The sequence below is a fragment of the Apium graveolens genome, chromosome 11 (assembly GCF_009905375.1).
Source record: "Apium graveolens cultivar Ventura chromosome 11, ASM990537v1, whole genome shotgun sequence".
NCBI lineage: Eukaryota > Viridiplantae > Streptophyta > Magnoliopsida > Apiales > Apiaceae > Apium > Apium graveolens.
In genome coordinates, this window is record NC_133657.1 from 126,991,294 (window position 1) to 127,063,382 (window position 72,089).

The window sequence follows — 72,089 nt, forward strand, 5'->3', positions numbered from 1 at the left end:
ATTTAATTGCATAAATATTTGGAATGTCTTTAAAATTATTTTTATGGTTTTATAATTACAATAATTATTTATGGGATTTTATAAAATTTAGCAATCAATATTTCTTTAATTATTTAGCCCTGAGTGATTTTCTGATTGTAATTATTCGTAAAATCTGTATTTAATTCCTGAATTCTTTAAAAATTATGAAACTCATATTTATTTAAGTTTGGAATATTCCCAGAATTTTAAAATTATTTTGGGGATTTTTGAGATTAATTTCACCCGCGCATTGATTCGTTTATTTGTTAAAAGCGGGTATAAATTACATTTCAAAAATTGTTTTAAAATTTTGAAATTCATATTTTTAGAAACTTCAGGATATTTGTAATATTTTGAAACTATTTTTGTAATTTTATGAAATTGTTTTAAGTGCAGCTCCGTTCGTTAATTGTGAATGGCGGGTACGAATTGCGTTTCAAAAATACTTTAAAACTTATGAAAATTTTATTTTATTAGTTTCGAGATTTTTAGAAAATTTTAAGACTATTTTGATAATTTTCCGAATTTATTTTAGGTGCAACTTGAGTTCGTTAAATTCAAAAAATCGGGATAAAATGAGACTGTCAGAATAAGAGAAAGGGCACGTGACAGATGGTTACGGAGCAAATAGAAACATGGCGTGTTTGTATAAACTGAGATATAAATATTATTTCTGTACTAGAAACATTAATCTCTCCTCCCTCCTGGATCAATCTCTCTCGGTTTACTTCTCTCAATTCTTCAATCTCTCCTTCCTCGGCTACTTTCTTTTTCTTCTTATGGAATTTGCTCGCCTGATTTCGGTGTGTTCTTCGGTCAGCCGCCGGTTTTGCCCCTGTATCTTTTGTTCAACCGCCTTGTGCTTCTGTTTTCCGGCGAATCCGCCGCCTGTTCTTTCAGCACCGTCACTGTCTTGCTTCAACTTCCCCTTGTACTACATCCTTGTCCAGCCTTTGGTATATATATGTATATATATACATACGCCGTGTGTATTATTGTGTGTGTTGTGTGTGAATTCGTGTGTGTGTGTGTTACAATTGTGTTTGTGTGCGTGTGTGGTTATTGGCGCGTGGGTGCGCGTGAGAGTTTCTATGATTGATTTGCTTGTTGTGCTACTATGGTTCAAAACAATTCTAATTCGAATTTTATTATTTCCGCAGGAAAATATTTGATTAATATCCATGAAATAAATTTTTCGTACGGGGAAAATTTAGTTGTTAATCGGTGAAGTTCGTGTGGAAACCCAAAATTTATCGGCAACCGACGAGTTTTGCCGTCGTCGGTGATGAGCCTCGGCGAGCCGACGGTGGACTGTGATGTTTATTCTGAGTCCTAATATTTTATAAGAAATAAATGTAAAAACGCAAATAGTAATTAATTGGTTTAAATCAGTGGTTGGGATTTGTGGAATTGGAATGTGATTGGATAATTGTTGTGATTGTTGTGTTTGGGATCTGACGTCGATTGATGTTTCGACGGGTAGTCCGATAAACAAAGGAGACGCTGCCCGATTTCCGGGAAATCAACTATGGAAATGTGGGAGCGTATCCGGTAATTATCGGGACGTCTAGTAAATATATATATACTTATACTTTATACAAACTTGATTGTATGTTATGGTAAATGTTCTGTCCAAAACTCGGTAACCCTAATTTCGTAAAATGACGAGTATACGTATTTTCTGAAAATGAACACTGAACCGATTTCGAGAATGTGAACCCTAATTGTTGTTTGTGTTATTATAATATCAATAATTACCAGTCGGAATATGCTATCGTATGGGTAGGTTGTTAGCGAGGATATGTCAAGCATAACTGGATGCCTAACATATAGTATTTTGACCCTGTAGGTTTTAGTCGGAAAACCAAAAGTGGACATTGGACTAAAGATAACCTAGTGGCCAGTCGACGAGCTCAGTAGAGTTTCAACAGAAAAACCTGAGTGTCGAAGTCGAATCCAATGTGATCTAGTGGTTAGACGTTAAAGCCTGAGCGGCAGAGTCGGCTCAGAGTTGATCAATAATAGGTATAAAGCCCTGTAAGGCATGTACCTCTAAACTTTTTTCGAAATATAATGCAAATATTTTTAAATTCTCTTGTGGCATACTGTTAAGTATTCAAAATAACTCTGTTTTATACTATAACTACTTGGAATCATTCAGCCTTGAATCTGAGCCACATCATTTGATCTTTGAGCCGTAAGCCTTATTCTTTGTAAACCATCCCTTGTTGATTTCCAGGTACTAAACCACACAAATATGATCCTACTCTCCAAATATATAACCACCAAACACCAAATACTGGAACACAATTGTTTGAACATCCAGAAACTTTTATACTCAACCATACCCTGTGACATCAAAGAGCTAAACTTTGTAAAACCATTGTTCATGTAATACCTGATTCTCCTACCAGCTGAAGACCATTTCTTATACATACTTCGATACCCCCTTGTGATACTCACGAAATGCATCATGCCTTTATACAAATGTTTCATCACTATTGATTATGATCTTGTTTTATTGAATTATATTGTTTATCATATTGAATTGCTTTAGAATTGGATAGTTTTCTTTATGTGGACCAGATTCATGGTCAGACCAGATTCGTGGTCGAATTAGGCCAATGTGTGCCATGGATCCAGTGTATAGAGCAGAACTGTGTGCCTTTCTCGGGGTTAGTGTGTGACTGATCAGCAGCCTAACCTTAGTTTTTAAAATAAAAAGTAAACATACAATTCTAATCATTGCTTATTCAGAAACTTGATTCTTCTGAATCATTTCAATTGGTGATTGTTTAACCTTAATTGCTGTTATTATTACTTGCTGAGCTAGTAAGCTCACTCTTGCAATATCCAATTCCAATAATTGTTTAATAAGAAACTTGATTTCTATGAATCATCTCTTTTGATTATTGATTGACCTCAGTTATTGTGACATTCTGAGCTAGTTAGCTCACTCTTGTGAATTTATATTTTATGTATTCTACAGTTAAGAAGGATACGGTTGATAGCGAGGTTTCCCAGTTCAATGTACGAGCTAGGATACCAGATTGAGTTGGATCGAGCTAGCAGGAGCTTATTGTGGTTGTGAGATAGTAAGATTGTAAGAATAATTTCATTATCAGTTGTAAGTTAAATTATTTGGGATTTGGTACGTTGTAATAAGAGTTAAGGTTGTGGCTTGCTTTCATACTTTAACCTGTTGCGATCCATGGTTATGTAAAGTAGGGTCATTGCAAAGAATATTTCATATACATGTTTATATATTGCGTATGTGTTGTGGACCCCAAACTTCTGACCCGGGTTTAGAGGGCGCCACAATATATCTTCTGGTTTTCAATATGATGGAATGGAGGCTATACTTCGACTCTATTGGACTAAAAGTCCAGATCAATGGTCAAGTTTTTCACCCGACTGCAGTTCCAGAATCGGTTTGTGATCATCTCTCCTGGGATGATCAGATAGAACTTCAATTCTTTACGATGGAAACCATCCTTGAAGAAGAACGAAGAGCAAAAAAGGCGGAACGACACCGCCGTGCAGTTCTAGAGCTGCAAGAGAATATTATTTCTCTTGTAGTCTCTATGTCTCGCATCTACCATAGGCGAGAGATGAGGAACAAGGAGGCAAACAAGAAGGCAAAAAAGGATTAGTTCTAGCTTCTAGGAGTTATGATTAGTTTTTTCTTTAAAATTTCTTGTACTTAAAATTTGATTATCAATGAAAATCTTTTGCTATTTATTCTGATGTTCAAATTACTATGATTGTTCATCTTAACTTTGTTGTTTGCATATGTGTTGATTATTTAAATTCATATATGTTTTCTAAATATTACATGCTTCTCGTGTGCACAACTAAATATCATTAAGTTATTTCAATGTTAAAGAACAATTAAAGAATACAGGCTTTAAGAAGAAATTAGATAACTTCAATCAAACAGTGATTTATGACAAGATAAATGCTACATTTTTTAAATCCTGACACTATGGAACAAGGCACATCCAACCCTATTCATAACCAAAGTGTTTCTTTTTAATCACTTAAATCTAAACACAATGTCACCTCTGATTCCTCCAAAAGGATTTAGGTGTCAAAACAAAACCAATATCTAGGACTAATGTGTCTCAGATACAATCAGGTTCAAAGATTAGTTCATATTCACCTAAATAATTGAAGAAACAAGGTGGAGAAAGGAAGAAATAATGTTTCATAATTAACAAGCATAAAGGAGAATGTAGGTAGAAAGAGAAGGACAACTACAGCCTATGTTAAGCTGGTAGATGAATCATCAGACATTGAGAGTGACAGTGGTTGACCAATTATGTTCAAGATGCCTGCTAGACCAGTGGAGGTTACTGGTTCTATTGCAGAAGAAGGCCAAATTTTATTTGCAGCTGCTAAGCCTATGAAAAGGAGACTATTCATGGCAGCAGAAAGAGTATAAAAGCAAATAAATGGTCTTAATGTATTGGCTGACATTGCTCTAGATCAGGAATCTCAAAATCCTGACAAGACATCATTAAATCCTGACAGGTCTCAAGCAATTCCTGACAAGATAGTGTCAAGTCTTGATCAGACAATTACTGATTTTCAAATAGCCAAAATTGTTGAAATTCCTATGGAAATTGGTCTGCAGAAGTATGTAAAGAGAAAGGCAAAGACTTTAACAGTTTATATTAGCAAAAAAATGAAACTTTAATCACCATAGAAGGGGTATAGTACATAAGAATCATCTTCTTAATGTGAAGATACACCTATTAATGCCCCAGCTTAACAAGAACCACCTGCTCAAAGTGTAGGTGCAAGTCACAACTGACTATTCCTGACTTTGCTCAAGGAAGTCATATTTCTGTGTCTGATGATATTCATAAGACAGTACATGAAATGGAAGCTCATCAGAAGTACATTGCTACATTGGATGTTGTAATCAATGGTCCCATCTTTGAGGAAAGCACACAAGAACCTTCAGTTCAAAGGATTCAAGAAGCTTCTACACATCAAGTCCCACAAGAACCAATAGTTCAAAGTACTTTAGTAGACTTAGTATCTAATCCTGACATAAGATCAATTCCTGATGAAGCTGTTCCCGAGTTTGTCAATCCTAATATACTGATCATATCTAAAGATGCTATTGAAGCCATTTTGGTGCAACCACTCAAGGCCATACCAATGGTTTCTCCTACTCAAGGTACAAATTCCTTACACTGTACTTTATCTTATAGAATGATTATAAATAGACCTATTACTAGGGATACCTCTATTTATATGACTACAGACCACTCCTCTTTGCCACTGTGTATTTCTCCTTTTTCTAGAGAGTTGAGCCTTTCTAGTGAGTTGGTGAGAAAATATTTAGAGAAAAACAGAATTATTGAATGGTAGTCTCCTGAACTGGCAAAAGGAGAGGTAGAAAAGAGTGAAAACAGTGAGCTGAATATTACTATTGAAAGTAATATATATGTGAGAAGTGATGAGACCACTTTAAAAGAAAAGAGAGATATAGGTACTTTTGGTTCTTTTCTTTCAGCATCTTCACATGAATCTAATCCTTTTAAGTCAAATCTTATTTCAAAACTCAAAGGAAAAATTTCTAATACTATTCCTGATGATCCTAAATCATTTTCTGGTTCTGACAATGAGTTTGGAGATTCTGATGATAATCCTGATGATGTTACTCTAAAAGCTGGAATATAAGCATCAAAATTGTCCAATTTTGGTTCATCATTTGGTCATGCTTTTACTCTTAATGCTCATAGAACTCATGATTGGAATCATTCTTGGAGCTTACCCACTGAGAAAATTTCTCTGGAATCAGCTCAAACTTTAGTTGCTCATTCTGTTCATTTGGTTTCCAATCCTGATGTGAAAGCCTCTATCAAGACCACAACAGTTTTAGTCAAAGGATTGCATTCTTCTGTTTCTGTACTCAAACAAGAAAATGTTGTTCTTAGAGAAGAGATTGCTGATCTTTCTGTGACTATTAAAGGTACAAACAAACACAATGACTTGATAAAGAGGATGTCTAGCATGGAAGCTAAGCAAGATCAAATGTCTGAGAAGCTGACAGCTCTGGAAGCTGGTCAAAATGTACCAAAGAAAAAATGTCAACCTGAATCATTTTTGAGGAAAAATGTCAATCCTGATGATGATGGTGAAAGAAAGCTAAGAAGACCTTTGATGCTATGATAGTTCAAACTGGATTTCAGATGTTGTGATAGTTCAAACTGGATTTAGAATTCAAAATCAAACTAAACAGTCAACTCAAGTCTTTGAGGGTAGATCACATGTATCTAAACTAGAAGTTGCTTTTGTTACTCCAACTTCAATTCCTGACAACACATATACAAGTTCTAATTATTTTCTTGACACTAACAGAGTGATAGTTATTCCTGATTTTGTTAAAACTGAAGAGGAAGAAATTCTATTTCAGGTGGATTTACAGATTCTCTCTACTTATGTTGAAGCTTTTAATACTGAAAATTTCAAGGAAGAAGAAATGGTTTTTGACAGAGAAGAAAGAGCCCAGGAAGGAATCATTAGAATTGCTGTTGACAAAGAAAATCCGACATACAGGAATATGCTTAGAAGATTTTAAAGGAATAAATGGAGGAGTACAGATATGAAGATGTTACATGAAAGAGCAGAAATGAGAGCTCAAATATTTCCAAAGATCAAGAGCAAATACAAATGGAGAAATATTGATGATATCATTTATAGTAATAAATTGAGCTTTACTCCTTGAGGAAAAGGATAGATGGTTTACCTAGTTCTAATACCCTGGGAGATAAGTAGTCTTTTTTTGTTATCGTGGGTAACCTGCAGCCGCTACCCTTTGGGTGCGCACTGGGTAAACCCCACGAGCTCAAGCAATAGCGTGCAAACCACGTGAACCAAGGTAAACGGCATTTAAGCGACATGCTCTGACTCAGTAGGCATAATCATATATTCTCCTCCCGTGGGATTTGAACCTGTGACCAAGAGGATAATTATCCCCTCTTTAACCAAGTGAGCCAACCCTTGTGAGCGAGATAAGCAGACTTGGTTAGTACAAGCCAAGAATCCCAAGTTGATTGAACCATTCACAAGAGCTGGAATAGGACATCATGAAGCTAAACTTGTCAATTTAAAGTTGTTGAACTTCACTCTTGCTGATAGTCCTGGTTAGGAAGTAACTGCTGATCACTTGGATAGACTTGAAGCTGTGAAGATTATACTTGACAAACATGATGGTTCTGAACCTAAACATAAAATCTTACTCTTATTACAAAATGATTAAGTTCAAGTTCTTTCACTTGATGAACTGATGATCATGTCAACTAAGGAACTGTAATGCATTCACTATTTGCTAAGAGTCGAAGATAGAACTTTAAGAGAATGGTCAAATATGATTCTTTCCAATATCAGAAAAAGGATACTAGATGATGGTCAATATTACTTTGGATCTTAAATTCCTACATACATAAATTTCATAGGGCAAGAATTCAACATGAAGATAGGAGGAGCTGTCATTGAAAATGTTCTTACTCAAAGGCATATAACCATGAATCCTGATGGAAGAAAAACTTGCTATGTGTCACTGAAAGATATGATGACAGAAAGAGCTCAAATAAGAAATTTGAGCTCCTATCTATCAATTATCTGATAAAACAGAGTATGAGAAGAATTTGAAGATCAAGCTAGAAGATAGTGTAAATTTGCTGGCTTTTGTTTAATAGCCAATTTTAAATTGAATTGAAGAAAAAAACTTTTGGACGATGATTACTTGATCCTCGATGAGGACAGATAGTTTTATATAAATGATAATATTATTAGGAAAGGCAGTAGAATAAAAATCCAGATTAGTAAGAAAAGATCAATGATATTGAAGATCTTAAGTATACTATACAAGAAAGTTATCTCTGCCCCAGGCCGGTGACTTATATTTAGTGTACACGAGTCTTGAACAATCAAAACATTAAAAATACACTAGCTTTGCTAGAAAAGTTTCTGAGATCCAAAACTCTTACTATGTGGATGCAAGCAATGCAATAGGCTCAAGATGCTGGTGGCATTGCCGTACCAGGTGGAGAGGAAAATTGTATTTTATGGAACAATTTAATGATTTCTACTTCCCTGGTACAAAAGGTATGCATATGCATGCCGTTCTCAACCTGTGGTGTAACCATCCTTCTGATTTCCAAAGATGCGTTGCCTAAAGTCGGATACTATTGGTGGAAGACCTTTGGTAAGAGGTACCTTGGGCTCCCAACCGAGAAGATCGTTTGCCTTTTTGATATTAGGTTTTCTCATGTGAGGGTCGTCCTCTGTGTTTGGCCCGAATTCTATCTTTGCATTTGGGTTTATTGTTTCCTGGACCACCTGCATTTCCATAGACAGTGCATGCGTTTACTATACTATAACAAGATTATTCTATGACTGTAAGGATTCTTTTTTAAAGATGTAAATCGACATGCCTAGACTATATCCATTATGTAAATTGTTATAATCTCATAGAAAGAATAACATAAGCCTACATTTTGTAAGTGTAAACTGAAAAGAGTCAAAGATAAGACACATGAGCAAGTTCAAGCATGGTAAATTCTCCATGGTTTCCAAGATTGAAAGGTCCCACATGTTCTCCTTCCATCAGGCGCATCAGACCCTCCACCTACATGATTAAAAGTAGGGCTGCAAATGAACAGAGCTGTTCATGAACAAAACTTGGGATCAGATCGTTTAAGTGAACTCGGTTCAGTTTGTTTTTTAAACGAGCTGGTCTTGAACATAAAAATGAACTCGGATAAATAAACAAGTTGAGCCGAACATTTTTCCTGTTCGACTCGGACTCGGCTCGAACTCGGTAACTTGACTCAGCTCTGATAAAGTTTATATATTATAAATAATAAATTATTACTAATCACTTAAATATTTTTACTCTGTACATTTTTTCAGCATTTATTAATAATTTAATTATTATAGAGATTCTGTTTATTTTTCTAATTTTAACACTTACTTTTTTCGTAAGTAAACTATCAAATTGTTATCATGATATATTCATCTTCAATTATTCATATTTCATAAACATCATTAAATAAATTGTAATTTACATAAATCAAATTTAAGTAAAATAATAAAATAAAATTTGACATCTTCATTTTAAAATGTAATGTACGTTTTATAAAGTTATCAATGTCTCAATAATTTTAGATAAAGTTGGATATATTTTAAAAATCATCTTGAAAAATAAAATGATATAGCTAGATTAAGAAATAACTGTAAACTGTGAGTGTGCTTATATAATTTTAAGGAAAAACTAGTAGTTGACCTCGATACAACTTGTAAAATTATAAATTATAATTTAAGGTTATTCGATTGAAAAATATATTCAAAATATACACGAGCCGAGCTTGAACATCACTTTTCGCTCGATTATTAAACTCGGCTCGACTTGGTTCATTTTAAAAATAAATTAAACTCGGCTCGGCTCGGACGAAACTCGGCTCAACTCTGTTCGTTTGCTGTTCTAATTAAAAGTAAATCTTAGATCAAGCACATTTCTGGTTTGTTGTAAAAAAAATAATTATAAAATAACGGTGTGCCTTAACCTTAAAGGACAACTAGATTTAGATTTTTAATCATTTGACGGAACTTGGCTACTAAATTAATAAAAAAGATTGGATTTTAAATGGTTATAAAGTCACATTTTAAGACTCTAGGTAATGTTCTCTTAGTATTGATAAATGTCTTAAGAAAGTTCAGTTGCCCTTCAGTTGCCCTGCCCTGTTGCTCCGCTCTAAATTTCTTCTCTTATTACTTGATCGTTACCATGACAATACTTTCTTGTGTGCTATTCGTTCTTGTTCGGGCAGAGTTCAAATACTAAGACATCAGAGGGAGCATGAAACTTAAACATTTGACCATCATTCATAAAACATATATGACCCTTTACCATGAAAATTTGTCAGAGGGACCTCTGGAACAAACTTGGTTTTAGATGTTCTCCTTAATATGATTATTATCAGATCGCTTAAGAAGTTCATCAGGTAATTCACTTAGGGAAACAGACTACTATAGACAATATTAGAGGTAAGATCAATATATACTTCTCACCCTCTCTGAATCATATCTTGGAGTGAGACATACTATGTAGGTTCGTAAGGTATTTCACATGTTCGGTGACAGTTTAATAACTAACATTATTGAAAACACATAGGTGAAATGTGTCACAACTCATAACAACCATTCAATTCTAGTGAGGGTCTAAAAATGAAAATGTTTTGGGGTTTAAAAGAAATGAAGTTACGTATTCATTTACATGTGCACTACAATTTCTGAATGCAAATCACTGTCTCACCTACTTGTGTTGGCACATTCAAGTTCAAACTAAACTGCGACTAACATACCATTACATAATCTTAACTAAGGACATTTACCAAATCAGAAACATATTGGAAACTTCTTGTTTTCTTCCCATCCCCATAAACTGTCAATGGCTCCTTCCTCAGTGCCTGTAATTTCTACAAAGTGATCCTAAGAGCAACTTCAGCGTGCCTGGCCAACTTTTCATATTATTGACCCCATAATTAGTCCAGGCAAGCAAAATGAGGCCACAAATAAAAACTGGCCAATTTCTTCCAACCCTCCTGCTTAACTTTTCCTTTTTTTAATTTACTTTTTGCATTTTATAGGTCCCATGTTCATTTAGATGCCAAAAGAAACCTAAATATAACATTTATTGTAATAACCGGGAAAATTATGTGAATATTATGTGTTAAATAAATAAATATGATGTGTTTTATAAATTTAGAGTAATTATTGCCATGATATTAGATGTTATAGCTGTTATGTGTGTTTCTGTGCGGGCCAGAAAATTTTTCGATTGATTAAAATGTGTTTAAACTGCAATTATATGAATCGATATTCAATTCGAACTCGTATTTATTCGCATATTTATTAAGGTACTCGTTAAATTTCATTTTACGCTTGTTTCAATGCATTTTATGTGTTATCGGGTTTTTCTGGTAATTTAGGGATCGTTTCCGTTTTTCAAAAATCAACGGACCGGGACCCCATCGGGACGACAAACCCCACAAAATCGATGCTTTTATTTTTATAAAATTATTCGTATTTCAAATACCCTTTATTTTTGTATTTTTGAATTATTCACAATTTTTGGGGAATTTTGACATTAATTTTGTATTTTATCGTTTTTAAAATTATTTCCCGTAATTATTATTTTGGGGCCCTAATTAATATAATTAATGGATAAAACACCCTTAATTTATTTTGGGGTATAATTTTTGTAAAATATTAATAGCAGGTCTGTTTTATTTTATTTTACTTTATTTTCAGAAATTATTAAAAGTAATACAAAAATCTGAAAATATAATTGGGGGCTAGGGTTTGTTCTTCTGCTAATTTGATCGATTAAAGGTGCTAGAGATCTCCGTTCTTGACGATATTTATATGAATTTGTTGCCCTTGGCCAGGCCAATCTTTTGATGTAGACATCACGATTTGAGGTTGAGTATTTTACGAAATTGTTTTTTGTTGATATGAACTAGAATTAGGTGTTTCTTCTGTGATGATTCTCTGCTTGATTTGATGATTTAGATAGATTACTGAGTTGATTCTGACTGTATTTATATATAGAAGCATAGCAAATGATTGCGGGAAATGGATAGTCAGGTTCAGAGTTTTCTCCGAGTTTATCTTGGTTTTTTTTCGATTTAAATCGTTATTGTTTGATGTTGATTTGATGTTTATAAGAATATAGGTTTATTATACTAATTACCAGCTTTAAATTGAAGTATTAATGTTTGAGTTTGGTGTTGATTTGGTTATAATCGGGTTTTCCGATTTGGTTCGCCGGAAACCTCAAGGTTTCACCGATTTTAATGGTGATTCCGGTCGGAGAAACCGTTCGGGGAGGAGGCCGGGAAGGGCTGCCGGATTCTGGGTTTCTTCCCTAGTTTCCGGTAGGGTTCTTACCCGACCCGGTTTGTTCCTAGTTGACCCGTTTAACTTTTTTACCTGACCCGGTTTCGATTCTGTTTGCCACAGTTAAAATCCTGAAAATCTGTTTGTAGCTTTTTTCTTTTATAAATAAATCAAAATTCATTTTTCTGTTTTTAAAATTATTTATTTTAATTTCATAAAAATCATTTACTTGTTATTTATAATTCTAAAAATTATTTTCTTAATTATTTTTAAATTCCTAAATTTATTTTATTTAATTATTTTCGAAAATACAATTTGATTTAATTATTTATAATTTATTTTAGTTAATTATTTATGAATTTAATTAATTGATTAAAATTCAATTAATCAATTAATTTTATTTATAAATAGTTAAATAAATGTAAATTATTTATAAATAATTCAAATAATTTCTAAAAATTATTTTTTAGACTTTTTAAAATTATATTTTGGTATTTAAAAATCAATTAATATTATTATTAATTGATTTAAATCTATTTATTTCTTATTTTATTCATAATAATTAAACCGTTCGTCCGTTTAATACGAAACGAACACGTACAGACTCAGAAAAATATTGTGCTTTCAATAAAAATACTTTTAAGTCCTAATTTATTTTGTATTGCAATGTCATTTGATTTGTGCATCAGTTTAAGTTGGTATTTGAACGGTAAATGCTAGTATTGACCTAATTTTAATTCTGAATGCCCTGAGACGTATTTTAATGATTCGACTTATAGGTTACATGAAATATATGATTACGTGTTATACGAATACCATGATTACGTGCTATGTGATATGCATGCTATTTGTTTATAGTTTAAAATGCCATGATAAATTATAAACGATCAGGTAGATGTCAAGAAGTATAGTTACGTCGATTGAGTTTGGTTCTGTCAATTAAGATAACCCTTTTGTTTATAAAATCAAGTAGCAAGGAGTGTGGTCAAGTGTTAGCCGGAGATAGTAGCCAGCAGCTATAGGCAGAGTTATAATAAGAGGTTATCGAGCATACCAGGCAAGTACCCCTAACTTCACTTATTGTTCAAGTGACGTTTATTTCGAATCATGTTATACAAGTGCTTATATCTTCATTTATCATTCAATTGATATTGACTCTGGGCTTTATTCTTTCAATATCCATACTATTCTAAGTTCAGAATAGTTAAACGATTTATGTTTCGCTATAAATTACTTTATACAGTGAAGCTTTGAATTGAGATTAGCGAATAACTAATTGTTCTGGTTATTTCGCCATTGGTTGTTGAGAAAACTCCGGACCATGAGAAATGGGGAGTTATGTGGTTAAGGATGTCATTTGATTCGACTCCTTTGACGGAAAATTGTTGTTATGGGTTGGATGGTTACGTAAGAGGTCGTGGCGGGGGTCCAGTGTGAGCTATGTGTTATACGGGATATAACACCTTGCTAGGCCGATATGTGCCTTGGGTACCTTTTATTTAGTTGGATATGCTTCGGCATACCGGTGTTTCTCCGCGGCTGATCACCGGTGGAAACACACCGTCGTTCGAGGATTCCAATCCCAAAACAAAATATATTGCAAATGTTGTTTAATTATTAAATATATATCAGTTTTTGATACTGTTCAGGTATTGTGGTTTTGTTTTGTTCATCAGATATATTATTGTTGTTGTTCTAAATCATAAGCTAATTACTGCTTGCTGAGCATTTCTTTCGCTCATACTTGTTTCATATCCTGATTCTTTCAGCTAGGCCAGGGCAAGCTTGAGTTCCAGGTTGGACTAGAAGTTGTGTGCTTGTAGATAGTTTGGTGAGTTTCCAGGTAGACAGTTTGGGACGCTTAACTAGTCTAGAGATTTGTAATAAAATTTGAATAAGTTGTAAAACTAATTAGACTTATGGTTTGTAATAACGGTTGGTTTGTAATAGTGCATGTTCCATACTATAACCTGTGATCGATCCAGTGCAGGTAAATGGGTCATATTTATTATATTATTCTGTTGTGATCATTTTATTGATTAGTGACCCCCAGATCTAGACCCCGGGTCTGGAGGGCGTCACAGGTGACTTATGGTTTGTAATAACGGTTGGTTTGTAATAGTGCATGTTCCTTACTATAACCTGTGATCAATCCAGTGCATGTAAAGGGGTCATATTTATTATATTATTCTGCTGTGATCATTTTATTGATTAGTGACCCCCAGATCTAGACCCCGGGTCTGGAGGGCGTCACAGGTTGGTATCAGAGTTACAGGTTATGGTCACTGAAACAGGCTTAGGATTGTCATAGATGAGTCATAGGAAGATCACATAAGATAGGCGCGTGTAGTTTAGCTTTTATAGGATTAAATTTAGGTTATTGGGCTGAGTTATAGTTAAGTTATTTAGGTTCCCTGTTTTGCATTTAGCCTTAGGCCTTGTGTCATTGCCCTGCTATTTTGTTGGTTTAGTTGAGATTTCAAGCAAGGATTTAAAAGGTTTGGATAATTCTGAGTAAAATTTTCTTTTTGTTATTATTCTCGAGATAATAAGCAGGATTATGTGATAATCATGTCGCTTATGTTAATATGGTAGCAAGTTTATGATATTTTGAGAAGGAATAATGCTTGAGAATTTTGATATGCTAAGGAATTGCTACATATTTGACATAATGCTTGACAGATTATTATATATGTTGCTTGTTTCTTACCAGAATAATGGCACCAAAGAGAAGGAATAATTCAGGAGAGGATCGTACTGAGGGTCGGACAGATCCAGTGATTGTCCAGATGTTGGGGCTAATGCAACAACAGATGTTACATCTTACGCAACAGCAACAGCAGCAGCAAGTAGCAGCACCACCTGCAGTGACTTTTAAGCAGTTTTAAGTAGTAAAGCCACCTGAGTTCAAGGGAAGTGATGATCCTGTCGAAGCCAATGCATGGCTCAAGGAGATGGAAAAGGCTTTTGAATTAGTCAGAGCAGGAACTGAATAGAAAACCAAGTTTGCAAGCTACTTTCTGAAGGGTGAGGCGAACTATTGGTGGGAATCCACGCGAGCTTTGGAAGGAGGTGAGTTTATAACTTGGGAAAGGTTTACTGAGCTATTTCTGGAGAAGTATTTCCCAAGGTATATGAAGAATCAAATGGAGATCCAATTCTTTAACCTGACCCAGGGAGATCTTACTGTAGCTGAGTACGAAGATAAGTTTACTGAGTTAGCGAGGTTCGTGCCAGACCAGGTTGACATAGATGAAAAGAAAGCAAGAAGGTTTGAACAGGATTGAGATTTTGGATTCAGAATAGGGTGGCCATGTTTGAATTGACATCATATGTGGCAGTGGTACAGAAAGCGATGGTGATTGAAAGTAAGAGTGATATGTATCAAAAAGGGAAGGATGGGAAGAAAAGGAAAATAGAAACCTCAGGAGGAGGCCAGCAGCAAGGTAACTTCCAGGGCCGTTTCAATAAAAGACCAGAGTTTCAGGACAATAAGAGTGTGGGATTTAAGAAACCACAGCAAGGAAATGGGAATCATTTTCAGAATTCAAAGAAGCAGAGGCCTAATCGCCCACCTGCGTCAGATTGCAAATTTTGTGGTAGAAGGCATTTTGGAATTTGTAAGGCTAATGTGTTGTGTTACAAGTACAATCAGAAGGGACACTATGCTAATGAGTGTCAAAGTCAGACTACAGCTCAGAAATCAGGGACAGTGTGCTTTAAATGTGGAAAGATGGGGCATATTGCCAGGGACTGCTAGACAATTGAACTAGCTGCTAATGTGCCAAGGATTGAAGGACCACCAGCAAAGGACCAGCCAAAGGCTAGGACATTCAATATGACTATGAAGGATGTTGTTCAGAGTTCAGACGTGATTGCAGGTACGCTTCCAGTCAACTCCGTAGATGCTAAAGTTGAAAGGAATATGTCCTAAGTCCAATCATGTATAAGGATTTAGGAATAACTTTTATGTAATATGTTTTTATTTCATTGATATTAATAAAAGACTTGTTTTGTTTTTATTACGGGCTTTATCTATTTAAGTGTTTAAATAAGATATACCATAGTTTAGAGTAAAGCTTTTTATGGATTATGATGAGATCATAATAGTGAGACCTAAAAAGATGATAACTCTAAACTTAAATAGTTCCTGGTCATAGGATTACTAACTGGTAATTAATAATCCGCAAAGATCGGTACATACTATGCTTGCTTCATTATGAAGGATGTCTGTTCTCATAGACATTTGTGTGGTGACACTATAGCTAGTATGTAGGTGCTTATTATAGAATAAGTTCACTGAACATGACTCGCACAGCTGAACAACTGATGGAGTTCACTCACGTGTCCGCAGTTGTTCACCTAGTGATAGTTGTATAAGTATTCTTAGACTTGAGGTCATCATAGTCATCTTGTGTATACTGAACTATGCTTTGGTTTAGTTCTTAGTCTCTAGGGACAATTATTAGGGCTCTTCTGGGTATAGGAATTTGTACACGAAGATTGTGTATGATCAATATAGGATCTACCCCTTCCAGTGAAGGAAGCGAATGTTCAAGGCTGATCCACTTATGCTAGTTCAGGAATCTCTGGCCAGAGTGAATGAAATTTGAAAGGAGTTTCTAATTTGCATAGAACTACGCATAGTAAATGGTAAGCAAGTGATTGAATTAGATAGGACTGACATGAGATCCATGCCTTGTATTTAATCGGAACATTGTAGGGTAGAAGGAGTTTATTGTACGGTAACTATTCACTGAAAGGTTCTTGGTATTCTAAGCAGTGAATTCATATTATCCGGATAGTCGCGATATGTTGAGAAGCATCACTCACGATGTAGAATAAATGTGATTAATTAATTAATCATATTTAATAAATTAGAGAATTTATATAAATAATGATAAAATAGTTTTATTATTATTATTTCTACTACCGGCTTAATATTGAACCTACAGGGTCACACCATAAAAAGAGAATGATTTAATGGTGGAGGAATTAATTAATAATGACTAATAATTATTCATTTATGAAATAAATAATTAATTGGCAAATTTAATAATTGATTAAATGAGATTTAATTGATTATAAATTAATTAAGAAAAGTTCTTAATATTATTAATTAAGGATTTAATTTTTAGAAATTAAATCAAAAGAGAGAATTATTTCTAAAGTGTTTAGAAAAAGGATTATTAATTAAAAGGTGTTTTAATTATTAATGAGAATAATAAATGGGATAATAATAATATTATTTATGGGAAAATTTCAGCTGAAAATTTTGCCTATAAATACACTATTATAGACCCTATTTTATTCCAACCCACATCGAACCCGAAAACCCAAAAAGTTTGGAAAACCCAATTCTCTCCACCTCCTTCCTCCTCCTTAACATCGTTTTCTTGGTGGATACCGGTGGAGTGCTTCACACTTGAGGAGCAACTGCTAAGGATCTCTGATCGTTGTCTCCGAATTATTTTAAAAGGTTAGATTCGATCCGTCGAATTTTTATTCATGATCTGTATGCTTTTATTTGGATTTTGTATGTGTAAAAGTGTTTTGCCATGCCCCGCTATGTTTAAAAATCCAACAATGGTATCAGAGCATAGGTTGTATACATATAGATCTGTGGTAAAAATTTCAGAATTTTATGTGCTTGTATGAATTAATTATGATTTTTACAAGTTATATTATGGATTAATTTTGCCTGATGAGAAATCGTTTCTCAGAATAATTTTGAATGTTTATCTGGGTTCTACAAGTGTTGTAGATCATCTGGGTATTTTTTTCATAATTTTAGGATGTATAGATTTTTTATTATGAATTTTTGAAGTTCTTGCAATTAAATTCGTAATTAAATAAGTATAAATATATGTATATATAGTATATATATATATATGTCTGTATATGCTGTGTTGTTTGTTGCTGCACGGAAAAGGAGGCAGACAGAGAACAGACATGTGAGGCGGCTGTACTGTTGTGACTGTCAGGCGCGCAAACCGAGGAAGAAAGCAACGGCGGCTGCAAAAAAAAAATAATAAAAAAAATAAATATATATATATAGGGGTGTAACGCATTCCGGGAATGCGTTACACACCTGTGGCGCATTCACGGAATGCGTTACACCCTTTAATGGCTTAAAAGTGGTGTAACGCATCACCGGAATGCGTTACAGGGCTTGTAACGCGTTCCTGAAATGCGTTACAGCCCTCTGTTGATTTTAAAATTGATTTTCTGGGAGTTTCGTAACTCCGTTTTGGGCGTGCAATATACCGTTGGATTCGTTTTTTCGAGACGGATCTAATGGTGTGATCAATTTTAGTTTATATAAAAGTTTTGAACTGTTTATATTTCCATGAAGTGTTTTAAAATTGTTTTTGACTGTTTTAATTGCTTTTAAATGCTTCATGTGATACATAGAGATGTATAATGCTTAGACTAATGTGTTAGATGATTTAACATGCCTACCTTGATGTTTATTCATGTTGATATATGTGATATATGCTTAGTTTATCATGCGATGATAGATTTAAGTGAACTTAAATGAACATAAGGCGTTCATTAGACAACCTAGTATAGTGAAATTGTTTCATAACCTTAATAATAATATTATGAATACAATCATGAGATTCTTGTGTTTATGAAACACGTAATTGAATATGAATTTTCGATATGAGAGAAAGGATTATTCTATCAACAACAGATTTCTATCTGTAAGAAAGGGTTATTAAGTGACGCCTCTTGAGAATGCTCCACCCGATCTGGGAATCATCTGATTATTGATTATTGATTTGAAATATTTAATTTAAAAGGAAGAATTTCTTTATAATATGATTATGATTGTAACGTAATATAATCCATCTAAAATTAAATAATATCAAGTAGTAATTGGCCAATGACACAACGGGCTTGTGTCGGTCATAGCCTTCCAACATGGTAGAAAGTAGTTCTTATTTTTGAATCATTGTCGTTTCGTGCCACAGCCGAGGGCTTTGATTTCGAAATAAGAAATACTTGTCTATTACATAGAGATGTGTACATTGAATAAGAATCTAAAGGTCGTTACGTGCCACAGCCGTGGGCCTTTGGGGACTGATTCAATTGTACGGAATGTTGGGTTAGACTTGACTTAGAATATTGAGTTTGTCGTGCCACAGGCGTGACTCAATTATTCAAGAGGCTAAAGTTTGATTAGGGAATAACATTAGATGTAATTGACAAGAGTTGTCTGTCTATTGAACATTACATGGCATTTCGTGCCACAGCCGGGGTTGTGTGATGGAATATAGGATCCCTATTCCCACTAGCATTATAAAATGCTTAATATTTCACGTAGGGGGTTGAATAAATTAGATAAACTAGTGGGAGCCACTTATGAATAAAGACCCGATTCATATAGTGTTTTGAAATGAAATCGAATATTTGCTAAGTGTTGTTATGTGTTTATCATTTACAGATTTACAATATACATTATGTCTTCTGCACTATCACTAAGGAGCATACTAGATGCTCACAAATTGACTGGTCCAAATTATGCTGACTGGCTTCGAAACTTGAGAATTGTTCTCAGGATTGAGAAGCTGGAATACGTGATTGACTCACCTAAGCCTACTGAACCTGCTAATGATGCACATAATGATGAACATGTTGTGTATCGTAAGTGGATAGATGATGCAAATGTTGCTCAATGCATCATGCTAGCTTCCATGAACATTGAGCTACAGAAGCAACATGAGCATATGGATGCTCACAATATCCTCATACATCTACAAGAGTTGTATGATGTGGTGGGGAGGACAGCTCGATATGAGATATCGAAGGAGTTGTTCGGTTGTAGGATGTCTGAGGGATCATCTGTGAATGACCATGTACTTAAGATGATCAATTTGATTGAACGTCTTGGACAACTTGGTTTTGTCATGGATGGGGAGCTGAGCCAAGACTTGGTCTTGCAATCGCTTCCGAGTTCGTTCTCGCAGTTTGTTGTGAACTTTCACATGAATAAGTTGGATGTCAGCTTGCCTGAACTCCACAACATGTTGAAGACTGCGGAATCGAATTTTTCCCTTAAGAAGAGTTCTGTTCTTCTAATTGGTGAAGGTTCCAATCCTAAGAAAAGGAAGAGGAACTCTTCCAAGAAGAAGAAAGTAGGTGAAGAAAAGCCGGTTCTACCAAAAGCTGAAGACCCCAAGAGCAAAGTTGTTTGCTTTCACTGTAACAAGGTGGGGCACTGGAAGAGTAACTGCAAGGTTTACCTTGCAGAATTGAAGAAGAAGAAGGGTAGTGAGACTACCGCTTCTGATTCAGGTTTGTTCATGATAGAAATGAATATGTCATTAAATCAAATTTCTACTTGGGTATTAGATACCGCCTGTGGTTCTCAAATCTGCAATTTGTTGCAGGGACCAAGGAGAAGTAGGACTCTTGAGGAAGAGGAGGTGATTCTACTGATGGAAATGGAGCAAGAGTTGCTGCTGAAGATGTAGAATCATTTCATTTACATATGCCTACGGGCAAGACTATTGTTTTAAATAATTGTTATTTATACATCATCCCTTTTCTTTTATTAGTTTGTTCAATCTGAAGTAAATTATGTCACATTTATACAGACCATTATTTAAAGTACCACGTCCATAAAGAATATTATCTCTAAGAATAGAACATTCATTATTCTCAATAATAAATGAAAATCTCCATTTAGTAGACATGGAGAGAAGACTGCAAATTTGCTAGGAATGGTACACACAGATGTATGTGGACCAATGTCTACGCAAGCCATGGGTGGATTTTCATACTTCATTATTTTTATAGATGATAGATCTGGATTCATATATGTGTTTGATGAAACACAAGTCTGAGGCCTTTGAAAAGTTCAAAGAATATAAGTATAAAGTGGAGAAACAACCAAATATAGTATTATAATTCTTCGATTAGATCGAGGTGGTGAATACTTGAATGGAGAGTTTCTGGATTATCTCAAAGTAAATGGTATAGTCTCCCAGTGGACTCCTCCAGATTAGTATCTGAAAGGAGAAATCGAACTTTGTTAGACATAGTTCGGTCCATGATGAGCTATGCAAATCTTCCAGTATTCCTATGGGGTTATGCATTGGAAACCTCAGCATATTTACTGAATATGGTGCCTTCCAAAATCTGTTCCTCAAACTTCGTATGAGATATGGAAAGAAAGGAAACCGAGTCTTAAACACGTTAAGATTTGGGGATGTCCAGCTTATGTCAAGAAAGTTGACCCAGATAAGCTGGAATATCGATCCGTAAAATGTAGTTTTGTGGGATATCCTAAAGAGACTTTAGGGTATTACTTTTGCACCGATCATCGGGTGTTTGTCTCCAGACATGCTACCTTCTTGGAAAAGGAGTTTATCCTTGAAGGAAACAGTGGGAGCAAAATTGAACTTGATGAAGTTCAAGAAGCACAAACTACTACGGATCAAGTGGAAACACCTGTTCTGACTGAACAACCTTTTGTGGAACAGCCCATTCATAGATCAGGGAGAGTGTCTCGCCAACCTGAGAGGTATTATGGCCTTGTCATTGAGAATGACAATGAGTTGTCGATCATTGATGATGACGACCCTGTAACCTATAATGAGGCTATGAGTAGTGTTGACTCAGAGAAATGGCATAGTGCCATGAAATCCGGAATGGAATCTATGTATACGGTATACAAAAGATAGATTATAGCAGACGGCCAGGTGGAGACCTATAAAGCCAGGCTTGTGGCAAAAGGATTCAAACAAAGGCAATGGATTGACTTTGATGAAACCTTTTACCTGTAGCCCTGTTAAAATCAGTACGGATTTTGCTTGCGATTGCTGCTTACTACGACTATAAAATCTGGCCGATGTCCAGATGGTTTTCTTTCCAAGGGAAATGAAAACCTAGTGGGTAAGCTGCTGTGAACCATATGTGGTTTAAAGCAAGCTTCTCAAAAGATGGAACATTCGTTTTGATGAGACAATCAAAGAGTTTGATTTTATCAAAAACGTAGATGAACCATGCGTCTACAAAAGGGTTAGTGGGAGCACGATAACATTTCTTGTATTGTATTGAATTAGAGTTGACACACATAACAACATAGCAGACCCACTCACAAAGCTACTTTATGAAAGTCACTTTGATCGTCATAAAGACAAGATGGGTATTAGATACCAGAGTGATTGGCTTTAGTACAAGTGGGAGATTGAAAGGAATATGTCCTAAGTCCAATCATGTATAAGGATTTAGGAATAACTTTTATGTAATCTGTTTTGATTTCATTGATATTAATAAAAGACTTGTTTTGTTTTTATTACGAGCTTTATCTATTTAAGTGTTTAAATAAGATATACCATAGTTTAGAGTAAAGTTTTTTATGGATTATGATGAGATCATAATAGTGAGACCTAAAAAGATGATAACTCTAAACTTAAATAGTTCCTGGTCATAGGATTACTAACTGGTAATTAATAATCCGCAAAGATCGGTACATACTATGCTTGCTTCATTATGAAGGATGTCTATTCTCATAGACATTTGTGTGGTGACACTATAGCTAGTATGTAGGTGCTTATTATAGAATAAGTTCACTGAACATGACTCGCACAGCTGAACAACTGATGGAGTTCACTCACGTGTCAGCAGTTGTTCACCTAGTGATAGTTGTATAAGTATCCTTAGACTTGAGGTCATCATAGTCATCTTGTGTACACTGAACTATGCTTTGGTTTAGTTCTTAGTCTCCAGGGACAATTATTAGGGCTCTTCTGGGTATAGGAATTTGTACACGAAGATAGTGTATGATCAATATAGGATCTACCCCTTCCAGTGAAGGAAGCGAATGTTCAAGGCTGATCCACTTATGCTAGTTCAGGAATCTCTGGCCAGAGTGAATGAAATTAGAAAGGAGTTTCTAATTTGCATAGAACTACGCATAGTAAATGGTAAGCAAGTGATTGAATTAGATAGCCTTGACAAGAGATCCATGCCTTGTATTTAATCGGAACATTATAGGGTAGAAGGAGTTTATTGTACGGTAACTATTTACTGAAAGGTTCTTGGTATTCTAAGTAGTGAATTCATATTATCCGGATAGTCGCGATATGTTGAGAAGCATCACTCACGATGTAGAATAAATGTGATTAATTAATTAATCATATTTAATAAATTAGAGAATTTATATAAATAATGATAAAATAGTTTTATTATTATTTATTTCTACTACCGGCTTAATATTGAACCTACAGGGTCACACCATAAAAAGAGAATGATTTAATGGTGGAGGAATTAATTAATAATGGCTAATAAATATTTATTTATGAAATAAATAATTAATTGGCAAATTTAATAATTGATTAAATGAGATTTAATTGATTATAAATTAATTAAGAAAAGTTCTTAATATTATTAATTAAGGATTTAATTTTTTGAAATTAAATCAAGAGAGAGAATTATTTCTAAAGTGTTTAGAAAAAGGATTAATAATTAAAAGGTGTTTTAATTATTAATGAGAATAATAAATGGGATAATAATAATATTATTTATGGGAAAATTTCAGCTGAAAATTTTGCCTATAAATACACTATTATAGACCCTATTTTATTCCAACCCACATCGAACCCGAAAACCCAAAAAGTTTGGAAAACCCAATTCTCTCCATCTCCTTCCTCCTCCTTAACATCGTTTTCTTGGTGGATACCGGTGGAGTGCTTCACACTTGAGGAGCAACTGCTAAGGATCTCGGATCGTTGTCTCCGAATTATTTTAAAAGGTTAGATTCGATCCGTCGAATTTTTATTCATGATCTGTATGCTTTTATTTGGATTTTGTATGTGTAAAAGTGTTTTTCCACGCTCCGCTGCGTTTAAAAATCCAACAAAAGTTTTATTTGATTCTGGAGCTACAAGATCATTTATTTCTCAAGATTTTTTCGATAAGCTACATTGCGAATTTGAATTGTTAGAACAAACATTAATGATATAATTAGCTAATAAAAATCAAGTTTCCGTCGACCGAGTGTGCCCGAGGTGTGATATTGGGATAGGAGGATATCAGTTCTATGCCAACTTGATACCTTTTAAGTTGGGAAAATTCGATGTTATTTTATGAATGGATTGGTTGTCAGAAAATAACGCTCAGACTGATTGTAAGAATAGGAAAGTAAGACTTCAAACCTTTAATAGTAAGAAGAAGGTGATATTTCGGGGGAATAAGCAAGAGAAAAAGTTCTTAACGATAGCTCAAGTGAAGAAGTTATTGTGTCAGAATTGCGAGGCATATTTGGCTCATGTGGTAGACACCAGTAAGGAAGTTCCAGCACCAGAAGCAATTCCAGTTGTCAACGAATTTCCAGATGTCTTTCCAGACGATGTTCCAGGATTACCTCCCGACAGAGAAATTGAGTTTGCAATTGATCTAGCACCCGGAACAGAACCAGTTTCTAAAGCTCCGTACCGGATGGCACCAGTGGAGATGAAAGAATTGGCAATTTAGCTGCAAGATCTTTTGGAAAAAGGAGTTATAAGACCCAGTGTATCCCCATGGGGCGCACCAGTACTGTTTGTCAAAAAGAAGGACGGGAATATGCGACTGTGTATTGACTATCGAGAACTGAATAAGCTGACTATTAAGAACAAGTACCCGTTGCCAAGGATCGATGATTTGTTTGATCAATTGAGAGGCGATGTATGGTTTTCTAAGATAGATTTAAGATCCGGATATCATCAACTGAGGATCAAGCCAGAAGACATTCCGAAGACCGCATTCAGAACCAGATATGGGCATTATGAGTTTCTAGTGATGGCATTTGGATTAACCAACACACCAGCAGCTTTCATGGATCTGATGAATCGAGTATTCAAGAAGTATTTGGATAAATTCGTGATCGTGTTCATAGACGACATCTTGATCTATTCTAAAATAGAAGAAGAGCATGCAGAGCACTTGAGGATAGTTCTTGAGATACTGTGACAGGAGAAAATGTACGCAAAGTTTTCCAAGTGTGAATTTTGGTTAAAAGAAGTACGATTTCTTGGGCACGTGATTAGCAATAAAGGAGTGGAAGTGGATCCAGCAAAGATTGAAGCCATAATCAACTGGGAGAGGCCAAAGACATCAACAAAAGTATGAAGTTTCATGGGACTGGCAGGTTACTACAGAAGATTCGTGCAAGATTTTGCAAAGATAGCTACGCCGTTGACAAAGCTCACCAGGAAGAACCAGAAATTTGAATGGGACGAGAAATGTGAAGAAAGTTTTCAAGAATTAAAGAATAGATTAGTATCTTCACTAGTACTAGTCTTGCCAGATGAACAAGGAAATTTTGTCATCTACAGTGACGTGTCATACAAAGGATTGGGATGTGTTTTGATGTAACATGACAAGGTGATAGCCTACGCTTCAAGATAGTTGAAATCACATGAAGAAAAGTATCCAACTCATGATCTTGAATTGGCAGCTATAGTGTTTGCATTGAAGATATGGAGGCATTATCTGTATGGGGAAAAGTGTGAGATCTACAAGGACCACAAGAGTTTGAAGTATATATTCACCCAGAAAGAATTGAACATGAGGCAAAGAAGATGGCTCGAATTGATCAAGGACTGTGACTTTACTATCAACTATCATCCAGGCAAAGCAAATATGGTGGCCGACGCGCTGAGCAGAAAAGAAAGGTTGAATATGATAACTTCATCCGAGGAGTTGATCAAGGAATTTGAGAAGCTAGAAATAGAGGTCAGTACCCCAAGTATGTCTACAGAGGTGTTATGTGCAATTTCTTTTCAACCAGAACTATTAGAGAAGATAAGAAGATGTTAGGAAGAAGTAATGAGCCATGAACGAGACAGTTTGACAGGAGAAGTGATAGGGAGTCAAAAGGATGATAAAGGAATATTAAGATTTTCTTCCAGAATATGGATACCCAACGTAGCCGAGCTGAAAGATGAAATTCTTCGAGACGCTCAACACTCTAGATATTCAATTCATCCCGGAAGTACGAAGATGTACAGAGACTTAAGAGAAAATTTTTGGTGGCCAAGCATGAAGAGGGAAATTGCAAAATGGGTAAGTAAGTGTTACACTTGCCAGTGAGTCAAAGCGGAACATCAGAGGCCCAGTGGACTGATACAGCCATTAGACATTCCAGAATGGAAGTGGGAGCATATAACGATGGATTTCGTAGTTGGATTACCGAGGACCAAGGAAAATCATGATGCTATTTGGGTTATTATTGACAGATTGACCCTATCAACGAGAGATTCTCAATGGATAAATTGGTACGGTTATATCTTAAGGAAATTGTGAGAAGACATAGACTTCCAGTATCCATAGTTTCAGACAGAGATCCTCGATTTAATTCAAGATTCTGGAGAAGTTTTCAAGATTGTCTCGGAACGAAGCTGAACATGAGTACCGCGTATCATCCGCAGACAGACGGTCAAAGTGAAAGGATGATTCAGACTATTGAAGATATGCTAAGGGTTTGTGCATTAGATTTTGAAGGGAGTAGGGACGAACATTTGCCATTGGTTGAATTCTCCTACAACAACAGTTATCATGCCAGTATTGGAATGCCGCCTTACGAAGCTTTGTATGGGATAAGATGCAGATCTCCAATATGTTGGGATGAGGTTGGTGAGAGAAAGATTTTGGGTCCTGAATTAATCCAGCAGACAAAGGAGAAAATAGAACTCATTCGGAAACGATTAGTAGCAGCTCAAGATCGTCAACGTAGATATACTGATCCTACTAGAAAGGATATGGAATTTGAAGTTGGTGAAGCAGTGTTATTGAAGATTTCACCTTGGAAAGGTTTATCAAGATTTGGGAAGAAAGGAAAGTTGAGTCCGCGTTATGTTGGCCCTTTTGAGATTTTGAGGCGTGTGGGAAAGGTTGCTTACGAGTTAGCATTACCACCTCACATGCAACATATTCACAACGTGTTCCACGTGTCAATGTTGAAGCGTTATTTGCCTGATTCGAATCATGTGATAGAATATGAGACAATCAAGATTCAGCCAAATTTGTCTTTTGTAGAGCAACCAGTGTAGATTTTAGATAAGAAAGAAAGAGTGCTTAGGAATAAATCTGTATCTTTAGTGCGAGTCTTGTGGAGGAATCCCAAGGTTGAAGAGTCGACCTGGGAATTGGAAAGCGAAATGCGATCCAAGTATCCTCATTTGTTTTCCTAGGCTGATTCTGAGGATAGAATCCTGTTAAGGGGGGAAGGATGTAATAACCGGGAAAATTATGTGAATATTATGTGTTAAATAAATAAATATTATGTTTTATAAATTTAGAGTAATTATTGCCATGATATTAGATGTTATAGCTGTTATGTGTGTTTCTGTGCGGGCCAGAAAATTTTTCGATTGATTAAAATGTGTTTAAACTACAATTATATGAATCAATATGCAATTCGAACTCGTATTTATTCGCATATTTATTAAGGTACTCGTTTTATTTCATTTTACGCTTATTTCAATGCATTTTATGTGTTATCAGCTTTTTCTGGTAATTTAGGGATCGTTTCCGTTTTTCAAAAATCAACGGACCCGGACCCCACCGGGACGACAAACCCTACAAAATCGAAGCTTTTATTTTTATAAAATTATTCGTATTTCAAATACCCTTTATTTTTGTATTTTTGAATTATTTGCAATTTTTGGGAAATTTTGACATTAATTTTGTATTTTATCGTTTTTAAAATTATTACCCGTAATTATTATTTTGGGGCCCTAATTAATATAATTAAGGGATAAAAACACCCTTAATTTATTTTGGGGTATAATTTTTTTAAAATATAAATAGCAGGTCTGTTTTATTTTATTTTACTTTATTTTCAGAAATTATTAAAAATAATACAAAAATCAGAAAATAGAATTGGGGGCTAGGGTTTGTTCTTCTGCTAATTTGATCGATTAAAGGTGCTAGAGATCTCCGTTCTTGACGATCTTTATATGAATTTGTTTCCCTTGGCGAGGCCAATCTTTTGATGTAGACATCACGATTTGAGGTTGAGTATTTTACGAAATTGTTTTTCGTTGATATGAACTAGAATTAGGTGTTTCTTCTGTGATAATTCTCTGCTTGATTTGATGATTTAGATAGATTACTGAGTTGATTCTGACTGTATTTATATATAGAAGCATAGCAAATGATTACGAGAAACGGATAGTCAGGTTCGGAGTTTTCTCCGAGTTTATCTTGTTTTTTTTTTCGATTTAAATCGTTATTGTTTGATGTTGATTTGATGTTTATAAGAATATAGGTTGATTATACTAATTACCAGCTTTAAATTGAAGTATTAATGTTTGAGTTTGGTGTTGATTTGGTTATAATCGGGTTTTCCAATTTGGTTCGCCGGAAACCTCAAGGTTTCACCGATTTTAATGGTGATTCCGGCCGGAGAAACCGTTCTGGGAGGAGGTTACTGGTTGTGTTGTTGATTATGGAGGGTGGTTGGGATTTTGACTGAAACGGGGGCAAAAAAAAACCCCGATGTGTTGGCTTGATTTTGGAGGAACCAGGGAACTCGCCGACGCCGGGAAGGGCTGCCGGATTATGGGTTTCTTTCCCAGTTTCCGGTATGGATCTTACCCGACCCGGTTTGAACCTAGTTGACCCGTTTAACTTTTTTACCCGACCCAGTTTCGATTCTGTTTCCCACAGTTAAAATCCTGAAAATCTGTTTGTAGCTTTTCTCTTTTATAAATAAATCAAAATTCATTTTTCTGTTTTTAAAAATTATTTATTTTAATTTCAAAAAAATCATTTACTTGTTATTTATAATTCTAAAAATTATTTTCTTAATTATTTTTAAATTCCTAAAATTATTTTCTTTAATTATTTTCAAAAATACAATTTGATTTAAATATATATAGTTTATTTTAGTTAATTATTTATGAATTTAATTAATTGATTGAAAATCAATTAATCAATTAATTTTATTTATAAATAGTTAAATAAATGTAAATTATTTATAATTAATTCAAATAGTTTCTAAAAATTGTTTTTTAGACTTTTTAAAATTATATTTTGGTATTTAAAAATCTATTTATTTCTTATTTTATTCATAATAATTAAACGGTTCGTCCGTTTAATACGAAACGAACGCGTACAGACTCAGAAAAATATTGCGCTTTCAATAAAAATACTTTAAAGTCCTAATTTCTTTTGTATTGCTATATCATTTGATTTGTGCATCATTTTAAGTTGGTATTTGAACGGTAAATGCTAGTATTGACCTAATTTTAATTCTGAACGCCCTAAGACGTATTTTAATGATTCGACTTATAGGTTACATGAAATATGTGATTACGTGTTATACGAATACCATGATTACGTGCTATGTGATATGCATGCTATATGTTTACAGTTTTAAAATGCCATGATAAATTATAAACGATCAGGTAGATGTCAAGACGTATAGTTACGTCGATTGAGTTTGGTTCTGTCAATTAAGATAACCCATTTATTTATAGAATCAAGTAGCTAGGAGTGTGGTCAAGTGTTAGCCGGAGATAGTATCCAGCAGCTATAGACAGAGTTATAATAAGAGGTTATCGAGCATACCAGGGAAGTACCCCTAACTTCACTTTTTGTTCAAGTGACGTTTATTTCGAATCATACTATTCAATTGATATTGACTCTGGACTTTATTCTTTCAATATCCATACTATTCTAAGTTCAGAATAGTTAAACATTTTATGTTTCGCTATAAATTACTCTATACATTGAAGCTTTGAATTGAGATTAGCGAATAACTAAATGTTCTGGTTATTTTGCCATTGGTTGTTGAGAAAACTCCGGACCATGAGAAATGGGGAGTTATGTGGTTAAGGATGTCATTTGATTCGACTCCTTTGACGGAAAATTGTTCTTATAGGTTGGATGGTTGCGTAAGAGGCCGTGGCGGCGGTCCAGTGTGACCTATGTGTTATACGGGATATAACACCTTGCTAGGCCGATATGTGCCTTGGGTACCTTTTGTTTTGTTGGATATGCTTCAGTATACCGGTGTTGCTCCGCGGCTGATCACCGATGTCAACACACCGTCGTTCGAGGATTCTTATCCCAAAACAAAATATATTGCAAATGTTGTTTAATTATCAAATATATATCAGTTTTTGATACTATTCAGGTATTGTGGTTTGGTTTTGTTCATCAGATATATTATTGTTGTTATTCTAAATCATAAGCTAATTACTGCTTTCTGAGCATTTCTTTCGCTCATACTTGTTTCATATCCTGATTCTTTCAGCTAGGCCAGGGCAAGCTTGAGTTCCAGGTCTGACTAGAAGTTGTGTGCTTGTAGATAATTTGGTGAGTTTCCAGGTAGACAGTTTGGGACGCTTAACTAGTCTAGAGATTTGCAATAAAATTTGAATAAGTTGTAAAACTAATTAGACTTATGGTTTGTAATAACGGTTGGTTTATAATAGTGCCTGTTCCATACTATAACCTGTGATCGATCCAGTGCAGGTAAAGGGGTCATATTTATTATATTATTCCGCTATGATCATTTTATTGATTAGTGACCCCCAGATCTAGACCCCGGGTCTGGAGGGCGTCACATTTATTTTATATTGGTATTCGTGCAATACAGTTGGGCTGTGGCCACCAAAGAGTCTACTGCCCTATTTTTTATTCTCCTTCAGCGATAATAGAGAGGCCATGTCCAGATTACTCTGAACGAGGTGGGACTTGGGCACCAAAAAGTGCACCGCTGCGGGTGCTCTAAATGCTACAAATGTCGATAAAATGAACTTAAAAGAGTACTTGGGATAGAAATGATTAAATGCGCAAAAAAATTGCTGACCACACAACCATCATCGATGTACATCCTAGGCCCATACATGTTAAATAATCTTGCGATTCTCACCTATAAACAGGTAGAGATGTCGATATATACACCAATGATACATCAGTATAAAAGACTCTTGACCATGTAGACTAGGTTTGGCAAATAAGAAACACATACCTCAACTCCAACACCTCTATGGTAGTCCATTGTCAATGTTTCAGCTGTTCTTTGACCTACATCATAACAACTCCTCACACCTAATAATTTTAAGTTTTAATTTAATACAACATCAAAGAAAATTATACAAATGAACCGGAGAGCTCCACTTCTGGACAACTTTGATAAATGTCATCTAATGATCTCAACCTTAATGGAGTTGATTTTTTGTTTTCTTGTAAACTTGAAACATCTGGACTATTATGAGAAGTACCTTGTTCGCTATGATTAAATGATGGAAGAATTGTGTTTTTTGATTCCTGCTTGTCTTCTTCCTAATTCCAGTAGGCTTCTTCATCAAAAACAATATCTCTACTAATAGTGACTTCTTTAGTTTATAGATTATCTGAAAATTGCTTTCTTGCTGCACACGAACCTGCCAGTTATGAAGAAGCTGTAAAACATAAAGAATGGCAATTTGCAATGAGGAGGAGATATTAATGATAGAAAAAAATCAAACCTGGGAACTGGTTGATAAAACAAGTCACAAGGATATTGTCGGAGTGAAATGGATTTATAAGACAAAAAGTAATCCTGATGGATCGATTCAAAAACTCAAAGCATGCCTCGTTGTTAAGGGTTTTTCACAACAATTCGGAGTATATTATAACGAGACGTTTGCTCCTGTCTCAAGAAAAGAAACAGTGAGAAAGACCCTTGCACTAGCAGCGCAACAAGGATGGAAAATTTATCAACTTGACGTTAAATCTGCTTTTCTGAATGGATACCTTCAAGAAGAAATATATATCGAGCAACCACCAGGTTTTGTGGTAAAATAAAGTGAAGAAAAGGTCCTAAAATTAAAAAAGGCCTTGTACGGCCTCAAACAATCTCCACGAGCCTGGTACAGCCGAGTGGATTCATTTTTTGCAAGCTATGGTTTTAGGAGGAGTTCTTGTGAACCTACTCTTTATGTTAAGGTTCAAGCCTCTAACATCATGATTATCTCTTTATATGTGGATGCTCTAATTGTTACCGGAAGCAATTACAGCTTGATCTCAAAATTCAAAGAAGATATGAAAAAAGAATTTGAAATGACAGATCTTGGACTCATGAATTATTTCATTGGAATGGTCAATCAAACAAATGAAGGCATTTTTGTGTGTCAAGAAAAGTACGCCAAAAATTTGCTGAAAAAATACAATATGAAAGGATGCAAGATTGTAAATACACCTCTAGTCCCAAATCAACAGTTAACTCTTAAAGATGGAGCTCCACATGCAGATCAGAAATTATATAGAAGTATTATTGGAAGTTTGTTATACTTGACAACAACTCGACCCGATATTATGTTCGCGACAAGTCTACTCTCAAGGTTTATGCAAGAACCAAGTCATGATCATCTTATTGCAGCAAAAAGGCTACTGAGATATGTAAAAGGTACTACTAGTTTTGGCATATGGTACAGACCAACAAAAGATACAGAACTAGTTGGCTATACTGATAGCAACTGGGCTGGAACAGAGGATGACATGAAAAGCACATCAGCTTATGCTTTCTTTCTAGGAAGTGGTGTTTTCTCGTGGCCATCACAGAAATAAGATATAGTGGCACAATCAACCATTGAAGCAAAATATATTACTGCGTGTGCAGCGGCAAATCAAGCCGTTTGGCTAAGAAGGATCTTGGATGATATGGGCAAAGCACAACAGAATGCTACAAGGCTATACTGTGATAATAAATCAGCAATAGACATTGCTAGAAATCCAGTCCAACACTGTAAGATAAATCATATCAAGATTAAATATCATTTTCTCAGAGAAGCATAAAGTGAAGGAGAGATTAATTTGATTCATTGTGGTACTACTGATCAAATTGCAGATATATTAACAAAGGTGTTACCAAAGACTAAATTTGAACACCTCCGTGACAAGCTCGGAGTACATGAGAAGAGTGTTAAGGAGGATTGTTGAAATTATAACACTCTCAAAATTATTTCAAGATTATTCTAGAAGTATTAAATATACTTACTTTGAATCTGATTTATAAGTTCTATGTATCAGACTTTTAGTATTCTGCAGACTTGGTAAAATGTAAAGTCTGGAGAATTTCGTAGAACTCTCTTGAAGATCATACAATGTACTATAAAATGGAAAACCATGTAATGCATCAAATATGAGCAATCAGTTTTATAAAACTCCTCTCCTTCCACAAACAAATATTACAACAAGAGTAGCAGGGTGAAAAAAAGAGTGGCAATGACAATCTGATAAAAATGAAAAGTAAGCGTTGTTCTTTGAGAATGTAATGTAGGGAATGCATGAGGAAATTATGTCATGATGGTTTGATAGGTTTAGGTGAATAAATGTTCGAGGTTTGTGGTGAATCGTGCCCCCGTAATATTAACTCTGATGCCATTTTTGTTATTTGGATGGTGGAATAGAAGTGGAGAGAGAGAGGTTGTGTAATAGAGGGAGAGAGGTGCGTGTATATAAGATATGTGTATGTGTAGGAAGGGAGAGGGGCAAGGGAGTAAAGTCGACAGAGATTGGTGAAATATTTTTGCTCCGGGTGTCCTCGTTCATAGTGCATTCTATTATTTTCGTCTTTTTATTTTTTCATTTATTTTGTTACATTTACACCCGTTAACATTAATTTATTGTTCGTTGATTTATGCATCATAGAGTAGATTACAAATTTCATTATATTTTAAAAAAAGTCAAGATCCTTCTTTATACCACATCTAACATAACATTATTTTTATATTCGTTGAAAAAGAGCCAACTAAGCCTATATACTATATATTAAATTATTAACATAAGCAATTTAAATAAGTTAATATTTTAATTTTAAATATTAGTATATACTAAAAACTTATCGTCAAGTTATCACCGAATTACGTCAACAATCAAGCGTTTAACACAAAATTCAGAACATGTTCTGCTATTTTAAATATTGAAAATTTAAGCAATAGTTGACTTGAAGATTGCATGTATATGGAACTTCCTTGGAGCATACTCATAGTGGCACCAAAAGTTTTAGCTCAAGAATTGTACATTATTGAAGAAGATCTGTCTAGAATTTATTGAAGTTCACAAATCTTCATTAAAGCAATGAAGATAAGAAAGTAAAAGAAACTATAACGGAATTGTATACGCACAAGACTGTAAGTCTTTACATCTCAGCAGAGAGGAAAATAGAAATGATTACAGAATGTTGTAACTGAATTGAATTACAAAAGGTCTACTAAAAGACTATTTATAGTTTGACTTGATTGGACTACTACTAGAGTCACTACTAGTATTAACACTCCTCTTTCATATTGGAATATGATGAAGAAGACAACATGTTCAATCTGGAAAGCAGATTCCAATGAGCTGAATGAGACAATCCCTTAGTTAAAATGTCAACAAGTTGATAAGCACTAGGCACATATACAGGTTGAATTAACTTCATTTGTACTTGTTCCCTGACAAAATGACATTCAATGGGAAAATTCTTAGTTTTTGGATGAAAGACAGGATCCGCTGCAATATCAAGAGCAGCCTGAATATCGCTACACCAAATATGGGCTATCGTAACATCAAAAAAGTGTAGTAAAAGACCATAAATATGTTGCAATACATGTTTTTGCAACATTTTTGCTAAAAATTCAGCGTTGCATTTGTTGCCGTTGCAATAGACCCCTATAGTAATATTTTTAGTAGTTATTGCAACATTTTAATGTATTACAATAGCCTGGCTTATTGTAACATTTTTTCCTATTTTAGTAACACTATTATGGTGTTGCAATAAACTACTGCGACATATTTATGCAACATATTTTAGTTTAATGTGCTACAAAAGTAAATTTATTGCAATATTTTCATGTAACACTTTTCCTTACTGGCACACTTTATGATTTTTAGAAACATTTTATTTCAACACATGTGTTTCTATTGTAATGCTTTAAAAAGTTTTCGCAACATTTATTTGCAACAGTTTGTATTAGTCTAAATTGCAATATCATGTTTGTAATGTCAATAACCATCCCAAAAATCACATAAACCTGATTTCACATTTCTTTCAAATCTAACAAAGTACAAGTCAATAAAGCCCAAACAAAGTTGGCTTATACCACAAGATCATCTTGCATCTAGCAAGTAATAAATCCAAAGTCGAAATACATAATCAACGTACACATTATAAATCTAGATAAAGCTAATTAGTCTTTCATGTCTAAGTAGCAACATACCATAAGTTCGCATATTTTAAATAAAAGTAATGAACAATATCAAGCATAATCAATTTCATTAAAATCATCCTCGTCGCTTTCAGCCTCACGATCATCATCCTCTTCTTCATTGTTGTCCTCACTTTACACTACACCATATGTGGGCTATTGCAAGCCCAAAAAAGTGTAGTATAAGACCCCAAATGTTGCTCTCTTTTTCTCTTTTTCTATGGTGCAACAGTCTCTCTCTTTTACAATATTACACAACACAAGATGTATAATTTTTCTTATTAATTAGACTTGAAAATGTTCTGATCACTGCCACATTCGTCTCTATCTGTATAAATGGCTGTAAGGAACTGGTTGGGTACAATTTGTCTCCTGCACAAGAATGTAAACCATTAACATATTGTTTAACCTTCTACTAACTAAAAAGTGTTGGTACATACATTTGTTTTGCTTTCTCACATAATTTATAAATCACATTGCCAAGATATTAAGCTCTTGTTTAGGTATTTTCCATCCTTCAATTGAACTCCCCCAGCTCCCGTTTTAGCAATCCTCTTAATATACATGTAAAGTATCTTTCAGAAAGCACATAACCACATAAATTTACATTCATTCTTATATTAGGATTTTACATACTAAATATAGAAGCCAAACGTGTCTATTATTGCAACAAAGTAATGCTTAATGAATTTTAATTAATTGGCTACAACTAAGAGATTTATAAATTCGCATGTCAACAGAAACTTTAACTTTCAGAAACTAATAAAACTTACAAAACTCACAATTTCCTCTGAATTATAATAATAATAACCACAATCTTCTTCTCTGTGATTCTCTAGAGATTCCATTATCAACAACTATTCTCTAAATAGCATAATGGTGCAAAAATGCAGTTACCTCCAAGACATGTATTCTAGTATTCGTGGGTAAAGTTGTGCATAGAAGTCCTGCAAACTTATATTTAAGGCATCAAGGTTGCTTTTCATCACTTTGAAAGCAACAATGCAACTCATAACATAATCCTCACCTTTAAATCTGAAGAAAAATTGGTAACCTCCTTTTCTTATCCTGATTTCTTCAATTAAAAGTTTATCCATTTTAAGAGAACTCATAAGCTCCTCTACATCCTGAAAAAAATAAAAATAATAGTACAAGTACATCACAGTGCAGGAAATAGGTCACTCTCAAATATATTTTAGAAATATCAAAAAATATATGTGTGTGTCTAAACCAAGTATTGGATGGGTATGACGTTGCAGAAAATGAAATAAACAAACATAAGAAAATATCATAGAGAGTTGATCCCTATATAAAAATCAGCAATAAGAACTACCTTTAAGTATGTTCATGAAACTTATTTTCAGTTCACGTAGTGGTTAAGGGAAAGGTGAGTTGTGTGCTTATAATATCTAGTTTTATAATATCAAAATCCATTATCCATGATTGTTGCATAATCTATATTAGGTCCATTCTGGTAACATGTCAGACCAACAACTACGATCTTAAAACAATTATAGTGTAAAATTAAAATAATGGACATGTTAATTGTCAGAAAAATCGGATCCCCCAAACTTTTAGCCGCTGCCATTGTACCTTAGGCGGCAAACTGTTGCTACTGACTTCTATATTTCCTTTGCTGGTTTCTGTTTCTGTCCCTAGTCACATACCACATACAATATCATTCTCGTCATCTGTTATACAGATTTAAAGATGAACAAGTTCACTGTAGTTACTAGGATAACGTTCTACTACCTATAATATAATGTAAATTGTGAAATATGGCAGTTACTTTCATAAAGATGTCGAGATAACAACAAGTTTGATATTTGCATCTTTCTCTCTTCTAGTCTTCTTGCAAGCTCAGCTAAAATTTTTGGGGAACATAGACAAATATTAGAAATAACACAGTACAAGAATTTTACTTCCTTAACAAAAATAATATCATAGTACAATTACAAAATTATCGATTACTAACCATAATTTGATCCACCCCCTCGACTCTTGCAGACAAAAGCCAATGTTTCCCTCATAGTCATTGGACCAATATCGAGGTTATAACAGCTATAGCTAGTGATTGACAAACTACAAGAAATATCATTTAAAAAGGTTATTTCCTACGGTAAGAAAACAAGAATTGAAGTTCATAAACAGACAAAAGTATCACTGAGTGCTAAACAATATGAGAAAATATAACATCCATCATTCGAAGAAGAATTTGATACTTGGGTGAAATCCTTGCATAACATTAGTAGAGTTGTAAGTGGGGGGATGGATACACATTGATAAATATAATAACCAACTGGAGAAAGAAGAAGCATAAATAAACAGAGAATAAGAAAATGATAATACTCTAAAATATGAAGGGGCTAGTAGTAGTGATTTGAGCATCTAATCCAGCAATACCATTTTGAACCCTATTTTCAAACAATTTGGAGCTGAATTAGAATTAAAACCCATTAAATATAACATTCATTAACGAGTTTCAGTCACAGGCTTAATGTATGTTAGCTCTATGTCATCCCTTCATGACAGGGAAACTTGTAGATGACAAAGAAAAATACAGATAAGTATCCAAGCAAAAAATAGAGACAATACCGTAGCAATTAATTGCCTGTGCTATTCATATATACCTCTAATCGAATATAGAACTATGAGAAAAATAACACAAAATTACCAAAAATTCACACAAATTGAATGCAAAAAAATCTATTAATTTAACATATATTTACCTCTAATTGAAAAGTAATACCAAGAAGTTGGGTGTCTTCCCCTAATCAAAGCATAAATGAATCTTTTAGGGATTTTGCTCAAATCAGTTTTAGGATTTTACTCTAATTAATTTTCGGTATTTAAGAGAGGTTTGACAGATGAGTAACAGAGATTTGAGAGATAAGTGAGAGAGATTAGCGGGAGAGACAAGAGAGAGAGAGAGTGACGAGTGGTTGAGAGAGAGGAGCGAGGTTGAGAGAGATGTGCAATAAAACTGTTTTGTGTGATAAAAAATTAGCGTTTGGTGACAAAAAATTTGGGTACCAAGTTTTATCCCGCCCAACCCAAAATTTGAGTTCCCGCCTATAGATTTGGGTCAAGTTAATCAAAAGCGTAATGACTATTGTAACACTTTTTAAAAAGTGTTGCTATTTTTCGAAAATTATCAAAAGTTCATTAAACTTGCAAAACTTTTATATTTTATATAACACTTTTAAAAAGTATTGCAATAGATTGCTAAATTTCTTGTCTATAGCAATATTTTATGCAATATAAACGCAATATGGGCTTGTAATAGCCCATATATGGTGTGGTATCACAGTTTGATAAGACTGAGGAATAAGTAATTCTTTGAGCAACAAGTGCATCCAAGAGAGATCACAAGCGTATCAGCCAATAACGTAATTTAGACTCAACAATAAATTTAGAAACAACTCTTTGTTTTTTAGAATGCCAGTTCATTAGAGAAGTACCAAGTAGTATACAAAAATCAGATATACTTCGACTTGAATCAGGGCAATTAGCCCAATCACCATCACAGAATGCCTGCAGTCGCAAATTTGAAGTTACAGGGAAGAATAATCCCTGAAAAGAAGTGCCTTTAAGGTATCTACGAATCCTTTGCATAACCAATAAATGAGGGACCCCGTGGACTTGTAAAAACTGGCTTAAGTGATTAACAATATAAGCAATGTCAGGTCATAAATAATGAGATATAATAATTTACCCACGTGTTTTCGGTAAACTGAAGGATTATCTAAAGGAAGACTTTCATCTAAAGATAATTTGACATTAGTGTCCACAGGAAGAGATAGAGGTTTACTATCTTCAAGACCAACATCTACTAACAAGTCATGGAGGAATTTATGTAGGTGAAGAAAAATTCCAGAATCAGAACGAATTACTTCTAATCCCAGATAATACTTCACTAAACCTAAATCTTTTATAGTAAAAGACTGATCAAGAAAAACTTTTTATTGGGAGATTGTAACATCCGGGATATCGCGTGTAATTATTTTCATCAATAAATAATTTTTATATGATTATTATGTGATTTTTGGTGAATTAACTGATGATTGGTGTGAATATGTGAATGCTTATATGTGATACGGTATAAGTATGTTAATTTTATTATGACCAGAATAAAATATAGATAATTACGGTATTTTTCTGGTAATTTTTGGGCTGTTATATGATTTTATATTGATTTATGAATTTATTAATTATTTTTTAAATAATTACAAAATTATTTTATAAAGCCGGGAATCGTCCGACTTCAACTGTTTTTACGTTTTTACAACCCGAAACTCTTCCGAAAACTCCTTCCTAACCTAATCTGGTAATTCCGGACATTTTCCGTGTTTCGACTTATTCGATCCGGATTAGGGTTTAACCCGTGCGCGGCCCGACGCAAGATTTTCGATACGATATTCATTTCGGTGTACCAACAAAACCCGTATTTTCGAAATACGGGATATTATTACGTTATTTTCATATATAGTGTTTTATAAGAATCCCCGTTTGGATAATTATTCAATATGGGTATCGAATCAGATCGTTTTTGCAGTTACTTTGCGGCTAAGTAACTAATTTAACGATCCAAGACGATCCAAAATGAGCCAATATTTTAAAAATATATATAGCCCTTTTATTATTTCATTTTATTCGTATAATCACAATCAGTCAGTAAAACCCCGTAAAATACAGAGAAAATGTCGAATTGTTATTGTACGAACGAAGGCATTATCAAACTCCGATTCGGGCGTGCAACCTATCATAATGAAGCTCTCGAAAAGTACTTTCATAATCATTCATCCGTTTTTATGTAGGAATCAAGGTATTTTTCTTATTTAATTATTTTATTACGAATTATTTATGAATTAAATTTTGAAAATTTGTTCTTGATGTTGTTGATATGATTTGATGATTCCATCTTGTAGATAATATTTTTCTGGTCAATTTGGTATATTATATGTCAAAAATAGAGTTCAATAACATATAAAAATTCATGTTTGATTCTGGAAATTGAAATTAGGGTTTATAGATTGAATGTTTTTAATTGGAAATTAGGTATTTCTGTGTTTAGGGTTACTGTTTGAAATTGATTGCACAGAGTTGTAGATCATCGAAAGACGATTCGAATAATATATATTTGTTTTACAGATGATAGCCGGAAGGGCTTCGTCGGAAAATCCAACCCCGCGGCGGCGGGATTTTCAGGCAAATTTTCTGATTGATTCTTCAGTTATTTCAGTGATTGGATTCCGCAGATGTGTTCCTGAAAGTCTGACGAATATTCCCTGCTAATTTGTCGGCATTTTAAGTCGTTTTGTATCGCCGGAAAAACTCCAGTCGCCGTTAATAGCGACCGGTCGGCATTGACGGCGGGAGTTCGTCGGGGAAGGAGGTGGGGGGTGGAAAATTTCATTTTTCACCCTCTGCTTTGCAAATATTTTCATATTCTGTATCTTAGTTGTAAAACTTACAAAAAATTTGATTTCTGTTTAGTTTTATTTTAAAAACGATATTCTTAGTATTTTAAAAATCAGAAAATTAGTTATTTAATTATTTTAAATTCAGAAAATTGTTTTAATTTTTTATTAATTCAAAAGTAGATCGAAATTATTTTATTAATTAATTTTAATTAGTTTTTAATTATTTTAATTAATTGATTAATTTATTATTAATTTATTAATTAATTTAATTAATTTTAATTGATTTAATAATTAGATTTAATTATTAAAAATTGATATAAAAATTCTGAAAAATAGTTTCGAGCTTTAAAATATTATTATAAATTATTTTCAAGGCTCGATAATTATTATAAAATTATTTTAAAGTCAGATTTGGGTGTTCGAACCCAATTATTTAATTATAAAATGACTCGGAGTCCCTTTTTAATTCCGAAAAATGTTCAAAAATTCGTAATAAATACCTGGAAAATTATTTTAACCCCAAATCTTCTTTGAAAAATTATTTTGATTGAATACCTTACGTGTTATGTGCTACGTGTTCACTGATTGATGCGTTATATGCCTATGTGGTTATGGTTTGACTGTTTTATTCATAACTTTCAATCCGTACGTCGGATCTGGGTAAATGAAGGGCAGATGAAAGCATATGACGTCTATGTGACGATTAGAATAATACGAGTATGCATAACTGATAAATACTTGTGATGCCTAGCAGATTCAGGGAGGCATAGAAAAGGAAACCAGTGATCCATAAATAGAATCGAAGTGTAGAAAGAGAAGGCAAGTGGTTGATAAATAGAAACAAGGCATAGAAAGGGAAGGAAAATGGTTGATGAGTAAAACTATTAAATGAGTACAAGTAAAGTGAAAATCGTCGCTGATAAGGCATGCACTTCTGAACCCTTTTCAAGATATATTGCAAATATTTTCGAACTGTTTCATAATATATCGATATTATTCAAAATAACTCATGTTTTATATTGCAAGCACTTTAAACTATTTAACCTTGAACCCTGATTCTTATTGATCTTGAGCCATAAGCCTTATTCTTTATAAACCATTGATTATTGAATTCCCAGATACGAGCCATACACATACGATACTACTCCACAAATACATATATACCACATACTGATTCTGATATTGAATTTCTTAACATACCAACCCTTATTCCTTGTTTAACAGAAGACCAAATCTTGGAACCCTTGAACCCTTGGTCTTCTACTTTCTGATTATTTTCTTGATTGAATGCCAATCTTTTTAAATTCCCTGTTATGCCTTCATGGTGTTATGAATCACCCTATACTTCAAGATAAGTGTTATTTATGATTAAGCGTATGGATTTACAAGGTTATCATATTGAATGGTTTTAAAATTGGATGGTTTTATAAATGTGGGCCAGATTCGTGGTTATAATAGGACAATGCATGCCTTGGAACCAGTATATAGAGCAAAGCTAGTAGCCTTGCTCGGGGTTAATACGTGACTGATCAGCAACCTAACCTTGGTTTTTAAAATGAAAAAGTGAATATCCAATCCTAATCATCACTTATTCAGAAACTTGATTCTTCTGAATCATTTCAATTGGTTATTGTTTAACCTCATTTATTGGTATTATGACTTGCTGAGCTAGTTAGCTCAATCTTGCAAATCATTTTTTTTATGTTTTCAACAGTTGAAAAGGAAATTGTTGGTTACGAGGATTCCCAGTCCAGTGTGTGAGCTAGGATTCTAGGTTAAGCTGAATCGAGCTAGCAGGAGCTTTATATTGTAGGGAAGTTATGCAAGATTGTAGGAACGATATCATTATCAATTGTACGTTGAACTAGTTGGGATTTGGTACGATGTAATAAAAGTTAAGGTTGTGGCTTGATTTTATACTTTAATCTGTTGCGATCCGTGGTTGTATAAAGAAGGGTCAATGCATATAATACTTTATATACAGGTTTAAATATATTGGTGTTTGGTGTGATCCTAAAACTTCTGACCCGGTTTTGGAGGGCATTACAGTTTGGCATCAGAGCCACAGGTTTTAAGTCACTGAAACAAGCCTAGATTGTCGGGAATGGATAGAGGGTTAGGATTAGGATTAGGAAATAGAAAGATAGAACGTTGAGAGGTTGAGTGTGAATGTATAATATGTTTTGGTATGATTCGTGATGAGATTCGACATTCTTATTTAGCGACGTGATTTTCAGATGGCGACGATGGAAGATTCTTTTATCCCTGGATTGTCTGATCATTTGGAGCTTTCATTCGGAAGACTATCATCTGATTTACGCTCTACTCTTCCACCGGTGGTAGCCATGTCACTTTTTATCACAGCAATTGCACCTTTTCAAACTATTATCTCATCCCCTGATGCGAGGCTACCTATTCGAGAATCCCCCACCCGCTGATTCTAGTTCTACCGGATATTCAGTTGTACGCGCATCTTTTCTGTCTACTCTATATTTTTTTCTATAACATCCTTTAAAACTCGTCTTATGGAGTAACAATACCCAGAATGATGGATTCGAAAGCTATAACATATGGTGAGTACAAGAGGTATTAAGAAATGTTAGAAGAACCTAGAGTGAGAATACGTATGTTTCGGAAGATAGCCGCTACCAGGTTATAGGAAGCTACTAATGAGTATGCCACCCACGATTATATTGTGGAGTGAGCTAGATGGATCTTTAAAGAAATTTGAGAGGATTGGAAATCGAGAGCTTTCTTGAATTTATATGATGATGATATGATCAAACATGATACGTATAGAAGTAATGTGATATAAATCGACCTTGTGTTATAAAATAAATCTGATGATTACTGGATAGATTTGTTATACTTAGTAACCGTAAGAGATAAGGGTGGGAATGTTACCAGTGTGCAAGACTAGAAGTGAAGTTACGAATAAGATTGTATGCAACGGTAACTGAAGTTTTGTTGACCAGTGAAGGCAAAATGGACCCAATAAGGGGTAGAAGATATATGCAAAGGAATGGGCTCTTATCTGATTATTTTCCTAATTGAATTCCTTGTGATAGTTGAGAAGGACGACAACCAACTCATATAGTAATGACGACAAGGTGTATGATTTTCAAAATTTTAAACAGTCTTTAAAAGAGATTTTCTTCACAAATTTCTTTCTAAAATTCCTTGGAACAAGACAAGTTTTAAAACTTGGTTGTCCAATTACTACTTGCGTTTCTTATTTGTTATAAAATTCAGATTATCCAGACAAATATACTTGATCTAGAAATTAGTATGGTTCATTTAGAAGGCTAAATGAAACCGCTATTACGAAGAAGATTTGATTGTTCCTAGCAGATGAATGAAAATGTTGTTTGATAAATTTAACGATAGAACCAATGTACGGAGAAACTATTCATCCAATTTCTAAGATGATTAGAGTTCGAAGAAAATGTCATTTCATAAGAAGCCGAGTATGAGCAAAGAAGATTGAGAAAATTTCCAGACCTTTCTAAAGGAAGAACGTTATTAGCAAAGGAGGCGATATGTTGAATGATCAATAGCATAAGCAAAATTTGAAGTTGTGATTGTAAATCTCGTAAAGCGTGAAAATAGGGTCGAATTATAGAAATATTGAACATGGAAGCGCAACGCGAAAGATACAAGACTCAGTACATAGGAATTTATTTTAATGATCGATTTAAGAAAGCAATTCAGAGAACTTTCTAAAGTTAATATATGACTTGGAATGGGATTTATTGATCGAGCAAGTGTTGAAGTTGTAAACAGATAAAATACGGATGACGACCAATGATATCATTTTTTTTATCATTCTTATAAATCTCGAGTAAAGTATGAACTTTTTTCATGAGCAGCTTTATAAGGTGATTTTTGAATCCCTTTCAAATCATTCCTTCTTTAAAATATTGTTTCCTAATTGGGACAAGCAGTGTTATGGTGTGACGATTTGTCGAAATGACAAAGAGTCTGGTGGGACGCCACCTAATCATGTGTTGTGTGCCATATGGTATGGAAGACTGGCCATCTTGAGTACTAATATGGTTGTCTCATTTTTATTCAAGTCATTATTCATTCATTCTTCTTAAATCCTGATTTGTTGATTCATGAATTTCTCCGATTGTTTCTTTGTACTCTTATTCCTTACAAAAAGTTTCTAATCAGAATCATATACACAAATTCCTTCTTGTGTAAGGTCTATCCTTTGAATATTTTAAAAAGGTAGTAAAATGAACCCGTGTAGCAGATGGAGTTACGTAAAAAGTATGGACAATTGCAAGCCGAAGAATGGCAAACATTTACTTGCAGAAAAGAATCATTATGCCGATAACGGGATTGTTGCGAGGACATTATATCAAAGGCGGAAATCTGTATACATGATACGTTATAAGTATGAAATTTTGGCATGAATTGGAGTAATTAGCAAACCGTATGAGGTAAATTAACTAGAGAAACAAGCAAGTAAAGCTGCATGTATTAGATGAGGCAAATGATCGATTTGATAATGAAGGTGAATGAAAAAATTATTAATAATAACCAGATAATCGATTAAAATTGTAACACCCCCAAATCCGGGGTCGGGGATCCGGGTTGTCACGAGTTCCATTTCCCTTAATAACACCCAATCTTAATAATTACTCAACTACTCTGTACTGTGACCCCACAATAAACACACACACCATACGTTATAGTCTCAGAGATGAACATCCAAAAATAACCACAAGTCATTTTATTCCACAATTATCTGCCAATACACCTTAAAAGGTTTTCTGAATAAATTTACATTTCTTTGCCATTATTACAATTCATAATTATACATAAATCTGATACATTAGAAGTTGAAAGCCTAGCCTATTGGTAGTTCCTACCTCAGCTACGGCGGCACCAATGCTTCTAGAAAACTGTGGAACATCTCCTAATCGCTTGCGAATCGGGAGCTTGGTCCTGTTCATCCTTTCTATCTGTTGTTGTGTGATGAAAGAAGAAAGCAAGGGTGAGCAGCAAGCCCACCAAAATAATATGTATAATGATTAATAGTATATGAGCCTTCTCTTAGTACTCATGAAAGTCTTGGTCAAAAGAAATGAACCAAGTTGATATCTTAATGCGATGAAGTCGTAAAATATTCAGTATATATATATACATATATACTTTTCAAAATATTGGAAGTCCTCTTCCATGCATAATATACACAAAGTCCCAGTGTATAACTGTATAAAAAAATATCGTTGCAAGGTGATCTCATATATCTAACCTTGTCTCAACATTTTTCTGAAAATCTTTGTCATACATAAGACAATTATTAATTAGATATAAGTTTAAAAGATGAAGTTACCAAATACTCCAATATACTTATATCTTTTCCAAATACTACTTGAACTACCACCGTTCAAGTTATAATTAATTTCAAAAGTTCATCACATAGATGAGACTATAAGACAAGATTTGAATAGATTAAATCTTTAAAATATTATCAAAATAAAATGAAGTTACGAGATACTTCATTTGATGTAAACATCATTTTGAAAACTTGACCCTGCCAACACCCAACAATCGCCCAACCGTAGCCTTTCTATCGAAGTGCTCTGGGTAGTGTTGCAGAAATTATCCAATTGGATGATGAACTCATTACGGGAGTTTGCCGCGCCAGGAAGACCACTCACGATGATCAGTCGTAGTAGTACAACCCCACCATTTTCTACATGTAGAGGAGAACCTGTCGGATTTACTTGTCAACCGAACACTGAACTCCTAAGTAATGGACCGCCTTAGCGGAACTTCCAGGCCATTTGGGCCAATATAATAAGGCTGGGCCGGCGCTACTCGGCCACTTACGCCACTCCTAGTTCAGATGAAATCCATGACTCTGAAACGTAAAGCTCGTCCCCACTTTCCCCAAGTAGAAACTTGTTGATACGGCTCCACCAAGAAGTTGTATCTATTTGGAAAGGAGAACTCACCGATATTTCCCAGGCGATGCCTGTTAATGGATTAACTTGTTCCAAGAATTTTACTTCCCGAGTGTTGGGTAAGTAATCAATTCATTTATCAAAACAGCAACCTTGTTGCGAATATAAAACACACCACAGAGCCGGATCCCTCAGGTTTTGAGCGAGTATTTAATCCCCTTAAAAGGAAGATCTTAAATATAAAAATGAGTTTTGGGATCCGCTCTAACTTTTAAAAAATCATTTTGAAGACTCGAAAACACTTTATAGAGTGTTTGGAGTAAAGCTGATTTAATGAAGTAAATCAGTCCCCAGAATATTTAGAAAATGACTGAATATTATTATTTAAATAATTTCCCATAAAGAATAATCTTTATAAAAATAATTGAAGTAGAAGTATTAAAACTTATACTTGAAACGAGTATTAAATAACCAAAGATATACTTATATGAAAGTATTATCTTTATTTGAATAATCGAAAATAAGTTTGATTATTGACACCTTATTCTTTAATAAAATAAAGAATATATTGCAGTAATAAGCGGAGTCATAATACCTCGAATGAATATTATAAATAATATTCATAAAATAAAGGAGTCATACATCCTCAAATGAATATCCAATTAATATCCAATAATAATATAAAAGAGTCATAAGCCCTCGAATGAATATTCAAAATAATATTCAATAATAAAATAAAGGAGTCATAAGTCCTCAGATGAATATTCGAAATAATATTCAATAATAAAGTAAAGTTAAAGTTATCGAATAAACCTTATTCGATTAATAGTTTGGAAAACTATAACCATATATATATATAAATATAAATATATATATATATATATCCATATCCATATATATACAAAATCTACTCGGGATCCTCGACTCCCGGATTTAGAAAATATTTTCACCTTTGGGTCCCTATACTAAGGGTATATGCAAGTTACCGCTATCCTCTAGCATAGGTATTATCAACTGAACCAACAGATATATATATGGAAAGAATGCGAAACAGGCATGCATATATATATACCATAGCAGCATGCTTCAATATATTGCATCATTTGCTAATTAACCAACATGCATCTATCGCAAGATAATGCAAATACATATATTCATCACAACAACAGTTATAACGGGTAGAAAACTTGCCTGAGCGACTTGGGGTGATAAAAGGCTCGGGACGAGTCTGGTAACCTATAAACAACAAGTAAGTTGGAATTAAACCAAAATTACTTGTAAATCTATACTTAACTAACTTAGACTCTAACGCTTGTTTTGCGCTCACTGATTCGCTTAAGTCACTCGGGTACCCTCGGCTCCACCATTTTTAATAATTTAACCTTTACGAGTTTTAAAGTGATTCCTTCGCGAGTGTCTTACCAACTGCCTAACACACTTACCATAAATGTTTCATACATTAATTAACCCTTTTTGGTCTTTAATCTATGTTTCAAAGTAAGGCGAGGGGAAAAGTTTCGTTCGCGAAACGCCGTTACTTGAAACGGTCGTTTCTCCTAAACCGTGCATCGGAATCGAACGAACTACATATCAAAACGAAGCTCGTAACATGAGCTATCTAAACATGGCAGTGGTCATAAACTAGCAGGGGGTTCTCGGGTCCTAATGTTATGCACAAAAACAGTCTACAGAAAATCGGACGTTACGACGGCTATGTTTACGCGATTTCCCAAATTTTAAACCATTCAATACCAACCACAAATCAACCCCAAATCAATCATACAACCAATATCCCTCCAAACCACATCATAACAGCCCCAACAAATCCACATTAACCATTTATACTTATTCCTCACATGAACTAAAGGCTTTACTTAGGTTCTTTAACTAATTACCAAGATTTACAACTCCAACAATGCAACAAAACCAACTAATCTCTACAAACTCAACCAAACTTCAACCAATCAAGCATCATGCTTCACATATGCTATATCAAACACATTCAATCCTAATTACTCAAAACTAAAGCTAGGGTTTGTAGTTTATACCTTCCTTGGAGAGTGGAGAATCAAGAGAATGGCTTGGAATCACCTTTAAAGCCCTTATCCAAGCTTAATCTAAACAAAACTTCAAGAACACAAATTTTAGTTCTTGAAAACACTATTCACCATCTTCTTTCATGATTTATAGAAAAAGATTGGCTTGGAATTAGAAGCTTAAACTTATAGGAAGTATGTAACTATCCATGGGGAAGCTTAGATAATTACCTTGCTAAATAGTAAGTGGAGGAGCTTGGACTTCCCATTTCTTAAGAAAGAAGCCGAGAGCTTCATGAAGAAATGGAGGATTTGGTGTTTTGTGATTTGTTTTGCTTGGTTGCTAGGTTTTTGTTTTGTTTGATTTAGTCAATTACCTTGTTGCCCTTGAATTTGTGTGGTTAAAAAGTCACCACATCTCCTTCCTTTCTTGTCATGCCTATGTCATCCTCATGATGTCATCCTCCCCTCCTTGTCCTCTTTCTATTGGTTGGATGACATCATCCCCACTAATCCCCTTGATTAACTTCCTAATCGTTTGCCTAATGACCGCTGATCTGTTATACGGTTCGCTTAACTTTCGTTTTCGTTTATCGTTTGAGGGATCATACCCGGGATCTTATTACTTAGGTTCCCTTAACCTTTCTCAATATATTATATTCCTTTTATGATCCTCTCCTATAATCCTTTAATTTAAATCCTTTTTATCCTGTTACCTTTTTCTCAAATCTTTCCGTATCTAGTGTATTTCCGGGAAAAATCAAAGTGTTCGGATTTGGATTCTGACGATCTTTACATACACTTATATCCCATATAAAGTACTAATAAAATCTCAGAATATCCATATCAGAACCCCTACATAGTGTGGCATGAAAAGTTTTCTCATTCAGCAAAAACACTATTCATAAGGGTTTCAAAAATTTCCCAAAAATTGGGGTTATTACAGTCTCCCCTCCTTAAAAGGATTCCGTCCCGGAATCAGATAGAAAACAAATGGGGATACTTTCTTAGCATTACACTTTCTAACTCTCGAGTCAATTTTCCCACATTGTGGTTCTACCACCAAACTCTGCCTAGTTTGATAATCCTTCTCCTAAGCACTTGTTCCTTTTCACTCTATAACCTTTCCTGGTTGCTCCATATAGGTTACGTCGGGTTGCATATCTATGCGCTCATATGCCTCTATTTATCTGGCATATGAATTACACTTCCTTAACATTGATACGTGAAACATGTTACGACCTGCTACATGTTCGGGGTTAGGGCTAGCTCATATGCTAACATCCCAAACGTCTTAATATATCCAAGGGTCCAACAAATTGTAGACTTAGCTTTCCTTTCTTTCCGAACCTCATCAATCCTTTCCAAGGGATACCTATAACATTACTAGGTCCCCTATTTCATACTCTTTATCCTTTCGTGTCAAATCAACATACTTATCATGTCCATCTTGGGCTACTACCAGCCGTCCTCTGATTAGATCAATCGTATCCTTGGTCCTTTGGACTACTGCGGGTCCGAGCATCTTGCGCTCTACAACTTCATCCTAACATAAGGGAGATCGACATTGTCTTCCCTCAAGGATCTCTTAAGGCGGTATCTCAATACTGACATATGATCTATTGTCGTAAGAAAACTCAATCCGCGTTATGTGATCATTCCAATTTCTTTCAAGTCTATTGCACAGACTCTCATTATAGCTTCTAGCATTATAGCTTTTGCTTCTTAATACCCATTCTTTTCCAGTTCGTAATCGCTACTACCTTCCATTCCTAATATTATACTGGTTATACTTTTGCTCGTTAGCGTTCTATAACCTTTTAATGACCACGTCAACCTTAGTATCACGAATGTGTTCCCATTCCGCATACTACCACCACTTTATTACTCCTTTTTCAGTTGTTTCTATTTTCCAAAATTTGATCAATCAAATAGAAGTAAAGGAATTTGTTGAGAGATCACTATGATCATGAACACTTGTTATATTGCATAGTTAGTACAGAAGGTGGCCAGCCTTTAGTACTTGACAAGCAATTAAACAATAGCTGGTATCCTACTAGGCTTCTATCACACAGATAGATAGTCATTCGGCAATACCTCCCCTTTCTGGAAGGGTTGTTCTTCTCAGCTTACATGAAATGAAAAGAAGAGAAAAGAACGAATTGAAGAGAATTGTATATATGAAAAAAATATACTGCCACAAAATATCTGGCTTGGAATCTACCTCTGATCTATAGAGGTTTGTCATAGGAGAACAAAACATATATGTATTTATATCAACATCAAGTATTATAGCATCGTATTTCACGTGCCTAAATATTTTCGCTATCCCGTCCATCATTCTATGGACCCATGCCCTTCCTCGAGCTTATACACAATTACCTTTGAAACTCCCTCGACATCGAAAATCGAACCTAGGATCTCATTCTAGACATCATCGTTACTAGAATTCTATGCTTGCACCGCAACCTTCCTCGTATAATAATACGACTCTCTATTGATAAGAAAGAATAACTATTCACCAGGTAGATACTCTACTTAATTAGTCTATCAATGATAACTTATACACTACCACGACCCGATTAGTGGTACTCAACCTCAACATCCATTCCAATACAACTCTCACGGTTGTAATCAGCTCACCACTCGCAGAATCATTGCTGCATTACTATGGTCCACTACTAACCTACTGTAGTCATTCATTTTCCATGAAGTCTTAATAGCTAACCATACGGAGTCCATACATGTCGTATCAAATCCTTCTAAGGAGGTAACATAATCACCATTCATGATTCATGGAGTACACTCCTGATTCTGACATACATACATGACATGAAGCAGATAAAATTTGCAGAAGAGTTTCGCTCAAAGCAACGATAGCAGGTTAATACCGTTCTTAATCATACGCCCTAAATAGAAGACTTAACTCAAAGGTTCGTCTAGTCCTTTTGGAAACATGGTCCTGGCTTATTCTCAAGATAGTACCTTATGAGATAGATAGCCCGTTCATGTCGATTACACGAATTAAACCTTTACCAACTACTATTACGGTTGGGTATTGCACAGTCATCAGAAGGAATGTCAATCTTCTAAACCATAATACAACCTTCACAGCTTTAACCATCATCACTGTATTCTTTTGGCACACGCGCCTATAATTATCCACTTACCTTTAAAGTGTTGGCCACCTCTTTGGCCTTTCCTGATAGTAAAATTTCCTTACAGTCAATGTCATTTTAACCACCTCCAAATAAATTTTCTACCTTATTTCCGATCACTGCTTGAGTGAAGATGTTTTCCTTAAAATCAGATGGGAAAAAAAATATCACCATTTTTCCATAAGTTATTGCCTCAGTCTTTAGAGGTTAATCACTGTCATGACTGACTCTCAATTATACTTAGAGCATCTTCTATCTTAAGTCCTAATTGCCCTGAACAATTTCGACCATTACTGGTTCGATCCATACCTTCTCGTGGTTTAACACGTGCCTCACTTGGCATCAATATAATTACGTCATATTTCCTTTATCAACATTTTTATTCTTGAAAATTTTGAATATTACCTTTCTCCTTGTAAAACCTCTAGGGTTATCCTTGAATCGTTCCCCCTGTATTCCTTAGATACAGGGCATATCAAAATACCATTTACTACTACTAGAACCATTGTCTATATGCTTTTGAAAAAATTTCTCCACTGATCCTTTAAAGGTTGTTGTTACCTTAATCCTTTCCAATTCATACTGTCAAAACTCACACTGTCCCTATTAAGGGTGAAATTCCAACCTTTATGCATTCCCCTAGGATTCATTTTAAGTTACCGATGTTCTATCCTTAATTCCACCTTTGAAAAGGTACATGCATCCATCCATGGATAAACCAAGTCATATATCCTTGATAGATTATCTTATTCATCATTCCCACCTCGATAGTCTATACCTAACTTCATAATAGCATCCTTATTCAAATTGAGGTCAATCCATATGGCCTCCAAAAGATAACAATGGTCATCCACTTTTTCTTTCCTGATTTGGTAATGATAACATGGATGTTCTGGAAGATATTGGTCATGTTCAACGTGAACTTTTTCTTAATAATTCCTTATTTACTTTTGTTGTTTATCTCAACAGTCACCTCAATGTTGGGATATCTCTCATACCTGGCGTCTCCCTTTCTGAGTATCGAGCCACCGGTCTTACATTTCACATTCTTGAAGGTCACTTCCTTTATCCAATTTTCTTAATTTCTTACTTCCTTGTCTCCTTAGTCTATCCGCGTCTCATTATTTACCCTTCGAATTATCTCAAGGTTTCATTGAATTCTCCCAACTTACAGGGGATAATTATATATGTATCTCTTATGCCTTCAACCATCTATTTTAACTCATGGTGAATCACCCTCATCCTGACAATTACATACTTTTCTATGTCTATTGCTACAAGTCTTTAGGGTTTCCTCATACCCAACTCCCTTATCATTCCTCAAACTCTCTTGCCTTTATATTCCTTTCTCTTATCGTTATTTCATGAACCAACACAACATAAACATTTATTTCAAACATCCCGTCATTCTGGATTCGTGTCTTCAGAACGAATCTTGATAACTTTTACAACTTAGATTCATAATTCATCATACTCGTCTGCCTTTGTTCTGGCTCTTAAGCTTTTACACTATCTCCATAACCTTGGGAAGTACTTTCCTGAAAACAATTGACTGAACTTAAATCAGTTTATTATAATCTCTTGCTCCGTGCCTTCCTTGGCCTTTCACCAGCGGGTGGTCTCTCTCTTAGGAGGGTAAGTGACAAAACAGTCTTTTGTGGTTCGTCAATCATTTAGAATCTCAAATGATTCATCTATTTTCTTTAGCCAGGCTCTTGCCTCGATTGGGTCAGCTTGTTCCTTGGAACTCTGAGAGCTTAGCGACTTAAAGGTCATGAAAGAATTTCCCACTGCACTGTCTCCTCAGGGTGGTGGTTGGAGATAATAGTCTAAGTTCTCTTTAGACAGGTCCATGAATTGCCGTATAGGAGTACCGTCTCGGGTCTCCTTTCCTTACTCGACTTTCTGTTTCCTTAGTATAAATATTTCTTCCTACTCCCCATAATTGGGGTCATCTTTTAATTTAAAATCTTCATTTTCCACTTTATTATATTCCGGATTCTTTATATCTTAATCGCGACCTCCCTGATTATCACATTCAAGGTTTGCCCCTAATCTTATTCCTTGTGGGGGCATATTACTTGGAAAATTTTGAGAATCTCCGGATATTTGTCTTACTTACTTTGCTTAAATCTTCCCCTCGTTTAGTCCTTGCACGATTGCAAATTATGAATTCTCAAGTTCGATAAACTTCATGACACTGTCTTAAGTGTTAATAGAGCAATTAACAATGTGATTTTATCATAAACAAACTGATCTGAACTGAAATTAACGAATATATACATAACCCTTTGTTCGGGGGTACAACAACTGAACATATTAAAGAGGATTACATCATATGAACTTATCGCTCCTATCCCAAAAGTACTACCATAGATAGTCATCTCGTCATTAAAACTAATCATTCATTACTTAGGCTAATCCTCCGAAAGCGGTGCTACATGAAACCCTTGTTTGATTGCTCTGGCTCTGCACACTACCATGGATTAAGAGATGCGAGCACGCACGACATCCCTAACCTGCTCCATCACAGAGGTGATGAGGTCTAAGATAGTCGCAAGTAGAGCTGGATCAACCTGACCCTCAAGATGGCCTCTAGCTGTAACACGGGTGGTAGCCTCAATCCTTTCCATGCTATACGCTAATCCTGCCGGAAGTATCCCACCCTCAATCCTTGGTGCAGTAAGTCGATCCAACAGATCACTCCTAACATTCCGGGCCTCTGACAGGCCACCCAAAGTCATATGATAATCAGCGATAAGAGAAGCCTGAGTGGTAGCATCTAGCAGTCCATGGGGTGCAGGTGGTGCAGACCCAGGAGATCCAAATGGATAACCAAGCACGGTATCAGGTGACAATGGTGCAGGGGATAAAGGTGGCATTTCCTCAGTATGTGCTGGGCTCTGTACAGGGGATGGGACAGGAATTGGTGGAACCTCATGGATGTCTACAAGAGCCTCTGGAAGAGGGTCTGATACTGGTATAATTGGGGTCGTGGAAGGCCCCACTCCATCTGCCCTCATTAACCTTTATGCCCTTGGTAACTCTTCATCCTCCAGTGCCACCCTCGCGGCCATTCTTGCTCTGGTAGTCGCCCTGACTACTGTCATCTGTTCCTCAGCGGTCCTCTCTTCATTCTCATCAAGATCCTCCATGAGATCCTCCTCAGCCACAATCCTTTCCGGAATAACATCCTCAACCGCAACATTCTCTATCTGAACCTCATCCGGTCCCTCATTAGGGTACTCCATCGGATTCACAATTTGATCTCCAACTTGTAATAAAACATCCTCATGCTGATGCTCCTGAACCTCAAGGTTCAGTGCTCCGCTGCCCTATACGAGAACGAACTATTTTACTATCACGATACTTATAAGGGTTCCCGTAAGGGTTTTATCTGTCAGTGCTATGTTAGGTAGCCCGACTATGAACTTGGCAAGAGTTCTTATTATCTTAGTGAACTTATTATCTTAACGTCCCATCATCTCTGAGGTTTATAACGCTTAGCTCTGATACCATTTCTGTAACACCCCCAAATCCGGGGTCGGGGATCCGGGTTGTCACGAGTTCAATTTCCCTTAATAACACCCAATCTTAATAATTACTCAACTACTCTGTACTGTGACCCCACAATAAACACACACACCATACGTTATAGTCTCAGAGATGAACATCCAAAAATAACCACAAGTCATTTTATTCCACAATTATCTGCCAATACACCTTAAAAGGTTTTCTGAATAAATTTACATTTCTTTGCCATTATTACAATTCATAATTATACATAAATCTGATACATTAGAAGTTGAAAGCCTAGCCTATTGGTAGTTCCTACCTCAGCTACGGCGGCACCAATGCTTCTAGAAAACTGTGGAACATCTCCTAATCGCTTACGAATCGGGAGCTTGGTCCTGTTCATCCTTTCTATCTGTTGTTGTGTGATGAAAGAAGAAAGCAAGGGTGAGCAGCAAGCCCACCAAAATAATATGTATAATGATTAATAGTATATGAGCCTTCTCTTAGTACTCATGAAAGTCTTGGTCAAAAGAAATGAACCAAGTTGATATCTTAATGCGATGAAGTCGCAAAATATTCAGTATATATATACATATATACATTTCAAAATATTGGAAGTCCTCTTCCATGCATAATATACACAAAGTCCCAGTGTATAACTGTATAAAAAAATATCGTTGCAAGGTGATCTCATATATCTAACCTTGTCTCAACATTTTTCTGAAAATCTTTGTCATACATAAGACAATTATTAATTAGATATAAGTTTAAAAGATGAAGTTACCAAATACTCCAATATACTTATATCTTTTCCAAATACTACTTGAACTACCACCGTTCAAGTTATAATTAATTTCAAAAGTTCATCACATAGATGAGACTATAAGACAAGATTTGAATAGATTAAATCTTTAAAATATTATCAAAATAAAATGAAGTTATGAGATACTTCATTTGATGTAAACATCATTTTGAAAACTTGACCCTGCCAACACCCAACAATCGCCCAACCGTAGCCTTTCTATCGAAGTGCTCTGGGTAGTGTTGCAGAAATTATCTAATTGGATGATGAACTCATTACGGGAGTTTGCCGCGCCAGGAAGACCACTCACGATGATCAGTCGTAGTAGTACAACCCCACCATTTTCTACATGTAGAGGAGAACCTGTCGGATTTACTTGTCAACCGAACACTGAACTCCTAAGGAATGGACCGCCTTAGCGGAACTTCCAGGCCATTTGGGCCAATATAATAAGGCTGGGCCGGCGCTACTCGGCCACTTACGCCACTCCTAGTTCAGATGAAATCCATGACTCTGAAACGTAAAGCTCGTCCCCACTTTCCCCAAGTAGAAACTTGTTGATACGGCTCCACCAAGAAGTTGTATCTATTTGGAAAGGAGAACTCACCGATATTTCCCAGGCGATGCCTGTTAATGGATTAACTTGTTCCAAGAATTTTACTTCCCGAGTGTTGGGTAAGTAATCAATTCATTTATCAAAACAGCAACCTTGTTGCGAATATAAAACACACCACAGAGCCGGATCCCTCAGGTTTTGAGCGAGTATTTAATCCCCTTAAAAGGAAGATCTTAAATATAAAAATGAGTTTTGGGATCCGCTCTAACTTTTAAAAAATCATTTTGAAGACTCGAAAACACTTTATAGAGTGTTTGGAGTAAAGCTGATTTAATGAAGTAAATCAGTCCCCAGAATATTTAGAAAATGACTGAATATTATTATTTAAATAATATTCCCATAAAGAATAATCTTTATAAAAATAATTGAAGTAGAAGTATTAAAACTTATACTTGAAACGAGTATTAAATAACCAAAGATATACTTATATGAAAGTATTATCTTTATTTGAATAATCGAAAATAAGTTTGATTATTGACACCTTATTCTTTAATAAAATAAAGAATATATTGCAGTAATAAGCGGAGTCATAATACCTCGAATGAATATTATAAATAATATTCATAAAATAAAGGAGTCATACATCCTCAAATGAATATCCAAGTAATATCCAATAATAATATAAAAGAGTCATAAGCCCTCGAATGAATATTCAAAATAATATTCAATAATAAAATAAAGGAGTCATAAGTCCTCAGATGAATATTCGAAATAATATTCAATAATAAAGTAAAGTTAAAGTTATCGAATAAACCTTATTCGATTAATAGTTTGGAAAACTATAACCATATATATATATAAATATAAATATATATATATATATATATCCATATCCATATATATACAAAATCTACTCGGGATCCTCGACTCCCGGATTTAGAAAATATTTTCACCTTTGGGTCCCTATACTAAGGGTATATGCAAGTTACCGCTATCCTCTAGCATAGGTATTATCAACTGAACCAACAGATATATATATGGAAAGAATGCGAAACAGGCATGCATATATATATACCATAGCAGCATGCTTCAATATATTGCATCATTTGCTAATTAACCAACATGCATCTATCGCAAGATAATGCAAATACATATATTCATCACAACAACAGTTATAACGGGTAGAAAACTTGCCTGAGCGACTTGGGGTGATAAAAGGCTCGGGACGAGTCTGGTAACCTATAAACAACAAGTAAGTTGGAATTAAACCAAAATTACTTGTAAATCTATACTTAACTAACTTAGACTCTAACGCTTGTTTTGCGCTCACTGATTCACTTAAGTCACTCGGGTACCCTCGGCTCCACCATTTTTAATAATTTAACCTTTACGAGTTTTAAAGTGATTCCTTCGCGAGTGTCTTACCAACTGCCTAACACACTTACCATAAATGTTTCATACATTAATTAACCCTTTTTGGTCTTTAATCTATGTTTCAAAGTAAGGCGAGGGGAAAAGTTTCGTTCGCGAAACGCCGTTACTTGAAACGGTCGTTTCTCCTAAACCGTGCATCGGAATCGAACGAACTACATATCAAAACGAAGCTCGTAACATGAGCTATCTAAACATGGCAGTGGTCATAAACTAGCAGGGGGTTCTCGGGTCCTAATGTTATGCACAAAAACAGTCTACAGAAAATCGGACGTTACGACGGCTATGTTTACGCGATTTCCCAAATTTTAAACCATTCAATACCAACCACAAATCAACCCCAAATCAATCATACAACCAATATCCCTCCAAACCACATCATAACAGCCCCAACAAATCCACATTAACCATTTATACTTATTCCTCACATGAACTAAAGGCTTTACTTAGGTTCTTTAACTAATTACCAAGATTTACAACTCCAACAATGCAACAAAACCAACTAATCTCTACAAACTCAACCAAACTTCAACCAATCAAGCATCATGCTTCACATATGCTATATCAAACACATTCAATCCTAATTACTCAAAACTAAAGCTAGGGTTTGTAGTTTATACCTTCCTTGGAGAGTGGAGAATCAAGAGAATGGCTTGGAATCACCTTTAAAGCCCTTATCCAAGCTTAATCTAAACAAAACTTCAAGAACACAAATTTTAGTTCTTGAAAACACTATTCACCATCTTCTTTCATGATTTATAGAAAAAGATTGGCTTGGAATTAGAAGCTTAAACTTATAGGAAGTATGTAACTATCCATGGGGAAGCTTAGATAATTACCTTGCTAAATAGTAAGTGGAGGAGCTTGGACTTCCCATTTCTTAAGAAAGAAGCCGAGAGCTTCATGAAGAAATGGAGGATTTGGTGTTTTGTGATTTGTTTTGCTTGGTTGCTAGGTTTTTGTTTTGTTTGATTTAGTCAATTACCTTGTTGCCCTTGAATTTGTGTGGTTAAAAAGTCACCACATCTCCTTCCTTTCTTGTCATGCCTATGTCATCCTCATGATGTCATCCTCCCCTCCTTGTCCTCTTTCTATTGGTTGGATGACATCATCCCCACTAATCCCCTTGATTAACTTCCTAATCGTTTGCCTAATGACCGCTGATCTGTTATACGGTTCGCTTAACTTTCGTTTTCGTTTATCGTTTGAGGGATCATACCCGGGATCTTATTACTTAGGTTCCCTTAACCTTTCTCAATATATTATATTCCTTTTATGATCCTCTCCTATAATCCTTTAATTTAAATCCTTTTTATCCTGTTACCTTTTTCTCAAATCTTTCCGTATCTAGTGTATTTCCGGGAAAAATCAAAGTGTTCGGATTTGGATTCTGACGATCTTTACATACACTTATATCCCATATAAAGTACTAATAAAATCTCAGAATATCCATATCAGAACCCCTACATAGTGTGGCATGAAAAGTTTTCTCATTCAGCAAAAACACTATTCATAAGGGTTTCAAAAATTTCCCAAAAATTGGGGTTATTACAAAAATGTTGTAAAAATGAAGCATATCTCAATCATGTGGGAGATATTTATTATGAAGATTCAAGATCGAAGAAATGCTAGATACGGATAAACTTTAAGTGTGTTCATCAAGGGATGGTTGGGCTTTCCCACTCAAGAAAGTGAGCTGTGGTAAAATTTACGCTTGTAACAGGGTCGGCAAAGAAGGTTCAATATGGAAAGACATAAGGGGAGATGAAGGTATGGTATTTTGACTGCAACAATTTTTAAGATTTGAAGCTTTAAAACCAAATGAACTCATTTGCAAGATTTTAAGAGTGTTGGTTGAGACCAGGTGCTGGTCATCAGAAGTTGAACAAGTTAATCAATAAGAACAAGTGTATATTGCTAAGGATGGACGAATTGCTAAGTGGAGAGCTTGATTTGAAACATGAACTAGAAGAATTATAGAATAATTTATAATTATACTCATTATTGATATTCTGTTATAATCAGAAGATATGAGAAAGGACATGGTATCATCAGAATCGTTCGCTATAATCCTAGGTTGAACTAAAATATGGGTTGTACTAATTAACATTACATGAGATGGTGAAATGGTGAGTTTAGAAAGTGGCAGTGGATTGGTACATGTGAGGATTGATTGTTGGTTTTTTGATTGATTGTTGGTGTCGGCTTGAGTCTGACTGGTAGTCAATAATATAAAGGAGATGCTGCCCAAATTTTCAGAGATTACCCTGCTTTTAAAGATAGAATGTAAACTTTCGTATGTTATTGATATTCCTGTGATACTACAAATAATTGTGATCTTGGTTCTCGAGGTTGGTTGTTACATCCAATCCGATTATATGTAATTGGTTTTTGATTTCATTTAGCTAGTCATCACCTAGTACAATTGAACAATTAAGTAACTTAATTGGTTAATTTTACCAATTAATGGTCAGATAGATGGAAATCGATTCCAATTAGATTAACTCAGATTTTGATGTGACTTTCAAATCCGAAATCAAAATAATGAGGAATTGGGAAAAAGTAAGGATGGTAGTAGAATTCAGAAATTGCTGCAAATGTGTGAGTTTTAACTTGGATGAGTATGCCCTTCATAATGGACAAGAGAAAAAAAAATCATTTGTATGGACAAGTGAGAAGAATATTTTCAAGAGCTAAAGATTTAAGATGAAGCAACGAGAAGAAAGGAAGAAGGGAGATGGAATAAAGTAGAAATTAATAACTACACCAGTATGGATTTCATTAGACAGTCAGGGAGATGTTATCATCTGCAACAAAGTTTTATCAAAGGACATCTTGTTTCTGATAATCATACAATAATGGTTTGTCAAGTATTTCTGTTTTGGGATAAAGTGTGAGATACAGTTTTAATTCAGTCTTCGACTGATGTTGATACTTAGGTTGTTGTTAAATATCGAAAGTGGTATTAATACAGATGATTGATGTTTACTTTAGAATGGGATGTTGTGAGCATCAAAGTTCGTATTGATATCTAATTTGATATGATGACAAATTGAGTATTAATGTCAAGAATTCGGTTTTGAATAAGCTATGAGAATAAAGAATGGAGATGGAAAAGGAAGTGGAATCAAAAGGGTGATAAAGAAATTTCATAAAATGCCAGGAAAAGTAAACGTAGTAACAGATGCATTAATCTGAAAGGAAAGACCGAATGTGTCTACAGTGTTAGAAGAATTATAAAAGGAATTTCAAAAGTTTAAATTGGAAGCCTGAGTTTGCAAACCTAACAATGCAAAGATGTATAGTATGACTTTTCAGCCGGAATTGCTAGAGAAGATAAAGAAACGTCAAGGAAAATTAATAGATCAAGAAATTATCGTTAGAAAATATATATATATATATATATATATATATATATATATATATATACTCAAAAGGATGATCAAAGCATTCCCAGATTTTATTTCAGAATAAGGGATTCCACCAGTGACAGAATTGAAGAATGGAATTTGACAAGAAGCTCACAACCCAAGATATTCAATCCATCCATGGAGTACCAATATGTATAGAGATTTAGAGGAAAAACATTGGTGGCCAGATATGAAGAAACAAATGGTGGGATAGATTAGCAAATGATACACGTGTCAAGGAGTTAAGGCGGGACATCAAAGACTAGATGGATATATTTCGCCAAGAAACGTAATGGTAATGTCACCTGAGAACCAAAAGTGAGGAAAGCGTTAATTGCATTATTATTGATAGGTTATTTAAACCTGATCATTCTCATTTAGGAATAAACGGTTTATCCCATAAGTGGGTTAGTTGCTGCTTAAAGAAATGGTGGTACGTCATCACATCCAGAAACTAATTGTAGATAATCAATATTGTGTGAATGTGAAATTTGACAGAATTATTCAGAATACGATAAATTATATCGAACTAGAATGGTATGTACTACTTCTAGATGAACGGATATTAAGTAAATCGGAAGTAAAAAGATAGGAATTTGGTTGAACAACGATAACTCAAAAGATTCAAGCTACTCCGATGGTATGATACGAGACATAGATGTCAAAGAAGACTCTCTGATAGTATGGCATAAAGAAAGAATAAATGTTATATGTGATTAGACGTCAAGGAATGCATTGTAGTCAGTCTCGTATGAGAACTCCTTAGAACCAAAATAAATGATAATATAGGTTAAAAGTATGTCGGTGATGCCTCCAGGTTAGTGTACTTTCTTTAAAATGGTAAGAGATCTTCGCTCGATAAATATCCTCGATTGTGCTTCAAGGAAAATAAAATATGGTGATAAGTCTGTGCGTCAGTCATATTCAGTCGAGATTTTCTCATTAATTCTTAACTCTGGAGTAATCTCGAGAACGTTAGAAATCGAATACGCGATAGCTACTGTACGAGAAGATTAAAAGAACGACTAAAGTGCCTCGAATGCGATTCAAAGTGATTATGAACTAAGTTAATTGAATAGAGAAACATGTGGGAATGAGGTTCAATAACCAGTAGCTATTGCAAACGTTCATGAGCACGAATTACTAGAATTACAAAGAAAAGTTAATTACTAAGCATTATGCTGGTCCCTTTTGAGACAGTAAAATAGTCAGGATGAGTGTAAGTAAGTTGGCTTCATCGCCACACATTTAGCAAATTCATACGGTATTTATACGTGTATACTCAGGAAAAGTAATTTAGCTCTATTTTATATAAAATGGAGATTCGAGTTGAGTTATATGAGCAACAAATAGAATATGATGTCAACAAGAGGTTGTTAAGTAATGGTTGATGCTGCAAGTAAAAGTTTATGAAAGTTGTAAGGTTGAGAATCAACCCAGAAAATGAGAGTGTGATACTTGAAGGCATCACTGTCTGATCCTTGGAGTGATTCTGAGGACAGAATCCTTTTATGGGGGAAGGATGTAACATCCGGGATATCGCGTGTAATTATTTTTATCAATAAATAATTTTTCTATGATTATTATGTGATTTTTGGTGAATTATCTGATGATTGGTGTGAATATGTGAATGTTTATATGTGATATAGTATAAGTATGTTAATTTTATCATGACCAGAATGAAATATAGATAATTACGATATTTTTCTGGTAATTTTTGGGATGTTATATGATTTTATATTGATTTATAAATTTATTAATTATTTTCTAAATAATTACAAAATTATTTTATAAAGCCGGGAATCGCCCGACTTCAACTGTTTTTACGTTTTTACAACCCGAAAACTCCTTCCTAACCTAATCTGGTAATTCCGAACATTTTCCGTGTTTTGACTTTTTCTATCCGGATTACGGTTTGACACGTGCGCGTCCCGGCGCAAGATTTTCGATACGATAATCATTTCAGTGAACCAAAAAAACCCGTATTTTCGAAAGACGGGATATTATTACGTTATTTTTATATATAGTGTTTTATAAGAATCCCGGTTTGGATAATTATCCAATACGGGTATCGAATCGGATCGTTTTTGAAGTTACTTAGCGGCTACGTAACTAATTTAACGATCCAAAACGAGCCAATATTCCAAAAATATATATAGCCCTTTTATTATTTCATTTTATTCGTATAATCACAATCAGTCAGTAAAACCCCATAAAATACAGAGAAAATATTGAATTGATATTGTACGAACGAAGGCGTTATCTAACTCCGATTCGGGCGTGCAACCTATCAAAACGAAGCTCTCGAAAAGTACTTTCATAATCATTCATCCGTTTTTATGCAGGAGTCAAGGTATTTTTCTGATTTAATTATTTTATTTCGAATTATTTATGAATTAAATTATGAAAATTTGTTCTTGATGTTGTTGATATGATTTGATGATTCCATCTTATAGATAATATTTTTCTGGTCAATTTGGTATATTATATGTCAGAAATAGAGATCAATAACATATATAAATTGATGTTTGATTCTGGAAATTGAAATTAGGGTTTATAGATTGAATGTTCTTAATTGGAAATTGGGTATTTTTGTGTTTAGGGTTACTGTTTGAAATTGATTGCACAGAGTTGTAGATCATCGAAAGACGATTCGAATGATATATATTTGTTAAACAGACGATAGCCGGAAGGGCTTCGTCGGAAAATCGAACCCCACGGCGGCGGGATTTTCAGGCGAATTTTTTGGTTGATTCTTCAGTTATTTCAGTGATTGGATTCTGCAGATGTGTTCGTGGAAGTCTGACGAATATTCCCTGCTAATTTGTCGGCATTCTGGGTTGTTTTGTATCGCCGGAAAAGCTCCAGTCGCCGTTAATGGCGAGTGGCCGGCGGTGACGGCGGGAGTTCGCCAGGGAAGGAGGTGGGGGGTGGAAAATTTCATTTTTCACCCTCTGCTTCGCAAATATTTTTATATTCTGTATCTTAGTTGTAAAACTTACAAAAATTTGATTTCTATTTAGTTTTATATTAAAAACAATATTCTTATTATTTTAAAAATCAAACAATTAGTTATTTAATTATTTTAAATTCAGAAAATTATTTTAATTATTTATTAATTCAAAAGTAGATCGAAATTATTTTATTAATAATTTTAATTAGTGTTTAATTATTTTAATTAATTGATTAATTTATTATTAATTAATTAATTAATTTTAATTGATTTAATAATTAAATTTAATTATTTAAAATTGATTTGAAAATTCCGAAAAATAGTTTTGACCTTTAAAATATTATTATAAATTTTTTTTAAGGCTTGATAATTATTATAAAATTATTTTAAAGTCAGTTTCGGGTGTTTGAACCCTATTATTTAATTATAAAATGATTCGGAGTCCCTTTTTAATTCCGAAAAATGTTTAAAAATTCGTAATAAATACCTGGAAAATTATTTTAACCCCGGATCTTCTTTGAATTATATTTTGATTGAATACCTTATGTGTTATGTGCTACATGTTCACTGATTGATGAGTTATATGCCTATGTGGTTGTGGTTTGACTTTTTTATTCATAACTTTCAATCTGTACGTCGGGTTTGGGTAAACGAAGGGTAGATGAAAGCATATGATGTCTATGTGATGATTAGAATAATATGAGTATGCATAATTGATAAATACTTGTGATGCCTAGCAGAGTCAGCGAGGCATAGAAAAGGAAACCAGTGATCCATAAATAGAATCGAAGTGTAGAAAGAGAAAGCAAGTGGTTGATAAATAGAAGTAAGGCATAGAAAGGGAAGGAAAATTATTTGAATACTAAAACTATTAAATGAGTACAAGTAAAGTGGAAATCGTCGCTGATAAGGCAAGTACTTTTGAACCTTTTTCAAGATATATTGCAAATATTTTTGAACTGTTTCATAATATGTCGCTATTATTCAAAACAACTCATGTTTTATACTGCAAGCACTTTAAACTATTTAACCTTGAACCCTGATTCTTATTGATCTTGAGCCATAAGCCTTATTCTTTATAAATCATTGATTATTGAATTCCCAGATACGAGCCATACACATACGATACTACTCCACAGATACATATCTACCACATACGGATTCTGATATTGATTTTCTTAACATACCAACCCTTATTCCTTGTTTAACAGAAGACCAAATCTTGGAACCCTTGAACCCTTGGTCTTCTACTTTCTGATTCTTTCCTTGATTGAAAGCCAATCTTTTTAAATTCCCTGTTATGCCTTCATGGTGTTATGAATCACCCTATACTTCAAGATAAATGTTGTTTATGATTCAGTGTATGGATTTACATTGGTTATCATATTGAATTGTTTTAGAATTGGATGGTTTTATAAATGTGGGCCAGATGCGTGGTCAGACCAGATTCGTGGTCATAATAGGCCAATGCGTGCCTTGGATCCATTATATAGAGCAAAGCTGGGAGCCTTGCTCGGGGTTGATGCGTGACTGATCAGCAGCCTAACCTTGGTTTTTAAAATGAAAAGTGAATATCCAATTCTAATCATTGCTTATTCAGAAACTTGATTCTTCTGAATCATTTCAATTGGTTATTGTTTAACCTCATTTATTGCTATTCTGACTTGCTGAGCTAGTTAGCTCACTCTTACAAATCTTTTTTTTTTATGTTTTCAACAGTTGAAAAGGAAATTGTTGGTCACGAGGATTCCCAGTCCAGTGTGTGAGCTAGGATTCCAGGTTAAGCTGAATCGAGCTAGCAGGAGCTTTATATTGTAGGGAAGTTATGCAAGATTGTACGAACGATGTCATTATCAATTGTACGTTGAACTAGTTGGGATTTGGTACGATGTAATAAAAGTTAAGGTTGTGGCTTATTTTTATACTTTAACCTGTTGCGATCCGTGGTTGTGTAAAGAAGGGTCAATGCATATAATACTTTATATACAGGTTTAAATATTGTGGTGTTTATTGTGAGCCCCAAACTTCTGACCCGGGTTTGGAGGGCGTTACAGAGATAAGATCAGAACATGTACCAGTCAAAAGAATATCATCAACATAGACCAAAGCTATGACAAAAATATCATGACGATTAAAGGTAAACAGGGAGTAATCTGCAGTTGTTTGTTTGAAATTGAAAGAAAGCAAAACTGCTCCTAGTTTCTCAAACCATAACCTGGAAGCTTGTTTTAAAGCGTAGATGCTTTTATTGAGACGACATACAAGAGGTAAAGCAGAATTATACTGAGGATGGCATTGTGGAAGTTCCATGTACACTTTCTCGAGTAAATCACCGTGTAAAAAAGTGTTATTTACATCAAGTTGATGCACAAGCCAAGATTTAGCTGAAGCAATAGAAAGAATGGTCCTAACGGTAACCATTTTGGCTACGGGTGCAAAATTGTTATGATAATCCTCCCATGTGGTTTGCGTGTATCCTTTGGCCACCAAAAGGGCCTTGAATTTATCAATAACACCATTAACTAGGTACTTGACTTTGTAAACCCAACGACAACCCACAACCTTTTTATTCCGGGGTAAAGGCATGAGAGTCCATGTATTGTTTGACTCTAAAGCAAGTAATTCCTTTGATATAGCCTCAATACAATGAGAATCAGTTATAGATTGGTTATAGTTGTAAGGTTCCTTAACAACATCTTTAATAAAAACACATGAATAAATTGTGCTAGGAACTTTAGAATAGAGACTAAAACCATATTTAGTTGCATCAATTGGACAATCTTGCAGGACTGAAGTTGCAGAAATGCAGTTATTAGCAGAAGTGGTAATAGATGAAAATGTATAATCTTTAAACCAAGAAGACTGGATTTTTCTGCGTAAAGATACACGAGGGGATGGAACACTGGGCATGACAGATGGTAATGTACCGGGTAAATCAGCATAAACTGAATCAGCAGCAAGCTGAGCAGGGAATCAGCAGAGACTGAATCAGGAGTAGTGAGGGTTGATAATGAAGAATCATTAGAATTTTGTTATAAAAGATAAATTTCATGAACATGAGTGTCAAATTCATGACAAACTGGATCAGGAGGAATGAAGATGGGGGCAAATATAGAAGGGTGAATGAAAGGAAATTGAGTTTTATCAAAAATTACATGCTTGGAAACATGAATAGTTGATGTGATAATATCATACAGCGTATAACCTTTTTGATGGGATGGATAACTATGAAAATTATTTTAAGGGCACGAGCATCCAACTTATCACCTGAATGAAGTGACATATAGGCAAGACAACCAAACGCCTTTAAATGACCATAATCAAGTGGTTCTTTGAATAATTTGGCATAAAGAGTATCAAAATTCAACTTGGAGTTTGGCAATCAATTTATCAAATAGGTAGAGGTAATTAAAAAGTCTCTCCAAAAAATGGTAGAAAGTTTACTTTAAAATAAGAGTGCTCGAGTCATTTCAAGAAGATTTCGATGTCTTCTTTCAATTTTACCATTTTGTTGGGGGTATATGGGCAAGAAGTTTGATGAATAATTCCATGTTTGGAGAAAAAAAAAGACAATTCTGAGTTTACAAACTCTCAGCCATTATCTGAAGAAATGCACTTAATCAAACGCTTAAACTGACTTTGAACATAAAAATGAAAGTCCTGTAAAGCCTGAACAAGGTGTTGTTTAGTGGGTAGAAGAATTGTCCATAAGGCTCTAGAATTTTCATCTAGGATTGTAAGAAAATACTTGCAACCATTGCAAGTTGGGGTACGATAAGTTCCCCATAAATCACAATGCACAAGATCAAAGATGAAATCAGAATAAGAATGACTGATTGAAATGGAAGTTTGCTCTGATTAGCTAAAGGGAAAGTATCACAAGATAGTTTATATGTGATGGACCCACACTACTAACTAGCAGAAATATGCAAAATAATAATTAAACATTACAAACGATAGAATATTAAGGCTACAACCCTTAACCACAATGCCGAATATACAAGAATGAGTTTGAACAACATCTAACATCTTCATTAATAATGAATCATTATTAAAAACCAAAAATATCTTAAGTCAAATTACTACCAAATTTTAAACCTAAAGTTTACAACCCATAGGGAACTACTAGTTCCCTACCTGCTCCAACATCTGACGGTAGGCATACCCCGAGTCCCCAGAAGTCTTACGCACAGTTTGCTTGAAATGAACCATCTTCGGGTTTCACTGAAGGGATAACATCAATAATAATATTAATGAGGAAAATGCTCAGCAAGTGAATAACAGTATATAACAATGCATCATAACCGTGATAAAACGATAACAGAAGATAAATCAACAATATAAAATCTCAAATAGAAGATCAAGTTATAATGAGTGAATGGAATTGGAAATCACACAATGCTATGAGCAATGAGGGGTGATCAGCCCACATCAAAGCTCTGAACCACATAACAAGTGATTCACAACCTTTGAGGATCCTTGGCACAAATTAGCCATATAAAAACAATCAGGCTCCCTACTACTGAGGTTTTAACAGTGACTGGCGCCTCAGTCTTATCAAAATATACCATCCAATTCCTTTTAATCAATTCATTTTAATCTAAAAAGGGTTCTTGATCAAGGACAAGATAACAAGGGTTGGTATTGTCAAAGTTCAAATGAAGGAAACGATACTAGTGTTTGGGTTTCCAAAGGAAATGATTCTAGGTTTTGACGGTATTAGGATTCACATGATTTATTAAGGAACTATTATAGGGTATTCACATGGATATGAGGTAATATATGAGGAAAAAGAAATCATTCAAGTATGAAAGAGATTAACTACATTCAAGACTTAATCATTGGGTGATGTCAGGGACTAATTAATCTTATTGAAACTGTAGTCATGCATTCACAGGGTCTTTAACCACAAGCAACAGAACTATAGAGGTAAGTTGAGAGTTCACTTGCCTAGACTACGCTTACTGAGTACTTGAATTGAATCGTCCATGGGCTCCTTTTCTGGACTCCTACTTGAACCTATGATAAATAGTATCCTCATTACAACTTTTGCTACTACTCTTTCAAGTATACTATAAATATGCATATACATATATACACACTTATATATATATACACTTAAATTCTACTAATTAAAAATAATATATGCACCATATAAACCGCATAACACATAGCAAGAAATGACATGGCAATTTATTACTTAGTTAATAGTACACATTTAGATTCTATTTACGACCTTAGTCACTTAGGCATTTAATCACATACATACAATTATCATGACCAATATTACTAATCCTCCTTAACAGTCCTCAAATCAACCTAAATTTAGTAAGGCACACTTATGCCCCACCTCAAATGACTCACAAATTCAATGCATACTACTAAATTTTACCAAATGCACACCTTGGCACCAGTTGCGTGCCTTGGCAAAGATATGAAGTTCTACGCTGGGCCTTTGCTATATTATGACTCCTATGAATTGTTATGTCTTTAATAAAACTTTAACAATTGGTTTAAAATCAAGGCATCACTTAAAAGACACACAAATGCAATGCACCTCTCAAAAGCTTCTAAAGGCAACTCTAATGGTGACTCTCGGGTGTTTTGGTCGAAATAAGGTATCTCTACCTTGGGAATTCACTCCAAACCAACTCTCAAAGGTTATTAAGACTCTAAAATGACTCTCAAAGTTGGAATGACTCAAAGGCCTCACTCAGGCCTCCCTAGGCCTCAAGTGGAAGTTAACACAAAACTGTCTTCCCTGATTTCCAAACTGTCTTGATTTTACCAACTTAAAACTCACTTATTTAGTTCAATTATTGGTTTTTATGACTTGTTAAGCTTCCTAAGACTTCATTACATATATTTAGACCGAGGCCCCATGAATTCCTAACATATGACATGATGATAATCAACCAAAAGTCAAGTTTACCCAAATCTGCCTTGTTTTGAGTTGCTCTCGGGTTTGTGTGTGCTTGCCTAACCAAATATAAGCTTTTATGCAATTTAAAGCTACTGGAATCAAGTATGGACCAAATTCCAACTCCCTGGAGCTTAGACCTATCAAGGCCTTTCTAAAACCCAGCTAAAGTGACCTAAACTTCTAGTACAAAAATCTGCCCAACTAAGATCAATGCGACTCCTTCCACCTTAACTCCCTTCATTACACTAAAACCAAATAACAATCGACAACCAACCAAGGAAAGCCCTAACATACACTAATGCCTACTGAATATCAACATATAAGGCTCAATTGTAATTTTATTTAGCATGAAGATCACTTATAAAAACAAGTAAGGTAACACATCACAAGATAAGCCATCACTTAGCATTTTTAAGCAAGAATTCGAAGCATGAATGCATGGTAACTTCATGACACCTACTGACCTTAATCTCATTTCATCATATATAACTTATACTAGCATTTTATCAAAGGGATCATAGCATGCAACTCACAAAAATAAAGTATCAAGAGGTTAAAAGATCAACTATAATAGTAACAATATGTTCTAGAGTTTTTTAAGAAAAATTCGAACTATAACCCCAAAATAATCACTTGATATCTATTGAATATAATCACTTATCATCTTGGAATAATTTATCTACCATTTTATAACCAAAAACCACAGCATGCAATCTCTTACAAGTCAAGTATTAAGGCACAAAATCAACAAGTATGGTCTCTACTTTAAAAATCACTTTTGAGTCTACATGCAAGTATTATATCCAACATGCAAATGCTTAAATCAACATGCAAGTACTAAAATCAATATGCAAGTACTAAACTTAAGATATTTTGAAGGAAAAATAGCTTGCAAGGGTTTAGACTTAACAAAACAACATTTATAAAGAGCAAGACTTCAAAATCAACATGCATGGTCCTTTTTCATAAAAACTTCTCAAAATCAACACTTTACATCCGGATCTTAAGAAATCATTGCCAAATATTTATGAACAATGAGTATGACTTGGTAAAATAGAGGTGTAACACCTCCCCAAGATCATATATTGTTCATTCTATAAGCCATCATGGTTGCAACCTTAAGTTCATAAGAACCAAGGTCTCAACCTCGGCTTCTTCAACATGCAAGCATAAAACTCACCTCAAAATGATGCAACTCCACTAAATGATGAAGTTCTTAGCTTGACTAACTTGAAAAGTGAAAGAAGATGAAGAAAAATGAAGAAAATGGTAAGAATGGGGGTGGGGATGGGCTTCGGTCGGGAGGGAGTAAAGAGAGGAGAGGAGAGGGTGTTTGAGTGGGTGTGTTGATGAAAATGAGGGCACTCACTTGGTTTTTTCTCTTTAATTTAACTAGAAAGGTAGTAGAATTAGGAATGTACAATAATGTCCTTTTTGCTAATAGTGACAAAAGTGCATGCAAAGTTAAAGAGGTAATCTTGCAAGTTAGTTGGGTTGAAATGGACAATACTAGCCTTGGACTCTCTTATAAGCTTAAATGCATGCAAGAGTATACTAGTCATTCAATAATTAATAAAAGTATGATTAAAAAGAATGAATTTTAGTAAATAAAATATAGCTTCATAAATCACAAAATTAATACCATAAATACTATGAAATTTTAGATGTTTTATAAAAGTGTTTTCAAAATTTTTGAACAAGAATATATTTTAAAAGAATTTTTCTAAGGTCAATACTCTATTAAAAAAACCATAATAAATATTTTAAGCCACATAAGAAAATGCAAATAATTTGATTCTAAGCCGAATAATAATCTATCGCTTAATCGCAACTACAACTCAAA

General features: G+C 34.6%; 2 protein-coding genes across 10 annotated transcripts; both read right to left on the bottom strand.

Moving 5' to 3' along the window:
* Nucleotides 1–8,008: 8,008 nt before the first annotated feature.
* LOC141695873 (UDP-glucuronic acid decarboxylase 4-like) lies at nt 8,009–31,819 on the bottom strand. The gene is made up of 6 exons (XM_074500081.1): nt 31,804–31,819; nt 30,917–30,996; nt 30,736–30,817; nt 10,434–10,510; nt 8,576–8,668; nt 8,009–8,379 (listed from the first exon to the last, which is right to left on the bottom strand). Exons 1-6 carry the CDS (start codon nt 31,817–31,819, stop codon nt 8,167–8,169), a joined length of 561 nt encoding a protein of 186 aa, XP_074356182.1. The 3' UTR covers nt 8,009–8,166.
* A 3,129-nt stretch (nt 31,820–34,948) lies between these two features.
* On the bottom strand, nt 34,949–38,097 carry LOC141697861 (uncharacterized). 9 transcript variants are annotated; one of them, XR_012564867.1, is made up of 7 exons: nt 37,847–38,097; nt 37,093–37,199; nt 36,907–36,981; nt 36,711–36,772; nt 36,145–36,244; nt 35,558–35,671; nt 34,949–35,489 (listed from the first exon to the last, which is right to left on the bottom strand). XR_012564867.1 is itself a non-coding variant. In XM_074502417.1 (6 exons), exons 2-6 carry the CDS (start codon nt 37,151–37,153, stop codon nt 35,673–35,675), a joined length of 318 nt encoding a protein of 105 aa, XP_074358518.1. In that variant the 5' UTR covers nt 37,154–37,199; nt 37,847–38,097; the 3' UTR covers nt 34,949–35,672. The 9 variants fall into 9 exon arrangements, 3 of the variants coding, with proteins under 3 accessions (XP_074358518.1, XP_074358517.1, XP_074358516.1); XR_012564866.1 differs by having other exon boundaries at nt 35,558–35,692; XR_012564865.1 differs by having other exon boundaries at nt 35,558–36,244.
* Between the last annotated feature and the right edge of the window lie 33,992 nt (nt 38,098–72,089).

What these genes read in the sequence shown, in the direction of transcription:
- LOC141695873 (XM_074500081.1), bottom strand. An exon ending in GGTCAGCAATTTTTTTGCGC is followed by an intron (nt 10,511 to 30,735) that starts ATTTAATCATTT and finishes TGTAGAAATTAC; the next exon opens with AGGCACTGAGGAAGGAGCCA. An exon ending in TCCAATATGTTTCTGATTTG is followed by an intron (nt 8,669 to 10,433) that starts GTAAATGTCCTT and finishes TTAATCATGTAG; the next exon opens with GTGGAGGGTCTGATGCGCCT.
- LOC141697861 (XM_074502415.1), bottom strand. Translation starts at nt 37,153, where the DNA reads ATGACTATGAGGGAAACATTGGCTTTTGTCTGCAAGAGTCGAGGGGGT. An exon ending in AGGGGGTGGATCAAATTATG is followed by an intron (nt 36,982 to 37,092) that starts GTTAGTAATCGA and finishes CAAAAATTTTAG; the next exon opens with CTGAGCTTGCAAGAAGACTA. An exon ending in ATCTCGACATCTTTATGAAA is followed by an intron (nt 36,773 to 36,906) that starts GTAACTGCCATA and finishes GTATGTGACTAG; the next exon opens with GGACAGAAACAGAAACCAGC.